The sequence below is a fragment of the Vicia villosa genome, unplaced genomic scaffold, assembly GCF_029867415.1.
Source record: "Vicia villosa cultivar HV-30 ecotype Madison, WI unplaced genomic scaffold, Vvil1.0 ctg.000063F_1_1_1, whole genome shotgun sequence".
Classification (NCBI taxonomy): Eukaryota; Viridiplantae; Streptophyta; class Magnoliopsida; order Fabales; family Fabaceae; genus Vicia; species Vicia villosa.
This window is the reverse complement of record NW_026704991.1, coordinates 328,846-389,793: the sequence shown is the minus strand read 5'-3', so window position 1 is coordinate 389,793 and position 60,948 is coordinate 328,846. Positions and strand designations below refer to the sequence as shown.

The 60,948-nt window shown below is 34.9% G+C and overlaps 4 protein-coding genes and 1 long non-coding RNA gene across 5 annotated transcripts; 4 read left to right on the top strand and 1 right to left on the bottom strand.

The window, feature by feature from the left end:
• Positions 1-14,169: 14,169 nt before the first annotated feature.
• LOC131623383 (uncharacterized) lies at positions 14,170-15,412 on the top strand. The gene is made up of 3 exons (XR_009290185.1): positions 14,170-14,275; positions 14,466-14,868; positions 15,008-15,412. It is a non-coding gene; the product is annotated as an uncharacterized LOC131623383 (long non-coding RNA).
• Positions 15,413-17,426: 2,014 nt separating this feature from the next.
• On the top strand, positions 17,427-20,230 carry LOC131623382 (eukaryotic translation initiation factor 2 subunit beta-like). The gene is made up of 10 exons (XM_058894398.1): positions 17,427-17,575; positions 17,875-17,934; positions 18,149-18,257; positions 18,374-18,429; positions 18,575-18,632; positions 18,719-18,807; positions 19,256-19,401; positions 19,543-19,685; positions 19,773-19,858; positions 20,018-20,230. The coding sequence occupies exons 2-10, from the start codon at positions 17,890-17,892 to the stop codon at positions 20,096-20,098; spliced, it is 813 nt and encodes a 270-aa protein (XP_058750381.1). The 5' UTR covers positions 17,427-17,575; positions 17,875-17,889; the 3' UTR covers positions 20,099-20,230.
• A 1,351-nt stretch (positions 20,231-21,581) lies between these two features.
• LOC131623381 (phosphoribosylglycinamide formyltransferase, chloroplastic-like) lies at positions 21,582-25,459 on the top strand. Its single transcript, XM_058894397.1, has 6 exons — positions 21,582-21,786; positions 22,204-22,689; positions 24,465-24,576; positions 24,723-24,899; positions 24,989-25,115; positions 25,217-25,459. The coding sequence occupies exons 2-6, from the start codon at positions 22,284-22,286 to the stop codon at positions 25,328-25,330; spliced, it is 936 nt and encodes a 311-aa protein (XP_058750380.1). The 5' UTR covers positions 21,582-21,786; positions 22,204-22,283; the 3' UTR covers positions 25,331-25,459.
• Positions 25,460-26,691: 1,232 nt separating this feature from the next.
• On the top strand, positions 26,692-28,709 carry LOC131623379 (protein NETWORKED 4A-like). Its single transcript, XM_058894394.1, has one exon. It carries the CDS (start codon positions 26,805-26,807, stop codon positions 28,350-28,352), a length of 1,548 nt encoding a protein of 515 aa, XP_058750377.1. The 5' UTR covers positions 26,692-26,804; the 3' UTR covers positions 28,353-28,709.
• Positions 28,710-28,795: 86 nt separating this feature from the next.
• LOC131623380 (peroxidase RIP1-like) lies at positions 28,796-30,098 on the bottom strand. Its single transcript, XM_058894395.1, has 3 exons — positions 29,869-30,098; positions 29,589-29,783; positions 28,796-29,499 (listed from the first exon to the last, which is right to left on the bottom strand). Exons 1-3 carry the CDS (start codon positions 30,079-30,081, stop codon positions 28,909-28,911), a joined length of 999 nt encoding a protein of 332 aa, XP_058750378.1. The 5' UTR covers positions 30,082-30,098; the 3' UTR covers positions 28,796-28,908.
• Positions 30,099-60,948: the final 30,850 nt, after the last annotated feature.

Here is a 60,948-nt window from a genome sequence, read left to right as displayed (position 1 = left end):
TTTTTGAGGGCTGAGAAATAATTGTAGTTCCTGTCCGAAACATGATGTCTAGCTCTCTCCAATTTCTTGCTGACATTGTCGATTTCTCTTCTAACCTTGCACCAATTTTCCCGACTCCATTTCAACATGTCGACTCCGCAAACTTCTAGCTTTTTAATAATCTCGTCATGTTCACAGTTAAGCCATTTCTCACGCACAAAATCTTTGAATCCCGGTTCCGTAAGCCAAGCATTCTCGAACTTGAAACTTTTCCTAACATTCTGATGCACCGTGTCATTAAGGCAGTTGAGAAGAATCAGATAGTGATCCGAAGAGGCTGCTGTTAAGCACTCCAGATTCGCGTTCGGAAACAAGGTGCTCCAATTCGTATTTGTCATAGCTCTGTCAAGTCGTTCTTCCACTGCCCTGGCAGTACCCAGGCTTTTGAACCATGTGAATGAGTACCCTTCTAAAGGGATGTCTATCAGCCCAGCATCCTGAACAGCTTGTCGGAAACCTGAGATCAACCAATTTGGTCTTTCAATGCTGCCCTTTTTCTCATTACAGGAAAGAATGTCGTTGAAATCTCCGATGATGCACCAAGGCAGATTAGAACTGTCAGAGAGGTTGCGAATAAGGTTCCACGAGTCCCTTCTCCGAGAAATCTCGGGAAAACCATAAAAGCCAGTAAGTCTCCAATTGCCATGAATGGAATCTTCCACTAACATGTCAATATGATTGTTCGAATAATTCTGAACAGAACATTTTTTATGCTCTTTCCAAAATACAGCCATGCCACCACTTCTACCAATACGATTAACCGAAAAACAATAATCAAATCCCAACGAATAGCGTAAAACTTCAACTTTATTAGAATAGCTTATTGTTTCAAACATAAATAATACATCCGGTTTATATCTTCGGATGAGGTATTTAAGATTCGGAACTACACTCGGGTTACCTAGACCCCGGCAGTTCCAGCTCAATACAATCATTTGGCTTGGCAGGCCTGCTGAGTAGTGCCCGCCGGAATTACAGTGTCGATAGAGTCAGTACTATGCTGAATGGATTTGTCAATTCCAACAGCACTCTTGTCCAGAATTGCGTCTTCATGCATCATATCAATCGCTGCAGCAGAGTCAAGATTAGTTTGTTCATTCGGTTCAGCCATGATTACTTCATCCGTGCGAAACCTCTTCTTCGCGACATTCAAGTCCTTTTCTTGTTGAAACACCAAATCGGATAATGTGATGCCTTTTGAAAGAGGTTTACGTCGGGCCTGATTTTTCATGGAACTTCTTGTTGCCGGTAACTTGCTGTTATTGATAGCAGATTGAGTCCCCTTAACTTTATCCATGACCGCCCCAAAATTACTAGCAGGTGAGTTCGCCAACACATCTCGCAATAACGGACCAGCTTCCATTGAATCTAACACTGCAGTAGCATCTCCAAGGTCCGATGAAGTCACAGCTTCCTTGCAGTTCCCTTTCTTATTTTCTTTTTGGATAGGTGTAATCAAATCGGCAGCCTCAATAGTAACCGTGGATTGCATAGTACCAGAATTTTCCCCTGTAGTATAACTGTTGAAGTTGGCATGCCCGCGAATCTGAGTTGTAGCTTTGGACTCCTGGCCGTTTGTCAACAGAAGGTGAGTTGCTGTTGCAGATTTGTTTACATCACCATGGTCTAGGAATATGCTGTTTTCAAAGACTTTGAATGTTCCCCTTGGCAACTCGCTGGTCGCGTCGCGGTTTCTGTTGATCGGAGGGATAACAAAATTGTTTTTAATCAGCTGCATCTCAGCAGAGTTTGGAACTAATAAGTCAGTCCCCTCAGTCGAATTACCCATAGCACTCACAAGCATTTTGTTAGCCAATGCTACTGCCAGATCGGTGACGGTGCTTTGAGTGTCGCTATTCACAGTTGCGGTAGGGCCATTTGCAATATCATTATTTCTAGCATCAGTAGGACAAAAAGAAGACCAGTTGTTGGTGGCTTCACCATTCATGCCATCACATTTGAAAAAGACCAATTTCTTGGAACTTGGATCTCTATCAATAGCAACTCTCCCATACAGCTTGTGTTCGCTTGTACCTCTATTCAAGGTTTCCTCGTTCATTCGACTATTGAAGATGTTATCCTGATTGCTTCGGGCTCCACCTTCAGCGCTTCGACTATTTCGTAACCACTTGTTTTCGCTTCCATTGCCACCTAGAGCACCTGATTCCGCCCTCAAAAAATTGCCCCACTCGTTAGACAAACTGGATAAATTGGAGCTAAGCCTTTTAGGACAGAATTTCTCTGAGTGACCAATGATCCCGCGAAGGAAACAGAATGTGCCTAGCTTTTCGAATTTGAAAATTAGCTGGACTGTGTCGCCTTTCACCCTATCAAACGCCCAATTCTTTTTCAGTGGAGTTTGCACATTGACAGCTACCTTGATCCTCATATACTTCCTCCAGACAGGATAGTTATTATAAGCGTCATAGCCGACAAATTTTCCAATGTGATTCCCGATCAGAACACCGACATCCTCAGTCATGAAACCAAATGGAAGTTGATGGATTTGAACCCATAATTCCACCTCATTCAGGGAAACAGTCATAGGATCTTCACCAAACTGAATCTTGCGTGTCACCAGCATGAAATTATCATACAGCCATGGACCTCCCTCCAGAACTCTCTCCATGTCCCAACTGTGGTAAAATTGGAACAAGAACCTGTTGTCGTCAATTTTTGTGATATCCATGCTCTGACCAGGCTGCCACATCTTTGCCAGCATGTCTTTCAGCACATTAAAGCGGATGGTTTTATTGGTCAGGACATAACCAACCAAGCATAGCTCCAGCAAATCTTCTGGACTCTGCTTATCGTGACTTGCGTTAACACGCCCATCCCTGCCAACGGGAACCGCTGAGTTCTCCATGAGAGGATTGTAGGTTGAAAGCAAAAGGCTAAGAATAAAGAGTTTCTTAGTATAAATCAGCATAAGTCGATGAGAATAGGACTGCTTCAAGTGTCTATTTAAACTGAAAAATTACCAGACAGGGAAGAGACCAGAAATCTGAGAAATAAATGCTGTTGATAATTTCCTTGTGAAGATAAGCCTTAACGAACTTATGGACAGGAGCCAAACGGAACATTCTGATTCCTACAATCCTTTTCGTAATAGAATCTCCTGACATCCCATAATGATCATTATAACTGGGTTTCCTCTTCCATATCCTTATAGAAAAGCATAGAGCCAGATTTATCGCAGTAGAAAGATAAAAAAGGATAGAAGCGATTTCCACATAATTCACCAACACAATAGAATCAGATTGGTCTTGAAATAATTGGAGTCCCCAGGCACAATCATTAAACTGCGTAATCCACCAGATCAATCGAGTCAACACGGGCATAACTCCCAAATCTTCCACAGATGATTGTACTGATAAGCCTTGAACAGACGAAATCAAACAAATAACAATGGGAGGCAAGAAAACAGATATACCACAAACCGATAAAGCACAATCCCTAAATATCAGGACAGATTCAAGAGAGAATCAAATCAAACTCTCACTCAGCACAGATCGAGGAGAGATAAAGCACAATCCCTAAATATCCTATTTTCTGTGTTATTGTTATAAAACCGTTCTTCTCTCAGCCTCAGCCAATTCATTTTCACTTTCGGAATTCCGCCGCCACTCAATCACCGCCGCACCGCCGCATCAGATTTTCAATAAAAAAAAAACACACAAAATACAGATACTAACATCATTAATGATATTTATAGTAGTGATTTAAGGATATAGATACTAACATCATTAATGATTCATACTTGAATTTATGTATAACTTCTTTTGTCAAGTTAAAGTTTAGATGAGTTGGACTTCAAAACTCACCAGAATCATGTCAGACCTCAAGACTCAAAGAGTATTTATAGAGGTACATATAGATTATCCACCAAAGATATCCTCACATTGGCAGCAAGAGTTGAATCCACGATCTTTCAATGTGTAAGTCAACTCCTTACTAACTAAGCCAATATACTTTGACAAATTTATATATAACTTATTAAAAATAAAATTATGAAACCCTAATAGAATTAATGCTTTGTCTTTAAATATACCAAGTCCACAACATGGATGGTCTTCATGTTAGAAGAGTCAACTTTCTACTAGTATATCATGTTTTTGAACTAAAAAATATATAAGTAATCTACCAAAAGTTGATGAACAAAATTTGAGGTATGTAGTTTCTTTAAGAAAAACTACAAATCATATTTAAACAAGTTAGAAAATACAAAAACCATCGTTGAATTAAAAAAAAACACTTTTGCGTTCAAAAACGATACTAGAGATGTAAAGTCTGACATTCATCAAGAAGTACAATTGTTATCAGGATGAATGTGATCTCTAATTCAATTCTTTTATAAGTTAGCAGATTGCTCTCTATCATTTTATCAAATCTTTATAAAGTTTGATAGTTTTTAATAGATCATCCAATGCGAACACACCTTCATCAAAATGAAGAGATTCCTTTTATCATTGTTTGTCTTAAACAAATGCGCTCCATGTTCTTAGTTGAATCCTTACTTATCTTCCATAAAAGATGTCATTAGCTTAACACTTGTAGAGTAAAGAAAGAGAGTACAACACCCAATAAACTTTGTGAGTAATGTGTTGCAAAGGGCAAAGGTGTGATACAAAAAACTCTGAAAAAAGTGACATTTTCCTTTGTATTGTCATTTTGATACTTAAGCATCACTACATATAATCTAATTCTTATATATGCAATGTTTTTAAAATTCCAAAATAAAATTGATCTTTTTCTCTATTATAACCTTTTAGAAAAGATCATAACTATAAAGAGAATTCACACACATTATCTTTGATGTACTAACCTCATATCTGTTGTAAAGGTAGAATTCTCTATGTGTGTATATTTTTTAAAGAACACTCTTTTAGAATATCAAGATCAAGATAAATATAAAGATCAAGATCTAGCTGAAATCAAGTAATACTCATAAATTTCTACCTAATTAATGAAGGACAAAAAAGACCATCCAATCCTAGACATCATTGGAGATATCTCTAAGGGAGTCACAACTCAACATTTCCTTAATCAGGTATGTAACTTTATGGTGTTGGTTTTCTAAATTGAGCCAAATAATGTCACTAAAGGTCTCATTGACGAACACTGTTCTCTTTCTATGCAAAAAGAGTTAAATTAATTCGAGAGAAATAATATTTAGAAACTTGTTCTCAAATCTTCATCTAAGATGGTGATTAGAACCAAATGGATCTTTCGCAACACGTTTGAAGAAAATGAAAATGTTTTAAGAAATAAAGCAAGGCTTATTGAAAAAGGGTACAATCAACATGAAAACATATATTTTGATGAGTGTTATGCCCCTCTAGCTAGATAAGAGGCCATAAGGATTCCTTTAAATTTCTCATGCATTTTGAATTTTAAAATATTCCAAATAGATGTAAAGAGCGTATTCTTGAACGGTTACATCCAAGAGGAAGTGTATGAGGATCAATCTGCCAAGTTCATAAAATTTTCCTTTCCAAATCGAGTCTTTAAACATAACAATAACCCCTAGATTTTGGTATGAACGATTGAGCAAGTTTCTACCTGAAAATAATTTTTAATGATGGAAGTTTGATACAACTCAGTTTATTAAAAATGTCGAGCATAACATTTTACTTGTGCAAATTTACGTTGATGATATTTGTAGTGTCCTATTTGGCAAAAGTACTAAATTCGGGCGCCCATCGCCTAACAAATGGGCCGTCCAGACGAAACCCTATAAAGCTGCTAATAAGTGTCAATTTGTAGTGCTTTTGTATATATAGTTTTGTGGCACTTATTGTGTTTTTGTGTAAATTCTGTTGAATAATTCCACGTCTTGTGTGAAAATACGTTTAGTTTGTTTATACTCGTGTTTTGATTCATTTGTGTATCTTTTGATAGTTTTCTATTCATTTTATAGGTATTTATGCGTATTTGGAGCATGAGCAATAAAGTGTCGAAGACACGGCTTCACACGCGCGATTTTGAGCAACGAAACCAACTCATCAACGAATAAGACTCACAATAAAAGAATAAAAAAAATCATAAATTTGGTTTATATTCTGTCATTGTTAGATAGGAAATTGAATAAGCTTTCCAACGCTTCAAACTGGGCGCAAATTGGAGTTACGGTTCTCAAGTTATGGCCAAGACAATGATGTTGCTATTGGTGTCGTTCGCCCGACGAATCTGGCAGGATAGAAGTGCGTTAAAAGGGACAAAAACACATTTTTTAGGTTATGGTTTGGGTATTTTTTGCTCCCATTCCATCACCAAACATTTTTAGGTAGATTAGCTTAGAAAACAACTACGGAGCTTGCATTTGGATGATCGGAGGAGGATTGATCATCAATTGAAGCTGACAAGCCGGGAGATTTTCGGTTCATTTCTCTTCTTATTTGTGTTTTTATCTTTGATTGGGTTTGTATATGATTTTATTTTGAAGTCATGTATATTTGTTGATCATGGTGTTGTATAAAGTTTGCTTTACAAATCATTATTGATGTCTTCCTTAATCTTTTTGCTTGATGTTTGGATTTGGGTTGGTATAGACATATACCTCACAAATCTTGATTAGAGATGGATATCTAATAGTTCTAGACTCTAGAGATAGTTTTTGGAGCTAATATTCGCCGTGGGTATCGAAGCTTAATGCCTCTATGTTGTTTGTGTTGGTTGAGAGATCGTCAACGCGAGCAATACGGTTGTCTACTGTGTTGTTGAGGTTGGCTGAGAGATCGTCGCCGAGATGATATAGTAGTTATCTCTACTTTGAGTTAAAAATGACTTAGGGTGTGAATGATGCTTGATGATATTGATGAGTAAAGAAAAGACAATGTTACATGGTTTAAATGACGTGTCGTCCAATCTAATATTTTTAAATTTAAATGATCATCACATATCCTCATATTTTATTATTAATATATATATATATATATATATATATATATATATATATATATATATATATTTTAAATTAAAATACATAAATTAAACTTAAATATCTTAAGCAGACTTATAAAAATATACAGAAAACACCTTAAAAACAATGTCATAAATTATTATTATAAGTTCACTTAAGTAAATAGTTTCACAAAACTTATCATTAATAAGATTAGTCAAGTCAATGAAAACAAATTTTTACCCGTCTTTTAGTTTGCTAATATATTTAACAGCAATGCTATGTGTACACTAAAGTGTACACCTACACCGTATTGGTGTATGTACGGACGACACTGTTCATGTACGGGCAGCACTATTCATCGTCCGTAGATGAACAGTGCAATATTATATTAATATTTTTTTTTTACGTTTTTTATTTATTTTTTAAAAAAATATTTTTTTTATATTTTTTTAAAAAATATTTGACAATACCTGCAAATTTACTTCCGGATTTACCTGCATTTGAAATTACCTGCGGATTTACCTAAATTTGTAGGTAAATTCGCAAGTAAATCCGCAGGTATTGTCGAATTCGTAGGTAAATCCGCAGGTATTGTCAAATCCGTAGGTAAATCCGCAAGTAAAATCCGCAGGTATTATCAAATCCGTAGGTAAATCCGGAAATAAATCCGCAGGTATTGTCAAATATTTTTTTAAAAAACATAAAAAAAAATATTTTAAAAAAAATTAATATTTAAAAAAAATTAATATAATATTGCACTGTTCATGTACGGACGGTGAATAGTACTGTCCGTACATGAACAGTACCGTCCGTACATACGGTGTAGGTGTACACTTTGATATACAAATAGCATTATTGTATATTTAAACATGAATTGAATTGCTTATTTACACACATTTAGATATAATAAGCTATTAAATAAGCTAAAAGATCAACTAAAATCATACTTAACTCTTAAGAAAAAAAAATCTTATGCCAAAATACAAATCAATACTTTAATTTTTTAAAGTAGGTTAGACTAAGTTTATAAATAAAAGTATTTCATACATAAATACAATCAAGATCCTCAAAATTCCTCTTACATTAAATGAATTATTTAAAAAAATGGGTTTATAGTTTAAAAACACAAAATTCTTTGAGAAATACTTACGAACCTAAACCCATATTTTTAGGAACAACCAATGAAAAGAGAGAATATAAATTTTTTAAAATTTTAAATTCGTTTTTAATTGAGATCATGGGGGTGGTTGAGATAAAAGAGGAGAGAGACAATTTAATTTTTAATTTTTAATTAATAAAAAAAATGTGATTGGTTGTGTGTAATTACAGGTGTTGGGGTTGTGTCTATGTAAGTATTTTCCAAAGAGAAATGCTAGGGTCAAACATTTTAACACACTCTTCTATCACACACCAATAATATTTAGACATGTCATCCACTTATTTTTATTGACTCACCTGTTACCGGTACAATAGGTTATTTAAAAACTGTAGTAAAAGTTAAAAAAAAAAACTAATACTCTTCTTCTTCTTCTTCTTCTTCTCATATTTCCAGTCTCCATAGATGGCTCTGACTCCTTCTCTTTTTCATTTGTATACAACTCACTTTATTTTTAAATTTTAGGAAAACCCATTTGAGGATATGTATATTAGTCATAGAAATTTATTATCTAGCTCAAAGATGAAGGGAACTGGAAAAGCGATGCCGGCAGCGGTGGTGTCGATGGAATTTTTTTTAGAAGTTTCAGGTTGCTACTGAGTGTTCTTCCATGATGAGGTTTCGAGTGGATGTGGTATTATTTCAAGAGAAATGATTTTGTTGCAAGAGAAATAGATTGATTTGTGATGAATTTTGTTTTTCCGACTTAAGTGTCCCAATCTCTTCTCTGCATCTCCGACTCCAACTCTCCTCCTCGCCATATTCTCTGTGCTGACATCTGTTCTTTGTTGCTGTAAATTGTTTAATTGAAATTTGAAATTGTTCTGTGGTGTGGAGGTGTAATCAATTTTAAGATAATCAATTAGAGATTTCAATTTTGCAAATAAGTTTTTTTCATCTTCTTCTTATCACTGTAAGTGAAAGATGTTGTTTATGAGGATTGGTTAAATCATTAAAAGCAATACAAATGTATCAATTTCCATGTGTCTTATCAACTAGTGATTTTATTGGTGTTGTCTATACTATGTAATCAATGTTAAAATTGGTAGGCTGCAATCACAATTATAATTCTTCTATAATTACAATCGTAAACATAAGATTCTTCTATAATCACAATCAAAATTCTTCTATAATCACAATTGATCTTATATTTGTTATAGTAAAAGTACCACTGTAATAGAAATCCAATCAGCTTTATGCATCTATTTCATCTATATGAGACACTGTAACAGAACTCCAATCATTGATTTCAGCAACTTAGAAGAACTTAGGACTTAACAAATTCACTCTTCATTCACAGTCTACACTACTTGAATCCAAAAAATATCATATTATGTATTAAACAATAGAGTAATGCCCAACTGGTTTGATAATTAAAAGTACTGAATCAGCAACAAAATTGACACTAAAATGTGTCCAACAAAATTTGTAACTTTAACATCACAAAATCCAACAGCACTAAAATTTGTAACTTTTACATTATAAAATCCAAAACCGCTAAAAGTTGTAACTTTTACATCACAAAATTTGTAACTCAAATTGATATTCCCTGTGATGATAATGCCAACATCATTAAACCAACACATCTTGCATTTAGAATCATCATGTCTTAGAATTAACAATCCTGTAAAAAAAAAAGAGAATTATATAAAAGTTCAAAATGAATAAAAACAGTGTGTATAGAAATCAAAAATTGTAACTACTAAACAATTTACAACAAATGCATTACAGAGAATGAATAAAAACAGTGTGTATAGAAATAAAAAAATTCTAACCTTATTCAATTTAATATTAGATTTTCTTTTACAACCTTTTTCGACTCCACTCTTCATTCTTTTTGGAGCCCCTTTTGTTTTTGATACTTGAGGATCAAGTAGTGACTTCAAAGGTAAAACATTCTTTCTAACATTTTCTTTGTTGATCTTCAAAGATTTATTAATAGTTGCACATTGGGGTAAGGTCTCCTCAAAAACCTTACAAGCAAAATTGTAACTCTCATTACTTAATGACCCTTCATGAATAAATTCAATAGCCTTTTCATATAAACAATCAAATCTCTCTTTATCTGAACCAACATCTTCATTCATTTTTCTCCTATTATGGTTACTTCTAACATCTTTAGTCCATCTTCTTAATATGTAGTGTGATGGAACAGCAAAGACACCAGCAACTAAAAGTGCCATCAATGAATGTCGACATAGATATCCATTAAACTCAAATGAGCGACATAAGCAAGAAATTTCCTCTTTTGATGCATTCCATTCTACATCAAACTCCTCATTTTTCTCAAAGTCCAAGATTTTAAATGTAGTAATTTGATCATCTTTATGCTCTTTCAAAACAAGAGTGCCTGATAATCCCAAAACTTCTACTTGAAATCTCTTAAATACTTCATGTGTGTAAATCACTGACATTTGCTTTTCAAAAGGGGAAGGAGTTTTAAGAACAGGTTGCTTGTGCCAAGTATTAAAGTCAGCTAGTTTTTCTGCCTCTTCTCTATCCGTCAAAGCAACTTTGTATTTTTCAACAAATTCTTTTAAGGTAGTTTTCTTACAGACGTATTTGTCAAAAAATGAATTAATGCTTTCTGATCTCTGAGTCGTTGACATACCACCAAAAAAAGTATCCTTCATGTAAACGGGAACCCAATGCTCACGCTCATCATATAAAGATTCAATCCAAGCATCCCCGCGTAGCTGGAATATTTCCACCATTTCTTGCCATTTATCTTCAAATTCCTGCTTTGACCAAGACTTGTAAATGCATGAGTTGAGATATCTCATGAAGTCGGAATTTTTTCTTAATACGTGACTAAGCTTCTCAGGAACCTTTCTAAGTATATGCCAAAGACAAAATCGATGTCGAGTATTTGGAAATACCTCTTTAATTGCAACTTTCATAGCCTTATCTTGATCAGTTATTATTGCATTTGGAGGTTTTCCACCCATTGCTCTAAGCCACGTTTTCATCAACCATATGAATGTATTTGAGGTTTCATCAACTAGTAACGCGCAACCAAGTAATCTTGACTGAAAGTGATTATTCACACCAATAAAAGGAGCAAATGGCATTTTGTACTTATTAGTGATATATGTTGTATCGAATGAGATCCCATCTCCAAACTCTTGATAATCATCTCTTCCTTTTGCATCTACCCAAAACACATTTTTAAGACGGTTTTCATCATCCAAATCAATTGCATAAAAAAATCTTGGATTTTCTTCTTGCATAAGCATAAAACACTCCAACATTGCAGTTGCATCTCCCAATTCTAAACTCAAACGACGATCTTTATCTAAATGATTTCTAACATCTTTCTCCAAACAACCAATATTTTCATATCCTCCATGTTGTTTGGCCATTGTGGCGTAAATTTTTGTTGTTCTCACCCCAACTTGTTGTAAAGTTTCAATACAATTCTTTTGAGCTTTATTGATTCTTCTATGGCAAGGGAAATAATGTGCATATGTTGGAAAAAGATCATGATTGTGATCTTTAATGAAACTGTGAATACTCCACTTGCCATCACAGTTTCTTTTAATACGCAAGCTAGCTTCACACTCCAACTTCAAACAAGGACGTGGATTATGTGCAATGGATGGTCTCTTTTTTCCATATCTTGTGCAAGCATATGTAATATCGATAAACTCCATAGAAACCTTTGATCGACGACTAGTTTTAATTGAAATTCCAAACCCAACTGATTTAGCATAATCAATGTAGAATGAATATGCATTTTCCTGTGACTCAAATTCCATTCCAATGACTGGTTCTTTACTATCACTAGCTCCAAAATTCTCTTCATTTTCTTCAACAACAGAATCTTTATCACCTTTAACAACTTCCATTAATTCCTAATATTTTAAAAAAAAAAAAACATCTAAAAAAGTTGGAGTAATTATATAACAACAAGTTTTAAGTATATATTGTAAACATATATAGAGAGACATAGCATGAAGTAAATATATAACAAGTTCAAAGCATATTGTAAACATATATAGAGTGATTCATAACATGTAACATTCTTCAAAGGTTGATAAAATTCAAACTTAAATGAAATGATAATATAGAAAACCAATACAGGATATTTGATACAAACTGTCACATCTATAATATAAGAAAGGAATATGTGCTGGTTAAGACACATTAACCCTGACTTAATTATGTGACAAATCTCACTTATGGGGGTAATTTGGGTCCAAAGTAATCATTTGTCAGAACATTAGGTGGTTTTAGTTACATGATTGATAAATGTTACACCATTCATTCGCTGCAAACCATTTTTTAATATTATTTTGATACTTTTTAGTTGCATTTGAACCAAAAACTGACAAAAAGGTGTCTATGCAGAACAGTAGACGGTGCTGAGTGATGGTCTTCAAATGACCATACTGTTTGCACCGTGTAAACTTCCTTTGCTTTTCTCTTTCTTTGCCTTTCCTATCCTATTGTCTCTCCGGAACAAACCTACCATCAACAACATTTTTCTTTTCACTATTTCTTCCTTTTACTTTTTTCAATCGTTTTTCTGGTTTTTGAGATCTTAATGGCTAGACCGTTTGAGTTGCTGAAGAACATCAATGATACGAAGGAGCTTTGGAAAGTGGTTGTTCGTATCTATCACAAATGGAGTATTGTTAATAAGAACAAAGAACATTTTGAGCGATTTCATCTTCATCTCCAAAACCTTTTTTTTGACAAAACAGGTATAATGGGTTTGTCTCCTTCGTCTATTCACGAATTTCTTCTTCTTCTTTAGTTTTCATTTTGTTTCATGCTTCGGTTTTAACGTTGACGCAGATTTGAAATTTTCACCTATTATTTGAGGGTTTTTAAGGTTTAAGAGTATTCCTTTTGTTGCAGCAAAATGTTTTAGGATTTTCAATAATTTAGTATTTTTAAAATTTATATCTTATATATCATTTGGGGTTTTAAAGTAATTAGAACTTTGGGTTTTTGCAGAATTGATCTTCTATGGTGATATGTTGAAGATTCGATCCATGATAATTTCTCGGAGTTGGATGTGTTAAAATACCAATAGTTTCGTTGAGTTATTGTTTTATTTCGTTCAGTTACAGGGGAAAAAGTGAACTTTCAATGACTAAAGTTGCTAAAAGGGGTTTCACATGTGTTGTAGGTATAACGGCATCAGAAGTTGTTCTTCTCCTTTGAATATTCTATGAGCAAGGAAATCCAAAATGGTGAGGATATTCTTCACTAATATCCTTTGTTTCTGTCAGCTTAGGTATCCTTACTCTTTGCCAACCTTTATAATATCAGCAGTTTCATTGGTAGTAGTTATTGGTAGCCTGTGGATTACTCATTAATTTGAGAAAATCTTAATGTTAAAAGCTCCTGTTAAAAGCTTTCTTACAATTTGTGCAACTTAATTTGATTGGTCATTAATTGTTACAGCTCTAAAGGTAATTAATAGCTTCTATTCTATTCACTTGATTTATATTCAGGCACATCAACTGTTTATTTCTTTTCATTAAATTTGTAATTTTGTTACTTCCATGTCCATCCATTTGATTATTGTTTTATACTAATGCAGGGAATTCTAAGTAGCTATCGGTTTCAAACTACAAATGGTACTGAATTATATATTTAATTTTTAAATCCACTAGCTTGTCTGTGAATTTATAATCTGTCGATGTGAGATGACATGATTTGGCTTTGCAATTTCGCTTTCGTATATTTTGTAAGCTGTAATATATTACATTTAGTTTGATTCATTACTCTAATTGATGCGTTTACTGCTGCAACAACGCCAAAGCAAATCAGAGTTAGGATTGAGATTTATGCGTTATCAAGTTAAGATTGGAGATTATTTGATATATGGTTCGTTATTATTATTGCAGAAATACCGGCTTCATACACGGAGAGATCCAGCTGCAAATGGTAACGAGTCATGGCGTAGTTCTTAGAGGTTTATGGATGTCTCAAGAGGCATATAATGGATCTTCCAAAGGTAGCAGTTCGGCATCCGGTTCTCCACAAAGTACTCTTAATTTCGGTTTTTCGAACTGTTACAGATTCAGTTTTTTTACTGGTGCAGGTTTGGTTTGAATGTGGATTTGGACGTGTAAGCTCGGTTTGGACTATCTATGTTTTTTCGGTACAGATTCAATTACAGGCAGCGATGCAGGGCTGAAGTTGGCTTCGAATGGCTTAAGGTAATGTGTATGCCCTATTTTTACTCGACTTGGGTTTGAATAAATTGAACATAATGTGGGTATGGTTGAATTTGCATTGATTTGATTTTGCAGGTTGGAATTTTAGTGTATTTGGTATACACAAAATAATGGCAAATGTATATTTATGGTCTGAATTGAATTATGGCCCATTTTTGGTATGTATGTGCAGGTTTTATATGGTGAACTGGTTTTTTTCTCTTTTCGGTATTTCGTGATATACTGGACCGGTATAGACATGGTGCAGCATGTTCTGGTTTTTCTTGTAGAACCGGTTTAGTGAAGGATTGTTGCGGGTTGTAATATGGTTGTATAATATGATTTATGATTTAAATATATGGGTGAAGTTAATTGCAGGTCTGCTAACTGCTTCCTATTATTCTATGTGGGTGAGTTTATTATTTGCTATATAAAAATATTGTGCATCTTGATATTGCTGGACTAACTGTTTGTGAGGGATATGAAGATAATTTTCAGAGATTTAAAACCTTCAAATATCCTTCTGGATGAGCAGTGGAATGCAAAGCTGCTAGACTTTGGGACCATCTGATGGGTTAACTCATTTCTCAACAGCGGTATGATCATGTTTTTTTCATCTATGATTTCATATATTAATCCATTACTTGCATATGTGAATATGTGATAAGCAAAGACGAATTTGGTGTGCGAATAGGGACCTAAGTCTAATGGTAACTGGAATAATATATTCGTCAGGTTGTAGGAACAATGGGCTATGTCGCTGTTGAATATATTCTATGTTTCCTTACTGGAGGTACCCTCAAAGACGTCGCATCGTATCGGCTAAAACCTATGTTTCTTTATTGTTGTGTACTGTGGTTCGGGTTACTTGGTTGGTCTTGGAAGCTATGACATTACTGGTCCTGCTGCTGGTGTTAACTTGATGGGGTATGCTAAAATAGAACAAGTTGCATCTGGTATCCACTTCAAGCTTCGCGCTCGTGCTTTCATTGTTGCAGTATGGTTAGTTGGTAACTGATTTTTTGATCTGAAATATTCGCGGTGTTGATTTTGTAATTTTGTTTGGTTGATGATGATTGAAGCAGGGAGTTATTTATGATAAACAAGTTATCTTACATAGTCTATTGATTGATGATTGAAGCAGGGAGTTATTTATGAACTACTGATATGCTAATCAGTTCTAATAAATTATATTAACATGATGTTGTTGCTTTATTTGGACCTGTCTGCTATAGTATCCTGAACAATTTTCCAGCATGATATCATGCGCTGTCTAAAAGTATAACATATTTACGGGAAACATTCACCTTATCATCATGTTTGATAATGAAATTTTGCACTCAATTTTTTCTTAAGTTCTTCTTTAAAGAGATAAATGGGATAAATATATATGGATAGGATACTTTGGATGAAATTTTGCAAAGTAGTCAGCATGCTATACTGTAAGGTATTTGAAATAATTGCCTTGATGGTATACTTATATATAATAAATAGGTTTTGAGAATTATTATTATATTAATTCACGTCCTATGTGAAACTGCTTCTATTACTACTCTTGCGCAGACAGGAATTTCTTGAAATAAACCACCACGGGGTCTTATACCATGATGTCTCACCAATTAATTTTATAATACATTAAGAGTCAACTAGCCGACCAATTATCCTTTATAGAATCATATCTTTTATGTTTCTTTTCATTTAAAAGTAAAATACTGCTCACGGGAAGAAGGTTGTTTTACATATGCCAACTATAAGTTTGTTTTACATATGCCATACATATCTTATTTGTTTAAAAGAAATTTACACATTTCAAAATATATTCTGAAACACACTAAAAAATATAGCCCAAGAAGAATGAATTAGGCTTTAACATTTTTAGTGGTAAGAAGAGTGAATTAGGCTTTAAAATAAATACATATCACTAATAAGTAAATAAATAATATATTATGGAAAGTTAAAATATATGGAAACGCACAAGTTTAATATATGGAAAGTTAAAATATATATTATTGATGTAAAATAATTTTAGTAAAACAATTTTATTTTTGTTTTTAAAATATATAATATTATGTTTCTACTAATTTTCAACTAATTTTAATTTTGAATATTTATTTGTCTCATTTATTAAATCTTATAAATCATGTTATTATTACAACTCTATCAATCCTAAAAAAACATTTTTTCAATTTTTTTCAATTTTTTTTTTTACAAATTTTGTGCTTAATAGTTTTTCTTAACAATAGAAGTTTTAGAAAACTTATACAATTATTTGCAGTCTATTTTTTTCTTTCTTTTTTTCAATAATATTCTGATATTTTCTAATTTTTTTTTATTTCTCATGACAAACTGGTGACATATCAGCGGTCCACACCAGAACCCTTGCGGACGCACGAGTTTTTATAAATATATACTATTTTTGAATTTTTTTTTTCAATTTACTATTTTTGTTTAAACAAATAAAACATTTATATTTCAATTTCATATGAAAACACTTTTCGATTTTTTTACTTTGGACTATATGTATCTGATAAACACAGTCCAACCCACACCAGTACCCGTGCGGACGCACGGGTATCCTACTAGTATATAAAGAAAGAGAGTGTCATAGCATATAGTGTCTTTCATAGAGAAAATAATACAAGAACTTAAATTTAACATACCTTGAAAAAGTAGAGATGATGATAATATATGGTGAAGAGAGCTTAAAAAAAGCAAGATACTAGCAATGAAATGGAACGCAAGTTTTTTTTTTTGCCAAATTTTCTTTACACAGAGAACTTGAAGAATATGAAAAGATGGTGCACAAAAAGACGAAGAGTAAAATTAGAATAATAAAAATAACATTAAATATGAAATAATAGGTTGGTGTTTCAAAAAGTAATCGGTAACAGGTGATTCATTAAAAATAAGTGGATGACATGTCTAAATATTATTGGTGTGTGATAGAAGAGTGTGTTAAAATGCTTGACCTTAGCATTTCTCATTTTCCAAATTCTTTTCCCTACTCTATTATATCATTAACTGTAATGATATTTATGCAAAATTGGCTTACAATTTCTTTCAAATATAATGTTACAAGCTTCAGCTATTTTTCTAATATGGGGCTTTTTTGTTAATATTTTTTTAACGGGCCTTTAGGTATAAGTTTTCAAATAAATAGTAGGTGCAGATATCAAATGAAACGCACCGTTTCCGAAAGAGCAGAAAAGGGTTTTTGATTTCGTTCCAATAGCAGCAGACACAGTGGTAGATAACAGCAAACACCAGATTTCGCTCTCGCTCTCTCCTTCAACCGCTGAACTCGTATGCCCTATTTCTCTCTCAATGTCCTAATGGTCTTTTTTCCTTTCAATTCAATTTCTCCGTATTTGATTACCCAGTTTGGTGTGTGTTTCGTGCAATGTTTATGTTTTTTTTTTTCTATCGTTTTAATTACTGATTCTGTATTCTCATCATGTATAGCTTAACCCTAAGATTTCAAGATTGAAAAGTTTCCATTTTGATTAGTATTGGCTAATTAACCGATTTGGTTCTCTTTTAGGGTTTTTGATTTTATCATTATCTTTTTTTCCACTGTTATTGATTAGTTTCGTTTTATTTAGGTTTCAGTTACCATCATGGCAGATGAAGCACAAATTGATGTGAAGGAGGAGGTTCCTGATGTAAGTTTCCTCACTTGATTTTAGTATTTTCATTTTATGCATTTGTATTCCTATGAATCTTTCATGTGTTTGGTTATGAGGCTGTTTAAAAATTTTTAGTTTTTAAGTTAAATTATGTGAATTGCTATTTCTGAGTATGCGGTATTCCTAGTTGGCTCTTCGGTTTGTTTAAATTGTGCTAACTTTTTTAATGGCTTAATTTTGTTGATTGCAGATTGCACCATTTGATCCTACGAAAAAGAAGAAGAAAAAGAAGCCTGCAGTTGTAGATCTTGATGATGATTCAGTAGACAAGTTGGCTGAGAAGACAGAAAATCTGTCAGGTATTGAAATTGAAATAGCATTTGTTCTGTCTTCAATGCTATTGTCTGATTCATGTTATTTTGTGCCTGTGAATGAATGAACGAATGAATGATTCTAATTAGTTTTCTGATTGCAGTTTCTGAGGGGTTTGATAGTACATTAGCTGGTGCAAAAAAGAAGAAAAAGAAGCCTGTAAGTCATTTGAAATGTTATATGGTTACACTGACAAAAAATGTTTTTTTTTTTTCACTCCTTCAATGTTTTAAGCTGTTATGCATTTGATGTTGCAATGTTTTTTCGTTGGAAGCAATTTCACAGTTTTTTTTTTGTTGTTTAGGTTGAAATCAGTAACTTAATTGAAGAGAGTACTGATGCTATAAATGAAGATTTGGATGGTAAGCCGTCTCTTGAACACAAATTTTATATGACGTCTTAAGGGAAGTTAATTGAGTGCTCAAGATTTTCTAAATTCTTTCCTCAGATCATGCCGAAGAAGATGGCCAAGAGGCTGTTTCCTTGCAACCTCGTTACCCTTGGGAAGGGAGTGACCGTGATTATCAATACGAGGAGGTATAAAATATTAGAAAAGTGATTCATATATATCTCAACTTTTAAGTCACCATATTAATTTTATTGGCCTTCTGTTGTTGTCTTCAAACATTTTTTTAATCATCTTGTGCACATCAGTACTTTTAAACATGGAACTTGTGGAATGATCTACATATCTACGTTCTCAAGTATACATCTGATTATATGGATTCTGCTTAAGGGTGCTTTATCCTTGTTGGATTAACAAATGTCTTTTTTATGTGATGTTATGTAGAATATCTAGATTATTGAATCATTGTTATAATATTGGTGTGGGTTCTCCTAAAATATCATGATATATTACTTTAAGCATTTTTACTTTCGGTACTTCTGCTCCTGGTTGGTTGAAATTTTTTACATTTTCTTCTGATGTCATACTTTTGGTTGGATCTTGTTTCACCCCTCTGCATTCTCATGTTTTTGTGTGCAGCTTTTGGGCAGAGTGTTTAACATTCTACGCGAGAATAATCCAGAACTTGCTGGAGACCGGCGAAGGACTGTTATGAGGCCTCCACAAGTGCTCCGTGAGGGCACAAAGAAAACTGTTTTTGTGAATTTTATGGACCTTTGCAAAACGTATGTTGATTTATTATTTACTATAGTATTGGCTACATATATAATATACCTCTTGGCATTTTTTTCCAATTATGCTTTAAAGCTTATTTCTGTCTTCTGTACTCTCCTTTTGTTTATGTCTTGCTACCCCTGGTCTTTCAGGATGCATCGGCAGCCAGATCATGTCATGGCTTTCTTGCTTGCGGAATTGGGTACGAGTGGTTCTCTAGATGGACAGCAGAGATTAGTTGTGAAGGGAAGGTTTGCACCAAAGAATTTTGAAGGAATTTTGCGTCGATACGTCAGTAAGTATCCTCTGTATATCGAATTGATGTATATGAACTATTATGCCTATGGTTGTAAAAATTGACCTATATTCTGTTTTTTTATAGATGAATATGTCATTTGCCTTGGATGCAAAAGTCCCGACACAATACTTTCTAAGGAAAACCGTTTGTTCTTTCTCCGGTGTGAAAAGGTGAAATTTCCATGTGCCAAATTCCTCTCTTTCTTTTTTTATCTCTTTTAAGGCTTTGATCATACACTGCGCTTGCACTCAAATTTATAAGTTCAACTCAACAAATATCTTGTATTTTTGAATGTCTATATCTTATAATTATATTTGTTGGTTTTGCAGTGTGGTTCAGGAAGATCAGTTGCACCGATCAAGGCTGGTTTTGTTGCTCGTGTTGGCCGTAGAACTGCAGGGGGGACATGATTGTCTTTTTTCCCCTTCATTTTTGAAATCTATGTGTAAACTAAGGAGAATGAACCATCTTCCAACTTTTGTTTGACCTACACATGATGTACACCCTATTTGAGTTGAGTTCGTTCTGGTACATTTTTGGCATGTTTTCGATATACATGTTGATGGTTCTTTGAGTTTAGCCTAAGGAGAATGAACCAAACCAACCACTCACTTAGCCTCTATTTGATATTTTAAAACAGGTGGAACTGCATTTTCACTCTATTGTCGATTATTTTAGATTGAAACAAATTATTCATTATGTTGTTTTAAAAGGGGATGAGAATGAATGAGTTGCAATTTTTTAAAAATCATTTTAATTTTATTTAGAACATTAGCGTTTAGTATTAAAATCTAGGTCAAATGTATCTTGCAGTCTAATATGTTTGACTTTTGAAATATTATCTTTTACCTTTTAAAATCAGTCTTTTTTAAGCTATAAAAGTGTTAGTGCGGCCATTAATATTTTGTTGTGGCCGTTTACAGCCAATGACGGTATTCATTAAAGCATTTTGCTTTAAGAGATAATCTTGACGGAGATTTCCATTACGATACAAATTGACATATTAGTAAATTTTAACCTAGTCATTTATGCGGTCCAGCAAAAAAAAAAATTACAATTCTACACTAGTATTTTGTTATGGCCATTTACAGCATATTATGGTATTCATACAAGCATTTTGCTCTAAGGGATAATCTTGATGGGGATTCCCATTGCGATACAAATTGACATATTAGTAAATTTTAACCTAGCCATTTCTACGGCCAGCAAAATTTTAACCTAGCCATTTCTACGGCCAGCAAAATTATAAGAAACGTACACTTAAAAAGAAAAAACAATTACAATTCTACACTAATATTTTGTTGTGGCCGTTTACAACAAATGACGATATTTATAAAAGCATTTTGCTCTAAGAGATAATCTTGATGGGGATTCCCATTACGATACAAATTGACATCTTATTAGTAAATTTTAACCTAGCCATTTACGCGGCCCAGCAAAGTTGAAAGAAACGTACACTTAAAAAGAAAAAATAATTATAATTCTACACTAATATAACAAAGCTCTGTTGCAAATTTTAAACTTACAAGATGCAATATCTGTGAATTTGCTCTGGCTCTCGACAAAGTCCATCTCAATTTTTTGCGGGAATAGTGACATTTATGTTTTGTCATCCCTAATCTTTAGGCAAAATTGAGATCTTTGGATGTTCATGAGTGTGAAATGTACTTTATAGAATGAAAAAAACATTTTACTTAATTTTAAGGATAATACAAACATACGTTTGTATTGAAACAAATAATAAAAAATATTAACTATCAATTTTTAATAAAACCAATGCACAATTTCCAATTTTTTTATATACTATCATTACCCTAATTTTAATACTCTATTAATAGTTAAATATTTTTTTCTATTTCATATTTCATATATTAACACTCAAAATAAAAAACCTTCTAAAACTCAACCTTCTCGCCGTATTTTGCCTCTCCGTCTCACGGCCTCTCCATATTGCCGTTTAACTCCACTCCGTCTTGCTTCCTCGCCATCTCGCCGCCTCTCGGAGACAATGTCTTCTCTGTTTCAATATATCTATTTATGCACAGGTTCATGAGTGTGCTCACACGGCCCTTCTATCCGAAAACTCACTTTCAAGTTTGTAAGTAACCCATTACTTTGATTCATTGTTGCGGTTTTCTGCTTTTTTTACAAAGCTGAAAATGTGTATCATTGATGCCTTGATGTTATTATTGTTTGAGAAAATGAGACATGCACACTAGTTCATTGAGAATCAATTAATTTGCAGTTATTTATAAAATGCGATTACAAAATGAGCTTATTTAACAATACAGTGACTTGCATTTGGATGTTAATATAAAACTATACTATATGTATGGATTTTTTTTTTTTTTCAGTTTCATTTTTAATAAGTATGTTCTTATGATTCTACATTTTAGTTTTACCTGAGAATCTTGATTTTGAACAATGAAGTATTCTTGTTATTAGTTTAGTTGTAGATTACTTGTGTGGTTATTTCTTTTTTGACTACTGATTTTATGTTTTTCTCTTGTAACAGCTACAAATTGATGGGAGTTATTTTGTTCAGCATCTATTGAAAGTTGACAAAGCATCTTTTTTTATCTAACCAAAATTTCCATGGAAATTCAACATATTGTTTCTGGGTTTTCTTCAAAATTATCACACACACCATCAACTCCAATTGGAAAGCAACTTTTCTCTTTGAAATCCCCTTTACTTTCTTCTTCATACCCTTCTCTTCAGTCCCAGAATTTCGAGGTTTTGAGTGGGGCTTGTAACCCTATCAACATTGCAAAAAAAGGCGGATGTTATAGCTCTAGGAGGAGAGTATGGTGCAGCAGTACTAGCAGGGATATTGCAGATCCAAACAAGGGGCACGAGGTGAAAGCTCAGGTCATAGGGAGAAGGAAAAAGCTGGCTGTGTTTGTGTCGGGTGGAGGATCTAACTTCAAAGCGATTCACGAGGCATCCAAAAGGGGATCGGTTCATGGAGATATCATTGTATTGGTTACGAATAAAAGCGGTAATTGTCCATCTAACTATCCCTTTGCTTTTGTTTGTGCTTAACATACTCCGTTGTGAGAGGCTTCAAATGTCAATTTTTTCATCAAATCTTAAGCAAATAAGGGCTTGTGTTGAGGCATATTGATGCCATTTTTATAGTGGTTAAAATGGTCCGTACACGTGATTGAGGTTCTCATCGCAATTTCGGTACGATGCCGTAAAGTCTCCGTAATGTGTGAACGATAGGATCCTCTAATTATGGTCTTGGCTAGCTTTCCTGCTTTTATGCTCGTTATTAAGAAGATAGATAAGATGTATCTATATTGCTTCCGGTCATGAAACCTAATTAAATTTATCGAAACAAAGCACTTTTTTTACCAGGAGCCATAGCAGTTCTATTTATTATTGCAGCCTTCAAGTTAAAGAGTCCTTCACACCTCTTATAATATGCTAGTTCAGCAGTAGCTTTATTATCTTCTTCAATTGTAGCACTTAGCTTCTCAATACAATTAATAAGCACATCATTAAATATCATCATTCCCTTCAAAACTTCCGTCACCATAGTAAAACTGGTGATTAAGGTAGTCACCAACTGCATACAATGGTTGATGAAGGCATTGCCATCTTTTATCAATGTTGGCAAAAATATCTCTGTACTTGTCTTCATTGTTATTGGAAGATTTCATCAGGGTTTCCTTGGCCCTATCCATAGCCTCACAAATGTAACCTGTAGCAGGTTGTTTCGCATTATCAACAAGCCTTAGGACGTGCGCAAGAGGTCCCACGACCTAAAGACTGTAGGCCACATCATTCCAAAAAGATGGCATGAGTAGAATGTCCCTTCCCCACTTAGTGGGAAAAAGCGTGGTTCTTGCTGAGTCAAATGTCCATTGCCTTTTTCCCTTTAGATACACTTAAACCCGACCAATCATCTAAGGCGAACATTATATGAAGGCTGTTTTTCTGTTTGTGCAACCTTTGCAGTGCAAGGAAGTGAGTAGCAAACAGAATAATTCCAACCCTTACCAATTCGGTCTTTTTGGTGTATTTTCACATTGTATTCAAGGTCATGGCATGCTTTTAAATGAAGCCTACAAGATTGACATTTCTTTGGTACACTATACCCTTTTGATTTTTGGAAGTTTTCCAATGTCTTTTGAATTTCCTACCTACAATTAATTGCTACTGTTGTCGGTGATTACTCGCACACCATTTTATTCTCCAACATCCGCCACAAAAGCATCCAAGAGCTCAAATAGTTTCTGTCCGGTCTTTACAAACTCTGAAGCATCAACAGTTTTGACAAACTTTGTCCCACATGGATAATTGACCGTGAAATTGATCAACATGACCTATTCATGTGATCAGTCCATACATCAGACATGATAGAACATCCAATTTTAGCGCACTCTATAATACGTGGCTGTAACATCTCTTTAGTGAGCTTCATCCTTTTTCAAGAGTGGGATCTGTAGCTCATGATGGCGTGGAAACTTTAGATTCCCACCTTAGTTGCCAACAGCCTCAATCATTGGCTTGATTGAAGGATTTGTTGCGAAACACATTGAAGGGGATTCCACACTTATAAAACCACCAAGCCATAAATTGAACTATCCTAGCCCGTGCTTCCTTATTGCAAATGTTAGTTTACTTCAAATTGGATGCGGCCGGTATTGGACATCTAAAATAAAGTATAGGACCGCCACGCCGCTATTGACTACACACATATTGACACTATTTTGATTTACTTTGAATCTTTAGTTTTACTAAAGTTTTCTTTTGTTTTGATACCAGAGTGTGGAGGTGCTGAGTACGCAGGAAATAATGATATACCAGTTATATTGTTCCCTAAAGCAAAGGAAGAATCTGAAGGATTATGTCCTAATGACCTTGTTGATACACTAAGGTTAGATGCTTCTTTATTTCATTTTCTGCAATTGCATTTAACTGTTAGTATTTAATGCGTCTGATAAGTGACTTTCATCAGCGCATCACCTATTTTCTGTTCCACCTCAGAATAGTTCTACAGCATATGGTACATTTTTTCAACAGGAGATTGGAGGTTGATTTTATTCTTTTAGCTGGATACCTCAAACTTATACCAGTGGAACTGATCCGTGCTTATGAAAGATCAATATTTAACATTCATCCATCACTTCTTCCAGCTTTTGGTGGCAAGGGCCACTATGGTATGAAGGTACATAAAGCAGTAATTGCTTCTGGCGCAAGGTACACTTCTCTCAACATAAGTATTGTTGTTTTTACAAAACATTTTTAAGATTTTTCCTTACTAATATTTGCATCATTGTCTTTGATAGATTTTCAGGTCCTACAATTCATTATGTGGATGAACACTACGACACAGGGCGTATCCTTGCCCAGCGTGTCGTCCCCGTGCTTGCTAACGATACTGCAGAAGACTTGTCTGCCAGGGTTTTAAGAGAGGTAATGACAGTTTATGCAACAGAATTATTAATAATTTAGCATTTTGATTTCCACCAGATGAATGCGGGTTAATGATTCTTTGTTTTGGTTTTGAAATTTAGGAACACCGATTATATGTTGAGGTGGTAGAGGCTTTATGTGAAGACAGAATAGTTTGGAGGAAAGATGGGGTTCCGCTCATCCAAAGCAAAGAAAATCCTAATGAAACTTATTGATTTATCAATTGTATAGTCAAAATTTTCTGAATTACAACGACTACATCAACTTTTATTTATCAAATTTCATATAAATTAAAAATGATTTTGTATTATCTTGTTGATTATAAAAGTTCAATTTATCTTAAATTTGTTTTGATTTACGTATTGTACTTTAATACTACACCATTGATATGCTCAGAACATATTGTATAGTTACTAATCTCACTCTAAAAGAATGATCTCAAGATCATTGTGGTTGTCTGCGAGAATGATCTTCAATGATTTCAACACACAATCAACATCTAAAATGGTGAACAAAGGAAAGATAACTGTACCACCATCACATTAGGGAACATCCGCCCCTACCATCACCATCACCATCACCATCGATGATTACGATTTTTCCTTCATCTCCTTTGCAGATCCAAGGCATTCCTTTGTCGGAGAATTCTTTATTGGTCGGCGACTTCTTTATTGGTCTGAGACACTCAACCATCACACGCGAATCCACAAGAAAATTTCAACATGCCTCTATCATCAATCATGCCGACTTCTGTTGTCAACAAGAAAGCAAACACAATACTGAAAGGTTTTTTTGGTTGCCGTTCAAAGGCAATCGACAACTAGTTCTAAGAAGAGTGCGAGAGGACTAATAAAATTTGACATTGGAACAGTAATGTACTGCTATGAGGATCAAGCAAAATCATCTTGCCATCGCAGACCACACGGTCATTAGGGGAAGCGAGTCACAAACATTGGGAGTTCTACGATATTATATTAGAATTTGAGTTGTGCCTTATTCCTACAAGACCAACTTGGTTAGGATTGCTTTCATTTATAAACATATATTTAGGTCATATATTATCCGACGACAGACTCTTAACATTCCCTCTCACGTCCATTAATATTGGGTTTGGTAAGTGGATATAAATTGTAGATGGTCTGATAATAGAATGCTTATAGAATGTGACTCAACGGATCTTAAACGAGATTATGATACCTCATAACATATATAATCAAATTTTGATATATTGAAAGTTTGTTACAATGTTGAAAATAGTCTTAATCTTTATTCAATGAGCCTAAAACTGTTATTTATAGTATAATACTTGCCACATTTTACATTGTGTAATTATTTTTGAAATGTTTTTAAAATCTATATAATAACAGTATGATAGGTTTATATAACACAGTAAAATTATATATATCATATAAAATTGGCAATGTAAGAATATTTTACAATGTCGTGTATTTTTATTATGTTGTTATAACAATATTTGTAGCTCCTTTTAAAAAGGTTATTCTAAAGAAGGAAAAGTTAAAACAAGTAAAAACGAAATAATGTTAGTTTCATGTAAACAAAATCTTGTTTCATTCTTCCTTCTACATTCATTGAAAGAAAAGGATTAACCATTTTCTCAAACAGTTAGGGAAGGTGGTTAATCTCTAACGAACTTTTACATGCCATCATAATCATTTTTTTTTCATCACAATGACTCACAAGAAATCAGCAAAGAGATCTCTAACATCCGAAATGGATCGAAATGTTCGACAAATGATGAAACTAATTGAAGACAATGGAGATTCATTTGCACAGAAAGCTGAAATGTATTACCAAAAGAGACCAGAATTGATTTCCCTTGTGGAAGAGTTTTACCGCGGTTATCGATCATTAGTTGAACGTTACGACCCTGCTGCAGGTGATTTGTGGAAAAACATACCTTCTGATCTTCAATCTCAAGCCTCGGGTGGTGTTTCTGATAACGGTTCCGAACCACCTTCTTCTTCTTGGCCTTCTCCTTCTCCTAGGAAAATGGTACGTAGAATATCGGGCACACGCGCTCCAGGGTTCGATTTCTTTCTTGGTTCTGGTGGAAATAATAACGGTTATGATTCGTCATGTCAAAAAGATGGTGATGCATGTTCTACTTTGTCAGATAGCGATGATGAATACGACGATGCTTCGTCTTTCTATAGTTATTTGGGTTTCTTTGGGAATGCAAGTGATAATGGCATGACTAAAAGGGTAATTGAATTGGAAATCGAGTTGCGTGAGGCACAAGACAAGATTTTAGTATATGAACAACAAGAACAAGAACATAGTGAAGATGGTGTCAAAATCAATGCATATGAACAAGAATTGAAGATTGTAAATGAAAAGTTGAAGCTTTCACAAGAGAAAATTCATAAACTTGAGATCGAGGTTGAAAAAAATAAGTCAATAGAATCATCGGTTCATTTAGACGATGATACTTGTTCCAAACCAGGTCAAGACCGATCGGAAGTGGACCTTTGCGCCATCAGTACTAACGAATTATCAACATCAACCGAAGAGGATCTTAAGATGAAAAGGGAACTCAAATTCTTTGAAGATGAGCTTAGATTGGCAAATGAGAGACATGAACAATTGCAGGATCAACTTAACTTGGCTCACAAGGAAACTGCTACATGGAAAACTAAGTTCAATTCTGAGAAGAGAGATAACATTGAGCTTCAAGAAAGGGTTGCAAGATTGAAAACAAGTCTTTCAGAAAGAGAACAAGAGATCAAGGATTTAAAAGCCGTTTTGTCCGAGACGGAACAGAAAAACTTGTTTGAAAAATCACAATTAAAGACTGAAGTGTGTAAATTGTTTGAACAACATAATCACATGGAAGAGAAACTCCGAGATGAAATTGAGATGTTGAGGCGAGAGATTTACGAAAGAAAGGATAATATCAAAGATCTTAATGCGAGACTTGGAGGTTTGATATTAGAGAGAGATAATCTCAATGAAGAAGTTGGTTTACTCAAAGAAGAGATGAATTCAAGAGTCAAGCAGATTGAAAAGGCAAATAGACATGTGGTAGAACTAGAATCAAAAGAACAGGAACTAGAAGATGAGATTGAGAGGCAAAAGATTGAGATAATAGAAGGAGCTGAAGAGAAACGCGAGGCGATAAGACAGTTATGCTTTTCACTTGAGCACTATCGAAATGGATATAATGTTTATAAGAAGGCATTCATAGGTCACAAGAGGTTTCCACTCATGGCATCCTAATGTACCGACGCATATGATCTTGTACAAAGTGTTTTGAAAACCAAACCAGACATTGAACCGGCGAAATGGTCAGAACAAGGATGAAAAATGCTCGAATAGCTCAAATAACTGAAGCGTAGACGTGCTGGTTCACCGATCAATTGATTGAATCAGTAGGTTCCGTTAGGTTAGTATAGCATAATCCTTTTTTTAAATCTTTTTTCCTCTCAATCTCATTGTGTTTGAGATGTATTTTCTTATGCTTTGGAGTGTGATGATGTTAATAACCACAAATCATGAGAAGGTAGAACTTAGAAAAGATGGATGATCTTCAAAAATTTGTTTGTCCAAGATATATAAGATCTCAATTATCTCGCGGGATTAGTCTCTGCATACATTGTGCGGCCGCAAATATTTAAACAATAACAACAACAAAATTGTAGGTCCTAATAAAGCAAAAAAACTTGAATCATAAAATAGCGAGTAATTATTATTTATAAATATTAGGATTCTTGAGTTTCTTATCAAACTTCTCTAGATTTTGATTAAGAAAACATAATCAATACTTAAACCTTAATCACTCATTTATACCTTGTAAATATGAGTTAACTTTGCTACAATCTGTTCTAATCTCTCCGAAGATTCCGGTAAGAGGCTTTATATTACCCATCTTAATCATAGAAGCTTTAAAATCTCTAGCAAAAGCATGTGGATTTCTACTATAAAGTCTCACCAATTTATCACTTTCACTACCATCATCACCTTTAAAGAGCTCTTGATCAGAATGTAGTAAACCTTTCTTATTAATCAAGTTTTTGTAATATGAATTATCAAACTTATTAGGAGTGACATGATCAAATGGTTCAAAATTTTCATCACCGCCCTTTATAGGACAATTTTCTTGCATGGAAACTGCGAAATCGTGATCTATGTTTGTGTCATTGTAAATCCTTTCCTTAAAACTAGAACATTTCGCCATTCCAATTGTGTGAGCACCGGAGAGTGCTACGAGATCTTTAAGGTTTAGGCCTTGAAGGTCGAAATTAGAGAGAAGTTGAGAGAAATTGAAAAGTTGTGAAGGAAGATAAAAATCCGCATCTTTCTTTATAGCATCTCTTGCATCTCTTCTTCCTAGTGGCACATCGTACCAATAGCTTCGACCTCCCAACTATAAAACAAATAATGAATAATCACTTGGAAGATATTGAACTAGTTATAAAAAAAGGTTTATAGTTGCATTGCATCTATGATTCTTACAATGGAGACGGAATCGCGAGCTGCAATGGCTAATATATCTGCACATGATACAACCGGACGCTTGCAAGCTTTGTCAACCGCGGCTTTCATTACATCAACCAACATATAGCCTTTAAGAGAATCAATATTTGAGACTGCATTCTTTTCACCTATGAAGTTAGGAGTGTCGTCGAGCAGAACCGATCCGTCACAACCCTATAGTTATAGTTTTGCAATCATAAACATTTAAGATAGTTCTATGAATAATAATATGTAAATGAATATGTATGTGATATTTTACATTGACAAAACAGTCATGGAAATGCAAGCGGAGTAAATGTGCTCCCATGCGTGGTTTAGAGTTAAGTTTTTGGAAAACAATTGAGTGAATGATTGGCAATGCTTGAGGACAAACTTCATTGTAAAAATCAGGAGTTAGTTCTTCATGAGATTGAATTGTGAGAAATGTGGACATTAAGAGAACAAACAAATATTGGATATGATGAAAAGCCATTTGGTTAGAAACTCATGTGGTCATTTTTTTCGTTTATTTATAGTAAGAATTTTGAAAAAAAAAAGTATAATCTAACTCATAGTGTACTGAAATTCTATTAGCCCATTTCCTGCAGCTCAATCCAGATGGGAAAGGTTTATGAACATTTTTTAAAATATAAATTTCGTTTTCACACACAAAAACACACACACACATGTGTGTATATATATATATATATATATATATATATATATATATATATATATATATATATATATATATATATATATATATATATATATATATATATATATATATATATATATATATATATATGTATTTTACATTGCTGTATTATTACTCTAATATTAAATTATTGTAATATCTTAGTATATCATATTGATTAAAAATTCTTTCATTTGTAAATGGCTTGAATAATATTTTGATTTTTTATAAGTTGGCGTGTTTTTGATTTTCACTCATGTATGGTTTTTATCTTGGAAATAATCTCTTAATGTTAATTTTTTTTTTGATTTTAGTCTCTAAAGTTAAAATCTGCAGAAAATTTATGAATGTTCATGCATATTTTAATTTTAGAGACTAAAACTAAATGAAATTAAACATTTAAAAACTGTATTCAAGAAGAAAAAGATACAAAGACTAAAATAAAAAACACGTCAACCAAAAAAACTATTTAAGCCTTTGTAAATTAATGTAATTGGGAGGTTAAGGTAAATTAGTCATTTTCAAAGATATCTAGTGGTATCTTAAATCATTTATGCTACAATTGGGCTAAAAAAGTGGCCAAATCACTAAGTAATTGATTAAGACCAAAGGGGATCAAATAGGAGTTAATATAGTGAAGCAAGAGGTTAATGGTCTTTGGGTCTAGGCCAAGTTTATATATGGTTGTCTCCTTAGAAAGCATCGATAATTTGATCTCCCTTGAGAGAAAGAGAGGGAGAGCACGGTTGAGAGTGAGAGAGAGCAAGGAGGAAAACTCTCATGTTCACAATCCACTCCTCATACTCACAAGGCCAATTCTTGAAGAAGAACAATGTAATTCTAGTCCATTTCACCCTCTAGCTCAAGAAGGTAAGCACTCTTAGTTCGCCATCCTCCTCTTCTCCAAGCTTCACCCATTTAACCCCGATTTATGATTTCAATTGCATGATCAAACCGTCAAGTTGGGAGATAAAGGTTTTTATCTCAAACGTCGATGACTATAAGATATTAATTTTATTTGTAGAAATATTTTGCTCATTTGAAAATATAAATTGTCAATTAAAATTGTTAGATACTAAGATTTAGAACAAATCTTTAAACTTACTCTTAAAGACAATATAATCTATCTCATACACAATCGAATTGACTCATGAACTTAACGAGTCGAACTATGTATAGTTCAAATTCAGCTCATTTAATTAACGAACTTAGTTTTTAACTCATATTCAGCTCATTTGGTTCATAAAATTAGTTCAACGATTTAATTTTCAAATCGAGTTTCGAACTATTTTCGAGTTAGTTTAATTCATTGTCAAGCCTAATGAAAATCAATAGAAGCTTAAGTTTGGAGTTGCATGTGGCCATACTACGCGTCGTAGTGGATAGTTGCTTTGGTTTGCACACCAGTGACCATTACGACTGCATTGGATGCTACGGCCAGGCTGTAATTTCCCCAGGTAGGTGAGGAAACCTCTGGTTTTATGTTCTAAAATCTAACTCACGATGGTTATAAACCCCTTAAGCTCTATAATTTTTTTTTGGCATAAATATCATAGGGAATTAGTTGAGAACCTAAGGCTACATATGTTTGTTTAGTGGTGTGACCGAGTATGCAAACATGGTTTTATTTAAGGAACTCTTAAATGATAATGTTGTGAATTCAATGCCAAGAACAAAGTATAATACAAGGGAAGAATAATGGACAAGGAAGAAGAGGAACACAAGATTGGTTATAACTGCTATTCTTTCACTTTCTCTTCAAATCAAGATTACAAGTTTACAAGAATAACAAATAACCTCTCTCACCCTAAATTAGGATTTGCAGCTTAGCAATGATGAGAGACTAGTATGCTATTTATAATAAAACCTAACATACTAACTAATGGGCTTTTTCAGCAAGGCCCATTACACAAGCCAACTTAATAGACAAGCTAACTTAACAAATTAGGGTTTAAACACTAAAACCTAATTTAACATGCTAACAACCCTAGCATCTTCGACATCTGCAGGCTAGACCCATCTTCGACTACAGCATGCACACTTCGACACCAACATGTGAACAATCCTTCGACTTCATGCTTAACTCTGTCGAACTGTCGAACCAAGAAGCTACCCTTCGACAATACTAGAGTTCGATCCAATATCTCACAAATCTCCACCTTGGACCTAACTCTACAACGTCAAGGAACAAACTAGCTTTCTTCATGCAGCTTTATCAACTGCATACAGTGGAAAAACTTGCAACTCGGCAATGTCTTGGTGATCATATCAGCAGCATTGTCTTCAGTCAAAACCTTCAGCACTTGGACTTCTCCACGCTCGATTACTCCTCTGAAAAAATGCAGCCTCACATCAATGTGCTTAGTTCGCTCATGATAGGCTGAATTCTTCGACAGGTGTATTGCACTTTGACTATCACATTTAACAGTGATACCTCGACCTTGAAGTTTCAGCTCCTTCGCAAAACCTTCAAGCCACAATGCTTCTTTCACAACTTCAGTTAGGGCAATATACTCCGCTTCAGTGGTTGATAGAGCAACAACCTTCTGAAGTGTTGCTTTCCAACTAATTGCAGTGCCAAACATAGTGAAAACATATCCAGGAATATATTTTCTGGAATCCATACAACCTGCATAATCAGAGTCGACATATCCTCCTATTACTGCTTTACTATCTTCACCCAAGGCTCCATCATAAATTAGGACTCTATTCAGAGACCCATTTATGTACCTTAAAATCCACTTCAATGCTTGCCAGTGAGCCTTTCCAGGGTTCGCCATGTACCTGCTTACAAGACTTACTGCATATGCTATGTCGGGTCTAGTACAGACCATAGCATACATCAAAGAACCAACTATATTAGCATATGGGATGCTATTCATATAGGCTCTTTCGACATCAGTACTGGGACACTGATCAAAACTCAGTATGAATTGAGGGTTTGTTGGAGTCACAACTGGCTTCGAATTCGACATACCAAATTTTTCGAGAATCTTTCGTAGATATGCCTCTTGAGATAAGCATAACTTCGACTTCTTTCTATCTCTTCGAATGTCAATTCCAAGAATCCTGGAAGCAGCTCCCAGATCCTTCATATCGAACTCCTTATTGAGTTCAGCCTTCACCCTCGTCACATCTTCAACATTGTTGCTTGCTATGAGAATATCATCCACATAAAGCAACAAAATAACAAATGAATTACCAGGTCGAAATCTGAAGTAAACGCAGTGGTCGAACTGACTTCTAATGAAACTTATGCGTGCCATGAACTTGTCGAATCTCCTATTCCATTGTCGAGGAGATTGTTTCAGCCCATACAAAGATCTCTTTAACTTGCACACATAATCTTCCTTCCCCTTTTCGACATACCCTTCAGGTTGCCTCATCAGGATCGTTTCATCTAGATCACCATACAAGAACACAGTCTTCACATCCATCTGTTCCAGTTCAAGATCGAACTGTGCCACCATGGCAAGCAACATTCGAATGGACCTATGCTTCACAACAGGAGAAAACACATCATTGAAGTCGACACCTTCTTTCTGAGTGAAACCCCTTGTAACTAACCTTGCCTTGTATCTTTTCGACGTCACTCCTTCAATTCCTTCCTTAACTTTGAAAATCCATTTACAGCTGACTAACCTTGCCCCAACAGGCTTTTTGATCAGTTCCCAAGTATGATTATCATGAAGAGATTTCATCTCATCATCCATGACCTTCAGCCATTCAGTCTTATTTCGACTCCTCATAACTTCCTTGTAGTCTCTAGGTTCTTCATCTAGAACCTCACTTGCAGAGATTAAGGCATAAGCTATAAGATCTGCATACCCAAGTCTCTGAGGTGCCTTGATGACTCTTCTCGACCTATCTCTCGACAATAGGTAGTCATCGTCAGTTTCCTCAACTTCCTCAGCATCTTCTGCTTCTTCTTCGACTTCATCAGTGATATGCAATTCAGCATCAACATGCTCCACCTCAACAGGAATCTCTACCTGTTCTAGCTCTTCTGCACTTCGACCATCATTATCAGTTTTCTTGAAAGCCATTTCAGCTTCATTGAAAACTACATCTCGACTGATGATACACCTCCTGTGACCTAGCTCTAGACACCATAGCCTATAAGCTTTGACTCCTTCAGGGTATCCCATGAACATGCATTTCAGAGCTCTAGGATCGACCTTGTCTTGCCTAATGTGAGCATAGGCTATGCAGCCAAATACTCTCAGTTTATCGAGATCTGGTGGATGTCCCGACCAAACTTCTTTAGGTGTCTTCATATCTAACGCTGTCGAAGGACATCTTTTTATCAGATATGTTGCTGTCGAAACAGCCTCAGCCCAAAACACCTTCTTTAACCCTGCACTAGTCAACATGCATCTGACTCTCTCCAAAATAGTTCGATTAAACCTTTCAGCCAAACCATTTTGCTGTGGAGTACCTGCAGTAGTTCTATGCCTTGCAATACCAGAGGCAGCACAAAAACTGTCGAATGCCTCATTGCAAAATTCAAGGCCATTGTCGGTTCTCAACCTCTTGACCTTTCTGCCAGTCTGATTTTCAACCAGAGTCTTCCAACTTTTGAAATTCTCAAAAGTTTCATCCTTAGTCTTCTGGATGAATACCCATAATTTTCTGGAATAATCATCTACTATGGATAGAAAATACCTTGCTCCTGAATGTGATGGATACCTTGCAGGCCCCCAAAGATCAGCATGGATGTAATCAAGGGATCCATGTGTTCTTTGTTTGCCTTTGTTGAACTTCACTCTGCAAGATTTTCCAAGTACACAGGGTTCACAAAACTTTAGCTTTTCGACTTTGTCTCCACCAAGCAGATTTTGTTTCCCTAATTCGACCAGACCCCTTTCAATGACATGGCCCAATCTCATGTGCCAGATTTCTGTCTTCGACAAAGGTTTCGTGGATGCAACATTTGTCGAACCACTTACAACTTCAGCCTCAAGGGTATACAAGCCTTGTTTCTTCACGCCTCTCAAGACTTCCTTCGAACCCTTCATGACTCTTAGGATACTTTTCTCTCCTTGGAAAACATATCCTTTCTTGTCGAATTCACCAAGAGAAAGTAGATTTCTCTTCAAATCAGGAACATACCTGACTTCAGTCAACAACCTTATTGACTCATCATGGAGTTTGAACCTCACAGATCCAACACCTGCAATCTTGCAAGCCTTGTTGTTTCCCAGCAATACTGATCCACCATCTTGATCACATAATTCCTCGAACAAGTCTTTGTTTGGAGTCATGTGCCAAGTGCAACCTGAATCCATAATCCACTCCTTCCTAGAGTCACTGCTCGAAACCACAAGGACGTCAGATGATTCGAAATCATCTTGAACAATGGCTGCATTACCATTATCCTTACCTCCATGATATTTCAGGCGTTTAGGGCACACCTTTCTTGTGTGACCCTCCTTCTTACAATGATAGCATCGAATGCCAAATGCTTCGCCACTGTAAGACTTCGACTGGCTTTTGCCCTTCTTCTTGTCAAACTTACCATCCTTTTGTAAGAGTTTTCCTTTAACGGTCAAACCTTCGCCAACAGTCGAAGGTTTATGCTCCTTTCGTTCGTTCAAGTCTTTAGAATACAAGGCTGATTGAACTTCTTCAAACGTCAGAGACTCCCTTCCATACAGGAGAGTTTCTTTGAAGTGAGCATGTGATCGAGGCAAAGAACACAATAGTAACAACGCTTGATCTTCATCATCGATCTTCACATCAATATTTTCAAGATCAAGAACCAGCTTGTTGAACATATCCAACTGCTCAGCCAACAATTTGTCTTCAACCATCTTGAATGAATACAAAGCCTGCTTCAGGTAGAGTCGATTTACCAGCGATTTGGTCATATACAAACTTTCTAGTTTCGCCCATAACCCCGATGTCGTCGTCTCCTTTGATACCTGTCTGAGAACCTTATCACCAAGGCTCAACAAAATTGCGCTGTGTGCCTTCTCGATCATAGTTGTCTTCTCCGTTGCCGTTAATGCAGCATTCATGGCTGCCTCTCCCTTCAACGCTTCCAAACAACCCTGCTGAACCAGTAGGGCTTTCATCTTCAAGCGCCACAGACCGAAATCATTCACTCTGGTGAACTTTTCAATCTCATACTTTGTTGAAGGCATCTTCTCCACGCTCACCGCACCAATTTGTTGTGAATTCAATGCCAAGAACAAAGTATAATACAAGGGAAGAATAATGGACAAGGAAGAAGAGGAACACAAGATTGGTTATAACTGCTATTCTTTCACTTTCTCTTCAAATCAAGATTACAAGTTTACAAGAATAACAAATAACCTCTCTCACCCTAAATTAGGATTTGCAGCTTAGCAATGATGAGAGACTAGTATGCTATTTATAATAAAACCTAACATACTAACTAATGGGCTTTTTCAGCAAGGCCCATTACACAAGCCAACTTAATAGACAAGCTAACTTAACAAATTAGGGTTTAAACACTAAAACCTAATTTAACATGCTAACAACCCTAGCATCTTTGACATCTGCATGCTAGACCCATCTTCGACTACATCATGCACACTTCGACACCAACATGTGAACAATCCTTCGACTTCATGCTTAACTCTGTCGAACTGTCGAACCAAGAAGCTACCCTTCGACAATACTAGAGTTCGATCCAATATCTCACAGATAAGTATACCTATGGAACTAGTCTTGGCTTGTGAGATGAATACCTTGAGTTTAGCTGAGGTGAGAATGATACATATACTACGTTTGATATAGTATATGGATTGAAATAGATAATGAAATGGAATTTGTAATGACATTTGGTATATCTTATTACGCTTGATCAGAGGTGTTCACTGACTCCACCGAATGTCGCTTGACATTAAGTGTTGTCCTCTAAATATACGCTTTGACATCTTGATCTCCAAGAAACACAACTTGATTATTACATCTGATGAAGAATTCACCTCTAAATGTTTTATCATCAAAATCAAACAGGTCAATTGACTGTTGCGGTCATCATACATGCAAGCACATAGATTCACACTCTTCTCTTTTTTGATATTACAACGTATGTCTCAAGGAGGTGGAAAAATAAGAAAACATATGTGATAGATTGGAGTGTTTAAACTTCCCCTAAAAAATATAGAGAGTGTATCCAACTCCCTCAAAAAGTATAATCCTCTCCCTTTGACAATATCAAAAAGGCAGAAAAAATGATATACAAATATGGGAGATATGCAAGCACATAGATCACAAAATAAAACAAGAATAAACATTTAAAGATCAAGATACTTCATTAATTAAAAATGGAGAATTCAAATACAAAAGCAACAAAGAAATAACTAATCAAAATACTACATAAATCCTCCTCCTCCTCCTCCTCCTCATCATAATCACTGAATACTCTAGGTGGCATGCGATATCCATTATGAGCGAGCATACGAGCTAGAATGTTGATCTTCATGTAATTATTCTTCCGTCTGATGATGGTGTTGAGAAGAGATTTAGTAGAAGTAGTGTAATACGGTGGGAGAACTGACTTTTTGAAATGTTGCGGATAGCAAGAGTCGCCACCAACTTTTATTTTATCCAATTTATAGAAAGGCTAAAAGAACAGAAAAAAACCTTTTTAAAAGACTTTGAGTTCGGGGGGTAAGTTATACAAAGGGAAGGTTTAAAGCACCCTTTGTATCCATGGTTATCCATGGGCTCTTAATTGCTTAGCTTACTTTTTGTTTTCAAAATGTTGAAGTGAATAGAAAAAGAATTTGAATAAGGACTTTAGCTTGTAAAATAAGCATAGCCTTTTTGAAGGTTTTTGAAAGAGGAAAGTTGAATTTAAACCAGAGCAAGCAATTAAGAGGTAATTACCCTTAAGTTATAAAAATTCGTTCTTTTAGCTTTTCAGGGCTATCCATACCAAAGGTATATGGAGCGGGGTTTGTCTTTCAAAGCGAAACCAAACTGATGCCGAGCTAAGATGGGATTATAAGTTATTCCTCCTCGGGTACCAAGAAGAGGTACATTTGGAAACTCTCCATAACTATTAAACAAAGAGGCTTCTTCAAACTCTTTTTGGTTCCAAATAATATCATCAAAAGAAAGCCTCATGACTCTTTGGGCCCAAGTCCAACCTTCTTCGTTCTTTATCGTGGAACGGGATAAGTGCGAAATAAACCACTTATGCAATAGAGGTGCACATCCAAGAATATAATCTTTTCCTTTAGATGATCGGTGATGGATGGAATGCAACAAGTCACCTAATAAGGTAGGAACGAGATTATTGCTGATGAAGATCTTAATGGCTATCACATCAACAATTTTGTCATAATGAGGGAATAAGACTTGCCCGTAAATCAGGAGAGCGAGGACTTTCTCAAGAGCGTCCATAATTGCAGCTTTAATCAGGATTTCTGCCTGGCTATACAAGAAGTCAATAGGCAAACCAGCATATTCTCCTTTACTCACCCAAACCTTTTTGATTTATGACCGAGGTAAATGCAATGCAGCAGCAACATCCTCCAACTTAGGAATCTCTTCTTCGCCGGTGTTGGGAATCTGATCAAGTACCGGTAATCCTAGTATGGACGAAAATTCCTCTAGTGTGGGAACCAACTGAAATTCCATATAAGTAAAGCAATGAAGGATAGGATCATAGAACCGGATCATGGTGTTGAGGAGGGCTTCATCCACTTTGGTTCGTACCAGGCTGATTAGTCTGTTGAGAGACCCAGAAAGCACAAGAATACCAGAAACATTATCACAAAGAATCTTTAAGGACGTAGGCACTCCCTTGAAACTGAGGCAGAACGGTTTACGAACTTTGATTTCCATGACCTACAAAACAAATTATGTTTAACAATCCTTTAACTCCTTGAAATGGGTTAGCCATGATATGTATGAATGATGCATGTATGCATGAGGCAAAAACACAAATAAGTTCACACAAATCACACAATTTCTTTAGGCTTGGCTTGCATGGAGTTTGACCAGGTGAGATACCCTTCCCAAAGGTACTTCTATGGATAAAGAGATTTCAGCAACGGGTTCTACCAGTTACCCAGAATTGTCAGCCCCTTCTAAAGCACCCTCGAACATGGTACATGCATACCACGCAATGATACTTTAGGAAGAAACCTATCTGAGCTGTAGTATCGGGTCGCGACCACAACTTGGCATGCACCAAGAATAGCCCTCCCACTACGTTCCTAAAAGTTAAGATGGGTTAAAGGTGACTAAAGGTCCTTGAGCTCCGACGCACCCAAAGATACATGCGTAAACTTCTATCATGCAAAAGAGGTACACAATAACCAGTGGAGGCCTAACTCAAGTGCGAACTTCATATTGACCAATCCCAAGCATGCACCAGGGAGGTCTCCATGACTATGCCTCTCCTATATTAAGTGTACTTGAATCTGGGTATAGGATTCGTCCTTCATTTAATTCCCAAGCAACCTTTAAAATAAAGAAAGCAGAGCAAACAATAGAAAACATTTAAGTGATCCTAAACTTTAAGGTAACCCCTCTTTTTATTCGTAATCCCCAGCAGAGTCGCCAGTTCTGTAATACGGTGGGAGAACTGACTTTTTGAAATGTTGCGGATAGCAAGAGTTGCCACCGACTTTTATTTTATCCAATTTATAGAAAGGATAAAAGAAAATAAAAAAATCTTTTTAAAAGACTTTGAGTTCGGGGGGTAAGTTATACAAAGGGAAGGTTTAAAGAACCCTTTGTATCCATGGTTATCCACGGGCTCTTAATTGCTTAGCTCACTTTTTGTTTTCAAAATGTTGAAGTGAATAAAAAAAAAATTTGAATAAGGACTTTAGCTTGTAAAATAAGCGTAGCCTTTTTGAAGGTTTTTGAAAGAGGAAAGTTGAATTTAAACCAGAGCAAGCAATTAAGAGGTAATTACCCTTAAGTTATAAAAATTCGTTCTTTTAGCTTTTCAGGGCTATCTGTAACACCCCATTTTTAATTATTTAATCGTCGTGTGTTATTTTAATTGTTTGGTCTTGTTAAGGGTGTGTGGTTAAGCGTGTATGTGTGGAGTCCATAGTGGGACGGGTAGACTGGAAATGTAGGTAGTAATTATGTGATATAAGTAATAATAGTTTTATTTTTATTATTATAATTACTATCATTATTATTATGATTATTATTATTATTATTATTATTTTTATGCTTATTATTATTATTAATAATATTTTTATTATTATTATTAATAGAATAATATAATGGATATTTAGTGATTTATTAAATAATTATTTAATTAGGGAAGGGTAAGGTTGGAATTAAGTATTAGAGGTCTAAGGGTTAGTATTGGAATAAAAGAGAATTAGAAGTTGAGAAAAGGAAGAGTTACGTAGAAGTGAGAAGAGGAAGAAAAACAAGCTAGAGAGGAAGATCAAGGGAGAACCAGGGCAATTTCAAGAATCAATCTCCGCAGAATTTTCTGAGAAATTTCGAGGTAAGAGGGGTTTCCATGCTATTATTCTTGATATGGGTTTAGGTATAATGATATGATTTGGGGTTTTGAGGATTTGTCGTTATGAGATAATTTTGATGATTGTTGATTTTTGATTTATGAATTCTATGTGGTTATGATAATTGTTGTTGGAATGATAATTGGTTGCAATTGTTGTTATGAGATTGTATGATTATAAAATGTAAGATATAACTGTGTTGTTGTTGCGTGTTCGCGTGTCAGAGTCGGAATGAAGTTACGAACAATTTTAAAAAGGGATTTTGTTCTTGAAATTGCTAGAATTGAAATGTTAGGGTTTGGATTTGGATTCAAAACTTTTGTGCTAGAAATCATGTTTTAAGGCTCCTAATTGTTGATACATGATAGATATAGGTTTCTATGTATTTAATTTGTATTATAGTGATGTTTAGATGGGATTTTGAGGTGATTTGAGTGGGAACCCGAGAGCTGTTCGCAGGAAAAATGCAGGATTTTTATAAAACTTCAAAAATTCATAACTTGAGTTTCGGGTGTCCGTTTGACTCACCGTTCGAACCTGGAGAAACCTAATACAGTGTACTTTCTTGTAAAAATGGTTTCATGTCCTAGAATTAAATTTAAATAAGGTCTAATGTGCTTTTAAGGTGTCAGTGTAAAATGTCGGTGTCGGGTTTGTTGAAATACTTTGAAAAATCATAACTTTTGTTCCGTGTGTCCGACTCGCGCGCCGTTCGAATCGTTGGAAAGCTGGTTTCGTTTACTTTCAGTTAAAATTATTTTCGATACCAGAATTCTAATAATTTGATGCTTTATATGTGTTTCTGTATATGTTACGATGTGTTGAACTGTGAAATATTGAGTTTGGTTGCGCGAATGTGTGTTGTAGCTGTGGATTGTGATTTCTGCAGGTTTTGACTTGTATATGTGATGTGTTGGAAAGTTGTGGTATGATGTAGTGACTGTATGATAGTCATATGAATTGGTAGTTGTTGTATGTTGTTGTTGAATGCATATTATCTATTATGAATGTGCATATTGTGCTGTGGTAATTCTTTGTGAATTACGGTAAGTATGTGGCTTATGTGTGATCAGGAGGATCGTGTGATATGCATATTATCTATTATGAATATGCATATTTTGTTGTGGTAATTCTTTGTGAAATACGGTTAGTGTGTGACTTACGTGTGATCAAGAGGATCGTGTGATATGCATGTTGTTATTTGTGATTATGCATATTGTGTTAATTGTGCATTGCATAACATAGCATTGAGACTGCTAGGTGAAAATCTATGGTAGATGCCTAGTAGGTCCGGACTCAATTGTGGAGTCGTGGTGGAGATAATTTGTTGCTCAGTAGAGTGTATGCGAATTATCCGGATTCCTTTAGGAATCGGGTTCGATTGAATGAACCATGAATTGGTGCGGTCATGAAATAGGGATCGTACTTGACCATGAAACAGGGGTCGTGGGTGTGATCATGAAATAGGGGTCACACTGGACCATGAAAAAGGGGTCGAGAGTTCCGACGGGAACCGTGGTCATGAACCACGATGTTTTGGTACCACATGCATTGTGTCAAGTCATTGAGTCACATTGCATTGTCATTATTATTATTATATGTTTGTTGAGTTGTGATTGAAAGGGACACGTGTGTCGTGATATGTGTGCATTGTGGAGTTGCATAAATGAATGGATTTGTGATGACTTGTTTATGATATTGTGAATGATGCGTTAATTTATACTGTGGCGATTGTTTGAATAAATGAAATTTGTATATGCAGTGTGATGTTATGTGAACATGAACCTCGACCTGTGAATTATGTTATTATATCTGTTCCTATATCTTTTATAATGGTATGTGAGTACTCACCCTTTCTGCTGATATTTCCCCTACCATGGGAAATGGGCAGGTACTCAAGAATAGCAGTGGAAGTCCAGGATAGCTTTATGGAAGTCTTTTGTGTTGTTAGTTCGAGTCGCTCTGATACGTAACACGGGATGTTTTTGGGATTATTTTATTTGTTATTTTTAATTGAATTTTGTTACGTATCTGTTTTTTATTCAAATATTTGAGGACCACGATTTTATGTGGAGTTTTGGAATAAGTTGGCAAATGTGCCGTGATTATTTTTAAATAAAATAATATTTCGGCTGTTTTTATTGATTAATGAGGAATGAATAGATGAAGTAATTGAGGCTTCATATTCTGTTTGGTTTGAAATGATGTGACATTCCACTTGTGTTAGTGAACTCTGATAAATTTTTATTATTTTACCGTATTTTTATAAAATGGGAAAGTGGGCTGTTACAAGTGGTATCAGAGCAGGTCGGTCTGTTCGGCCAATGTTGTCTAATGTTGTTTGTCCCTTAGTACTCGACATGTGTGTGAAACACTGTCGGTACTTGTTTGTTAGTCCTAGTCGTGGTCTGCAGGTGTTGGTTTGAAATATGTGGGGGAGAGGCTTGTCTCCCGGACGTGTTGTTAGTATGTAGAAGTTGGTTCAAGGTGATGTTGATTGTAAGAGTGCAAACGTTATTGAAGCGATGTTGTTGCGAACCGGCGAGAGTATGGACTCATGAATTTGTAACAGTCGAGTTTGAGATGTGCGTAGATTATGGATGGTGAATTGATTGAGAATGAGGAATTATTCCAATGGAAATGATAGTTGATGGATTAATTCGGTAGATGGTATGTCTTGAGTATAGTTGGATTAAAGTCAGATGATTTTCGTAGTTGGATGAAAAGAAAGGATATTGGTAGATCTTGGAAGCAAGAGAGAGAGAGAGATGGAACTTATGTTCATCAATCTCCAAATCTGATTTTTGCAATTATGGAGCAGCTATCAGTAAAAGGGGCATAACTTTTTATTCGCGATTCTGATTGAAGCGATTCCGGACTTTTTGGAAAGCTTACGAAATTCCCTACAATTTGCATATAAGATTTGTCTTCAGGAGGTTTGTGAAGAGGGAGAAAAATACGTTGTAATATTTGGGTCTGATGTTGACTTTTTGGAAAATTCTGCATACGGAAATTCTAAACCAGCCCCATTACAAGGATGATAACTTTTTACTCGTAACTCGGATTTGAGCGATTCTTGAAGTTCTGGAATCTACACGAAATTCCCTTCATTTTGGAATATAATTTTATGCTTGGGAAGTATGTATTGGAAGAGATAATTGTGTTTGAAGTTGGGTGATTCTTGCTGAAAATTGAAAAGGTGGAGAAGAATGTAAAATATTGATAAGGAATGAAACTTTGGTATTTGTAACAATGTGACGGTATCGGAAAATGCATGGAGATGCAATTTATGTTGAATGAGAATGATTATAGTGACGATGTTATGAGATGGTAATGTTGAGAGAAGAACGAATTCAAGAGAGACCGCAATAATACTGTTGAGTTGTGAATTGAATGAGGCCAAGTGTGAAAATAGGTGGATTATAAAGGTTCTGAGAATAAAAGAAAGACGATTGGTTGGTTAGCATTGTTGAAATTCTTAACTTTGATGAAAGTTGCAATTGGAGTGAACCGAATCGGATTGTACTTGATGTAGTAGCAATTCCCGATGATAGAAGGATGTTTAATTAATAATTGTGTTGTGCTACGAGCGTGTATAAGAATGTGTATTGGATTTTGAATGTTTTTGTATCATTGGCGAGGTTGGAATTGAGTAAACTAAGAAGACGTTGGTAGGCCTTAGAGAATTGGCGGAGCATTATGCTTACGGACTTTGGGCACAAGTTGAAGTACGCTGTTGTCGTTTGGTAATGATTTATGCCACTGTTATGGTTGTCGGATGTCTATTGACAAATTGAGGAATTGATCACCCTTAATCTATTGTTGATAGTAGACGGAATCATAATTGATGGATAGATGTGTCGTGCCAACTAGTATAGTATGTACGTTGAATTGGTTGAAGTCAAGCCGAGCGCTTGAGTATTGTTTGATTTGTCGATGCAGAGTCGTATATAAGCATATTAGTTGAGTTTAAGAATGATAGCATGAAGTTGCGATTGGATTTATGAGTAGTATGGAGACTCACAGTCGAGTTCTGGATAACTTGAGTCGTTATTTGTGATGAAGCGAATGGCTAGTATGCCTTAAGGTGTATGTATCGAGTATGAGGTGTATCTTCCATATTTGTTTGGATGAGTTGGAGCTGGTGTTTGTTGCAAATGTTTTGAGCTGTTATAAAATTAGAAGAAGAGCGCGTAGATTAATTGAAAGTTGAGTTGTGATTATTAAATGGAGAGAAACTATAAGTTGGTTTATTAAAGTGCGATTTTGGTTGGAAAAAGATGAGTTACTCGGTTGTGTTGATTCAGACAAGAATTTATGGAGCACTATGTCAATATAAGTAGGAATCAATGGTTTGGTATGTTGAATTAGTTGGAAGTGAAGAAGATGAGTTATCTTGTTAGAATTAGTTGGACCCATGTACCATATGTGGTTGTAATGTTGTTATGTGTTTAAGACAATTTTGGAGAATGTGTTATTAAAAGATGGTAAAGTTGTAGTTATGTTTTATGACAATTAGGAATTTATGGAAGTATATGAATGTCTCATCTAAGATTTGGAAGTAGTCGTTGTTGTAATTATGTTGAATGTTCTGAGGTGTTGTCTTACGGATCTAAGTTTGAAATATTCGGTAACTACGAGAGCGTAGAATACTTGTTGGAACGGAACTTCTGAAGAGTTAAGTCGAAAATCTTTATTATGTTGGTTTTGGTGATTGGAAGTCGGAGTAAACTTGGTAGAGTTGATACTTTACAAGTAATCAGAGTGCGCAACGAATGCGTGGTGTAGTGCAGTTGTTCATACGCGAGTAACAACGATGTTGGTAGGTTGGTTGCGTTGATGTCGTGTTTAAGTTGTGTGTTTTTATGTTGTTGTGTTCTAGTTCTTAAATCGGTGAATTATTAAGTTGGTTACTCTTTGTGTTATGATGTTAAGTTGTAAAGTGTGTTACTTGAGTAACATTCGTGTGGTTTTTTCCGTTGATGTTATGAATTTTTGTATTATACGTGGGGTTGTTTTTTGGAGATGAGAGTTGTTTAGTCGGATGGAATAAATAGTTGGAGTAGTTGTATCAGATAAATTTTCGAGGACGAAAATAATTTAAGTGGGGGAGAGTTGTAACACCCCATTTTTAATTATTTAATCGTCGTGTGTTATTTTAATTGTTTGGTCTTGTTAAGGGTGTGTGGTTAAGCGTGTATGTGTGGAGTCCATAGTGGGACGGGTAGACTGGAAATGTAGGTAGTAATTATGTGATATAAGTAATAATAGTTTTATTTTTATTATTATAATTACTATCATTATTATTATGATTATTATTATTATTATTATTTTTATGCTTATTATTATTATTATTATTAATAATATTTTTATTATTATTATTAATAGAATAATATAATGGATATTTAGTGATTTATTAAATAATTATTTAATTAGGGAAGGGTAAGGTTGGAATTAAGTATTAGAGGTCTAAGGGTTAGTATTGGAATAAAAGAGAATTAGAAGTTGAGAAAAGGAAGAGTTACGTAGAAGTGAGAAGAGGAAGAAAAACAAGCTAGAGAGGAAGATCAAGGGAGAACCAGGACAATTTCAAGAATCAATCTCCGCAGAATTTTCTGAGAAATTTCGAGGTAAGGGGGGTTTCCATGCTATTATTCTTGATATGGGTTTAGGTATAATGATATGATTTGGGGTTTTGAGGATTTGTCGTTATGAGATAATTTTGATGATTGTTGATTTTTGATTTATGAATTCTATGTGGTTATGATGATTGTTGTTGGAATGATAATTGGTTGCAATTGTTGTTATGAGATTGTATGATTATAAAGTGTAAGATATAACTGTGTTGTTGTTGCGTGTTCGCGTGTCAGAGTCGGAATGAAGTTACGAACAATTTTAAAAAGGGATTTTGTTCTTGAAATTGCTAGAATTGAAATGTTAGGGTTTGGATTTGGATTCAAAACTTTTGTGCTAGAAATCATGTTTTAAGGCTCCTAATTGTTGATACATGATAGATATAGGTTTCTATGTATTTAATTTGTATTATAGTGATGTTTAGATGGGATTTTGAGGTGATTTGAGTGGGAACCCGAGAGCTGTTCGCAGGAAAAATGCAGGATTTTTATAAAACTTCAAAAATTCATAACTTGAGTTTCGGGTGTCCGTTTGACTCACCGTTCGAACCTGGAGAAACCTAATACAGTGTACTTTCTTGTAAAAATGGTTTCATGTCCTAGAATTAAATTTAAATAAGGTCTAATGTGCTTTTAAGGTGTCAGTGTAAAATGTCGGTGTCGGGTTTGTTGAAATACTTTGAAAAATCATAACTTTTGTTCCGTGTGTCCGACTCGCGCGCCGTTCGAATTGTTGGAAAGCTGGTTTCGTTTACTTTCAGTTAAAATTATTTTCGATACCAGAATTCTAATAATTTGATGCTTTATATGTGTTTCTGTATATGTTACGATGTGTTGAACTGTGAAATATTGAGTTTGGTTGCGCGAATGTGTGTTGTAGCTGTGGATTGTGATTGCTGCAGGTTTTGACTTGTATATGTGATGTGTTGGAAAGTTGTGGTATGATGTAGTGACTGTATGATAGTCATATGAATTGGTAGTTGTTGTATGTTGTTGTTGAATACATATTATCTATTATGAATGTGCATATTGTGCTGTGGTAATTCTTTGTGAATTACGGTAAGTATGTGGCTTATGTGTGATCAGGAGGATCGTGTGATATGCATATTATCTATTATGAATATGCATATTTTGTTGTGGTAATTCTTTGTGAAATACGGTTAGTGTGTGACTTACGTGTGATCAAGAGGATCGTGTGATATGCATGTTGTTATTTGTGATTATGCATATTGTGTTAATTGTGCATTGCATAACATAGCATTGAGACTGCTAGGTGAAAATCTATGGTAGATGCCTAGTAGGTCCGGACTCAATTGTGGAGTCGTGGTGGAGATAATTTGTTGCTCAGTAGAGTGTATGCGAATTATCCGGATTCCTTTAGGAATCGGGTTCGATTGAATGAACCATGAATTGGTGCGGTCATGAAATAGGGATCGTACTTGACCATGAAACAGGGGTCGTGGGTGTGATCATGAAATAGGGGTCACACTGGACCATGAAAAAGGGGTCGAGAGTTCCGACGGGAACTGTGGTCATGAACCACGATGTTTTGGTACCACATGCATTGTGTCAAGTCATTGAGTCACATTGCATTGTCATTATTATTATTATATGTTTGTTGAGTTGTGATTGAAAGGGACACGTGTGTCGTGATATGTGTGCATTGTGGAGTTGCATAAATGAATGGATTTGTGATGACTTGTTTATGATATTGTGAATGATGCGTTAATTTATACTGTGGCGATTGTTTGAATAAATGAAATTTGTATATGCAGTGTGATGTTATGTGAACATGAACCTCGACCTGTGAATTATGTTATTATATCTGTTCCTATATCTTTTATAATGGTATGTGAGTACTCACCCTTTCTGCTGATATTTCCCCTACCATGGGAAATGGGCAGGTACTCAAGAATAGCAGTGGAAGTCCAGGATAGCTTTATGGAAGTCTTTTGTGTTGTTAGTTCGAGTCGCTCTGATACGTAACACGGGATGTTTTTGGGATTATTTTATTTGTTATTTTTAATTGAATTTTGTTACGTATCTGTTTTTTATTCAAATATTTGAGGACCACGATTTTATGTGGAGTTTTGGAATAAGTTGGCAAATGTGCCGTGATTATTTTTAAATAAAATAATATTTCGGCTGTTTTTATTGATTAATGAGGAATGAATAGATGAAGTAATTGAGGCTTCATATTCTGTTTGGTTTGAAATGATGTGACATTCCACTTGTGTTTGTGAACTCTGATAAATTTTTATTATTTTACCGTATTTTTATAAAATGGGAAAGTGGGCTGTTACACTATCCATACCATAGGAGGGTAGGAAGCCCTTTTATTGGATGTAAAGGGTCATCGAAGTTATCGTTCGCCATAAGACTGACCCTGCCATAAATAGGGCAGGTAGTCTGAGGGAAGGATATAATAGTCATTAATCTTTTCAGGCATCATGCGAGGATACCTTAGCAATGAGACAAATCATCATTTACCGAAGCAACATCGAGGGACAAAACTGATGATGAATGAACTGAGGGCAACATTTTGCTTTAGGTATCTTCGGAATCGAGGGACTTGATTATTTTAAAGGCAACAATAATAAGGCAACAAGGCAGCAAATAAGGCAACAGACAACAAGAGTTGTTACCCTAAAGGTGTGTCTGTGGCACAATCAAGTGATTCAATTCAGGTATTTTATCTTGTAAAATTAGTGATTCTATGTTCAATTCGGGGTTGCACTCCTTAGGGTTACTAACCACATCAATTAATATCACAGTGAAAATAAAAGGCAGAAAAATAAAATCCTACGCTATTACAACAAACACCTGCGGGGAAGGGGAAAACAAAAAGAAAATAATTAATTCAGGATAAATGGCTTGAGCCTTCATGATCCTTGACAAACCCTGAAAAATCAAGAATGAAGAAGAAAAAGGTTAGTGTATTAAAGATCGACAACCCTAATTTATCAGGATAAATTATGGTTTAAACAATTGGCTTAAATAAAATATAAAAAGTTAATAATTTAATATCTATCAAAAGTTCGACTAAATATAACAATTAAATAATTATTGGATTAAATCCTAATTATTTAATTGATTAAAAGTATATATAGAATTTTAAATTTTAATATAAAAAAAACAATTATTGATAGAATTATGAAAAGTCGAGTTTTTGATAAAAAATAAATAAATAATTATAAATTTTTTGTATAAACTAATTTGTTAAAATAAGTAAAACAAAAAAAGAAATTATAATAAAAGAAGAAAAAAAGAAAATAAATAAAAGGTATTTATGTAATTAAAAATAAAAAAAATTGAAAAAAACTTAGCTTTTGATCCAGTGTGGCACGCTGGTGGAGGACTATGGTAGACTTGCATCTCCAGGTGCGTTGGATCATAAGCTGGAACAATCTGATGGTTAGTGGGTTGAGGGAGCATCGTACACACGAGGGCGAGAAGCACTGGATCAGAGTAGAACCAAAAGCAAAAGCGCGCGCCTCCCATTCAAATTGGGCCAATCACCGCTTGCCACGACTTCGTCCCCAACCTCCAGCCGTCGCCTTAGGTTCTGCATCTTCTACCTACGGACGAATTCCGTAGCCATAGCCCCTGCATTTACGAATACATCCAAACATGCACAAAAATCTTTCGCGAGGCCACCTATGAGTTCGTCTAGGCCTCACGAATTCAACCATGGTCTTAATTTGGAATAAAAGTTCCTGTATACAAAAACCCTAAAACAAAACCTAACACCCAACAATGGCGTTTCACAATATATGCACGCAACCAAACAATTATCCAACCAGAAACAATCCACACATCATAATAAACAAGATTATGCAATCAAAACATGTTTATGCAATGTGAATTAGAGCAATCGAATATGTTTAGATTCATACATACCGTGGCTCAATGGAGGCAAATCTGGGAGTGTTGATGTCAAGTAGTGATCCGGACACCTTCAGTGATCCTCAAGGAGTGTGTAGCAATGCTCAGAATTGATTGAATTGCTCCCAATCTCCAAAATCGAAGTTGCTCGTTCTTGAAGCTTTTTTGAATGGCACTAGGGTTCTTGAGGCAGAGAATTCGTGTCCTAGGGGTCTGAACTTGTTATGTTTATGATAGAGTGAATTAGGTCAACAATTTTGGAAGAAATCTCATTGAATCTTTGATTGGAAATTTGAGAAAATATGATTTTCAAATGTTTCTAAATTTGGCCTTTTTTGTTTCAATCTATTCCAATCACCATGTGCACGAAATTTGATTGGCAATATGACTTAAATGATAATCCAATTTGATTCCTATATGCTTCCAAATCAAATATTTGATTTTACATAATTTATATGAATTATTTATCACTTTTAATTGACTAATAATTCATAAAAAATCAAATAAAAATAAAAAATTCGTGGCAATTGGATTTTGGGCTCTACACATCATGAGGATGGAGATTGGATCTTAAGAATATGGGCCTATTTGCAAAGAAATTCATTTTGAAGCCATTTATTTCACATTTTTTCTCTTAAAATTGTTCAACTTTGACAAGACATATCTCTCTAAATTTTTAAGATATGAAGGAGTTCTAGGACTTTTTGGAAACCTCAAGATGTCTTCTACAAGACACTTTGGAAACGTTTTTCCATTTGAAGATTTTATCTTGATGATATGGGCTTTGACAAAAAACTGCTTTTGGTTGACTTTCAAAAAGGACCTATAATCTTTTGATCCATATCTCTCAAATAAAGCATTTTTAGACTTGGCATATGAGAGGAAAAGTTGTAGATAATTCAATTTCCTTCAAATTGAGCTTTGGATGGAAAATTTATGATGTTCTATGTGAAAGTTATGGCTGGTCAAAGTTCAGTTGACTTTAGGTCAAAAAACCCTAATTTAGAAACTTTAGGTTTTGTTGATTTCTGAACTTTCCTTGATGAATCATGATCAATCCTTGATCAAATGATGAATGATACTTCAAAATAAGGATGTTGACAAAAAATCAGGAATTCTGACTGTACTTTTGACCACAGTTGACTTTTAGGTCAAACTAGTCGACTGTTGACTTTCTGAGCAATTGACTGGGCAATCCTTGGAATTGAAGCCTGAATTTTGTCATGGAGATAGTTTGAAACATCATAAGTCATCTAAAATACATTGGGGACCTTGATTTATTAATTTTCTTCAGAGAAATCAAAACCCTAGTTTAGGAGGTCATTGTTTAGGAGAGTATGTCCTTATGTCTTGAACTTTGGTATGAGCTTGAAAGGTGAAATGAGATGGGAAAATTTTGGGGTATGACAAGTAGTATTTGGTATGTCATCATCAAACTCTTTTAAAAGAGATGTCTCTCCTTGTTGAGGTGGAGTTGGTCGACTTGAGAAACTTTCCTTTTCCTTGGAAGACTTGTGGGACAACATCCCTTTGGTGATGATTATTCTCATTTTCCCTAAATTATTACTTCCTATCCTAGCGTAATTTTGGTTTGGTTCCTCATCCTCAAGGTTGAATCTAGCATGCTCTAAGATTTTTGTCATCAATCCACCAAATGGTAACCACATATTCTTTATTTTGCTATCCATCATATGGTGAATCAAGGTACTAGCCTTATTTGTTTCTACTTTGTTTGCAAGTCTCCAAACCGCAATAACATCAATTTTGGTTAGTTGCCCAAAGTTATATTTCCTTGGGACAAGAATATGTGTAACCACATAGTGAGTGAGACAAATATCTAGCCTACCTTAAAAGGAGTAAGGATACTAGCTCTATGATTCACTAGGAAGGAGATAAAAGTAGGAATATTAGAATAATAATTACGTGTTTCTTCATCAGCATTGTACTACAAACCAGTACAAAGAAAATTGTTGATCTCAACAAATTATTCAAGAGATGATCTGATTTCTTGTTGTTTCACTTCATTAATGGTAAGGATCACCACAACATAGTTGAGATACAAAATTCTCACCAAATCTGGAAACTTCTCTTCATAGATATTGTAACACCTTAAAACCCCGACTCTTTATTATAAAAGATAGACATATAATTTCTCATACAAAGATGTTACACATGCTCAACATACATCTTCAACGACATCATACTTAAGGAATAGTAGCAGAATAAACTTCAAATAGTTTGAATAAATTATTTATTGTTCTCAACTTCAATACTTAATAAAATAACATCAAAACATTTCTGAAACATAAAATGTAACAAATTAGCCCGTCCCCTGTGTTACATATCAGAGCAACTAGCAAAATCTAAACCTAACTGGAAATCAATAAATAAATGAAGAAGTATTCTACGCCATCCTCCAGCTCATATGGAAGCTACTCTTATACTTGATTATCTGTACCCTAAGAGAGTCTAGACACCACAAACAAAGCAAACAGGGGTGAGAATATACTCAAATATGTTAGCGGTGCAAAAGATAGAAAATGTAGCATTATTCAACACAATAATCAATCACACACACTTTATTCTCAACAATAAAATAATCACAATGAGATTATGTATGCAATGCAAACAAAATATTGACTCAAAGCATGTGGTACCATTTTGTGGACATCAGAGTTATGTTACTAATACTCATCCACTTATTGCGGTCCCTCTTTGAACTCGGTTCCTCTTCAAATCCAAACTCATCACCGATCCCTTATTCGGAACCAACGACTCGTTACTTCTCAACACTGATGCATAACATATAACCACAACATACATATGCAACGACAACACTGATTCCACTTTGAACCATACACAATACCAATTAAGAAAATCACAATAGTTCTCCTTTCGAACTACACATCTAACCATCAACAACATATAATTATAAATCATCATATATACACACATTTCAAATATAATTTACTCATATAATCTTTTTTCACAACAAATAAACTCATCAAACATATCAAAATGGCATTAAAACATCAGTCGTGCACGAAAAAATAACATCAAAAACTGAACCGACAGCCCAAAATCGGTCAACGACGTCCACGACGGTCAACCCATCATTAGGGTGACAATAATCACCCTATCCACCATCCCTCTCCCTCACAAGCCCGTCGCCTAGGTGATGACCAGTAATAAAATCCTTCTTGGGGACCATGACGGGCAGCCCATCATCCGACTAACGTTCGTCAGCTTCCTCCAATGCATGACGGTCAGCCTGTCACTGTTGTGTAGAAAACCAGAAACATGATTTCTGCCATGAGAGCTCATTCAAAGCTCCAATTTTGACCCGAGATCACCCAAATTATCTAGAAAACAACCCATACATATCATACCATGATTAATACCTCACATATTCACTAATTACAGACTTAATCCATCAATTTTACATGAATCTAAGTTTATGTTCCTAACACCAAAACCCCAAACATGCATAACCACCCAATCAAATGTCACATACAAAGACATACAAAAATCAATATCAAAATGAGCATACAAAATCATATTTATCACAACATATGAATTAAGTTTCACACAAATATTTCTCAACCACATTAAGTATCAACAATGGTGAAAAAGATAGAAAACTTAGAGGAGGGTGAAGATTGCTCTCTATCCTTCATGCATTTGACTCAAATATTAGAGTAATCTTCCTTACCTCAATTTCCAGCAAAGATCCAAACTTTGGTTATGGTTTCTTCCTCTCTCTCAAACCCTTATTTTGCATCTTCTTACAATTTACTCTTTCTCCTAATTTCCTCCAATTTCATGTATTGATAACTCAAAGGCTCCACTAACTCTTCTTATTAATATTAACATAATTCCTTATTTCTAATTATTTTACCTTGGTTTCAACTTACCTTTATTTTTCACCACTTTACCCCATATTTTCATTATTCCTATTTTCCACCCAAATTCCACTCTCCTATTTTTCTAATTAATTAAAAATCTTGTAAATCCCCAAAAATACCATATAATTCATATAAACATTCCAACACTAAAATAAAATCAAATAAGGCATTTAAAATTCAACTAAATAAGTTAATCGAAAATTTGGGGCGTTACTCATGTCTAGCTGAAGCTCGTTAACAAGGTTTCATTAAACAACTTCAAAAACTCACGATCTTTTAAAATATTTTCTTCCAAGTGATAAGAATGAATAATCCTTTTTCTTGCATAATATTTGTTGAAGCGATCCTCTTTTGCTTGAGATAAAAAGAACTCTAAGAAGTAAGTAGAAAATGAAGAACTTTAAGATGTGCACATCCTTTTAGAAGCCATGATGATGATGAAGATTGCAAGAGTATTTTCAAAAAATAGAGGAAACAATAAGAAGAAAGAGAAGGAAACAAGAGAGGGATGAGAAAAAGAGAAAAGGCGAGTAGCTTTTTATACGGACGAGTATCATGGAAAGATTAACACGGACGAGCGTTTAGAAGTAAATACAGACGAGTATCGAAAGAAGATACGAACAGGTATCAAGGAAAAAGAATTAACATGGACGAGTATTGGATGATATAGATGAGTATCACAAAAGAAATATTAAAAAAAAATCAACAAAGACGAGTGTTTGGGATGATACGAACGACTATCAGAAGAAAGATTAACATAAACGAGTGTTTAGAAATCAATACGGACGTGTATTAAAGGAAGATACAGACGAGTATTAGAGAGGGTTAACACGGACGAGTGTTCGAAATAAAAGGAAGAGCACGAGCTAAAAACGAAACATGACTTTACAATAATAAGAAAATATCCCAAAGGAGTGTCAGGGCATCCAAATGTTGTTTTTCTATGTAGGTAGCAAGTCATGACAGTCACCTTTGTAAGAATAAGAGTTGGTTCTGCTATAGGTCTCTGTGTTTTGATGATAATAATGGAGTATTTGTGAAAAGAACTATTTGTGTTCTAATGTGTGTTCATCAAAGTTATCAGATTAAACAGACACCGTTAAGATGAATACTAAAGATCATATGCGAGTTACTATGTGTAACACAAGTCGCAAACATTTTGGAGAAGCAAGTACGCTTGTGTATCTGATCAAAATCCGAAAGATCTTAGACATATGATATTGCTGTTGCAATGATCCTATAGATTTTGTTCTGAGAAGTGGTTCTAATACGGAAGCCAATGGAGATTCTGAACGTATAATCTTCTAAAGGAACAAGTGTTGAAGATTTTGAAGACTGAAGGTTCCAAAGATTGAAGTTATGAAGATTTGGTTTCTGATAACAAAGAATTATGAAGACCAAGTGCTGAAGACTCTGAAGACGCAGTTCTAAAGACTCTGAAGACTTGAAGCTCTGAAGAATGAGTTCTCAAGATAAGGGCTGCAGCTTCAACGACAAGGTTCAAAAGTGGACAAATTCTCAAGACTGAAGACTTGATCATGAGATGATGTCTCTCTTTCACTCATGCTTTAAATATCTACCATCATAAGCCTTTGAAGTTGAGAAGACAAATGTTACCGTTAGCAATGATAAAGTACAAAGTACATAAACGCTTTATACCACTCTCTCTCTCCATCAGCGTGAATTATGGAAAAGGACAGACGTGGCTGTACTACTCAAGATTGTTGTGTAACGACTCTTCATCCATATCCAACAAGTTCTCAATGACTATTTTCAATGGGTCTATTTCCCTTGACTATTTAAGATGAAGATGATTTGAAAAGAAAAGTTGTTGGTGCTGGTATCAGTGCGGCAGTCACTGCTGGAACACAACCAAACCGTCAACTACTGTAACAACAACAAGAAAACTGCCTCCGTATGGATTTTGCATCATGTTGTTAGCTACAAGATGATCATAGATCCGTATCAAATAGAAATCCACAATATGATTATTGTGATTTAAGATGATCATTTAAGAAAAGAGAACATGGGCTGTTCTCTGAAATGTTCTCAAAAGATCCAAGATGAATACGTTATTTCTTCTGATGTTTATCAAGTTCAACCAAGCTATCAGAAGCTTATGAAGAAGAGGACGTTATAAGTTCAAGAGCTTTAGGCTGTTGTCTGTAAGAAGCTACTTGAAGAAAAGAAGACCACACATCAAGCTACAATACAATGTAATATTCTTAGTGTGTATTAGGATCTTCTGATGTACTTAATTCAGTTTACTCTTTCTTGTGTAGAAGCACTTTATTGTAAACAAACACTCCTTCAAACAGTTGTTTGATTGTACCTTGAGAGACCGAGTGAAGGTCAGAAGCTCGAGAAAACAGTGGCTGCAGTCATTGTGGGAAATCTTCTTAGAAGACCGAGTGAAGGTCAGGAATCCAAAGGGGTCAATGAATGTTATATCCGTGGATCAGATCACTGAACATTTCATTGTTAGTCAGTCACAGAGGTTTCCTGTGCAAGGGTGTTAGTCACAAATAGTGGTTTGTGCATAAGACAATGAATGTTATATCTGTTAACTCAGATTATTGAACATGTCATTGGATGTTAGTCATCGACTGTTTCCTGTGCAAGGTTGTTAGTCACAGGGTTGTCTGTGCAATATTATTCACCGGCTGTTGCCCATGCAATTGTAATCAGTTTGGTTATAGTGGATATGGTCCTTGTGCTCAAGGCAAAATCACCTCAGAAGGGTGGACTGGATTAGCTTGAGGGTTTCTCAAGTGAATAAGGATATATCGTGTGTTCTTTACTCTTATGATTTATTGTTTATGCTTATGCATTGTTCTTATAAAACATCAATTAACATAATGATGTTAAGAAGCGAGAAACTGTCAAAGAGTGAAAACCCTATTCAAACCCCCTTTTCTAGTGTTTTCTTCACCTTCAACCTTGACCTAATTCGAGTTGCAAAAGACGTCATAATCCCTTGTAGAGGTTTAAGCACATATCTGATGTATGACTTAGGCTGAATCCCCATATACTTAAAGGATTTTGATCTTCAAATCAATGGCTGCTTCGAGGCCCATTACACAAGCTTCGTATTCTGGGACGTTGTTCGTGCAACCAAAGCATATCCTGGTTGTGAAAGGAATGTGAGTTTTACGTGGAGAAGTCAAAATTGCCCCAATGCCATAACCTATAGCATTTGATGCACCATCGAACGTGAGAATCCATCGCTCCCTTGGTTCGGTCCCTTCAACATCAGCCAATTTCATAACATCCGCATATGGGAAGTTAAAATTTATTGACTGATACTCTTCCAATGGCTGATGAGCAAGGTGTTCTGCAAGGATGCTACCTTTGATAGATTTTTTTGTAACATATTGGATGTCATACTTAGATAGAAGCATCTACCGTCGAGCTAGTATGCCTGTAAGTGCTGGCTTCTCGAAGATGTATTGTCAACCAACACATGAATATGAGGCAATGGGAAATCATATTCCCGGCTTTCCTTATTCAGATCCCGATAGTCTACGCACATGTGTACCTTCCCATATTTCTTAGGAATGGGCACGGTGTTTGCAATCCATGGAGGATATTTACACACAGATAGGAACCCGTCATTGATATGCTTTTCAACCCATTCTTTGATCTTCAAAGACATATCTAGTCGAGTTCTCTGCAGTTTCTACTTTATGGGCGAACATTCTGGCTTGAGTGGCAACCTGTGCACAACTATATCAGTGTCCAAACCGGGCATATCTTCATACAACCAGGCGAAGATATCAACATACTCTCAAAGTAATTCTATAAACCCCTTATTTACTTAACTTTGCAAGGAAACACCTATCTTGACTTATTTCTTTACCTCTTTAATACCAAGGTTAATGATTTCTATGGCTTCTTAATGTGGTTGAATAAATTTCTCCTCTTGTCTTAATATTCTTGCCAATTCCTCAGAAACTTCACAATCTTCCCCACTATCTTCATAAGTGTGGTCAATTGGATTCTTAAGGATATTAGGGACTGGAACCATAACATTATCGTTTTTTATGGAATCTGAGACTGATCTACATGATTGATGACTCATGCTTTATTTTAGAATGTGAAATGAGGAAAGAAAGAAAACATTTCCATTTTTTTAAAAAGATAAAAATAAAATGAAAAGACAGGGAATAAAAATTGTATGCGAAAATGTGGTTTTTATTTAATATTAAACAAAGATTAAAACATATGAGGGCCCTTTCTATAAGCTGTCAATACGCCTTGGATAGAGCATAAGGCTTATTTGAGATAGGAAATTACATGTCAAGGAAAAACAACTTATGGGATATCCATGGCAATCCAGTTGTTGAGCTCCTGATCAGGTGCAATATGCTAGACAAATCTAGAAACATCTTCACTATCGTCTTCATCATCCACTGCAAGAACTTATCCTTCTTTGCTAGTGCCAACAATGGTGTACACCTTTGAAATTGGGGAACCTGCTTTCCTCCGGGAATCAAATTAGCTTGAACGAAGGAGAAGAACTGATATTCGAAACCAAACCTGTCTCGCTTCTCAGGCACTTCAATCACATTTCCCTAACCATCAGGAGGAGTTCCAACTTTCAAGAGGGCTTTAGCATCATTCAAGGAGGACAAGGGTGCTCCAAGCTTCTTCTTATCTCTCACAATAGGAAATCTTTCAACAAAAACAATCTCTAAAGCCTGAAAGGGAGTCTCATGCACTTTGCCTTCCACTTCCACATAACGGTAGGTTGTCACATTATTAATCACCACATCCTCTTCTCCACTAATGACAATGACTTTGTCATTCACAATAAACTTCAGGCTTTGGTGAAGAGTTGAGGTCATAACTCCTGCCACGTGGATCCAAGGACGACCTAAGAGACAATTATAAGATAGACGAATATCCATGACATACAATGAAAGATAAAAGGTATGGGGACCATTCTTGACAGAAAAATCAACTTCCCCCTCTATAGACCTCATGGAACCATCAAATGCTCGGATACTCATAGTACAAGGCCTCATCATCACCCCATCCATATTCAGCTTAAACAAAGTAGTCTTGAGCATTCACATTAAGAGAGAATTATGTATCAACCAAATAATTTAAAAACTTGAAACAAACATAAAATTATAGCATTTCCAGTGTCATATTTTCAATAATTTAATTACAATCCTCGAAACAAACAATCCTCTAATTTTTTTTAATGTAGTTTGTAGTTCTACTAATTAAACTGTTTTGAAAATTTGTGTATTCTTTTTATTAAGGGTTCAAATTTTAAAATTAAAACAAAAAATTCAATATATTTGAGATGGTCCTAATTAAAGTATAATGGAATCTGTATATTAATTCAATTATATTGGAAATTAAAAAAGAAATATTTCATCTATCAATCTCCAAATAGTAAATTGTTCTATATAAATGGAAGAGTTCAAGATTTATGAAAGTGGTAGGCTCTTTCCAAGTCCAGAAACAACTCCAATGTAAAACATAAAACGAAATAAACCAAAATAAAAATTAGTATGACAAATTTACCCAAAAGACAAAATTCATTTCTACGTCAATAAATTCATACCAAGTTTTAGCACATTTTCAAGGAATAATTTGGATCTGTTTTTAACTATCAAACAAAAACATCAAAATCACCAGCATTATCAACACATAAGATAGAAATAAAATAACTCTATCTCTTTATCCTCACTCTTTTTGTTTTTTTGTTTTCCCGAATATTATTAGAAGACAAATGAAATGAAAACGAAGATTGTTTCAAATTTAGCAAACTCTGTCAAATGAAATGAAAATGAAGATTGTTTCAATTTTGCAAACTTTGAAATATTGGGTGATGAAATTAAAATCAGGTTCATGGGTTTGTAAGAAGCTTTATGTTAAAGAGAACTGTTTTTAGATTTGAATATTGGTTAAATAATGAGAATTTCTTTATTGACCTCCCTATCTTCTTGGTCATCTGCGGCGAAAAATCCAAAATGCCCCTATAAACACCTAAAAATGAGTTATTTCAGAGATGCATTTCCGAAAATAATTTTTTTAAAAAAAAAAAAGTGTTTTCGGAGATGTATTTCCGAAATACCCCATTTTTTGGTGTTTCGGAAATTCATTTTCGAAAAAAATACAGGTTTGTCATCTGTTTGTTTCTTTGGTTGTGAGCGTGTTTCATGTTCACTTTGCTTTTTATTCTCTGCAACTCCTAAAGTAACAAGATAATGGTAGCAATAATAATGGAATCAATCACAATTCACATGGAATTTCTCTACGATTAATCAATTCACATATCTCTAAGATCTTTCAATCTCTTCACCTCTGTAATTTCACTTTCTTCAAAGAATGAAGTTTTGTTCTTTTTAGTGCTTGTTGCTTAGTTGGATTCAAATTCTCCCTTTTCTTTCAATTTTGTTGAAAAACAAGTGATTTTGGCATCTGGGTTCTGTTTGTTTATGCTCATTGAGATGTTCTGCTTTTTTTTCGGAAGTTAACTTCCGAAACTCTAAAAAATGGGTGTTTTCGGAAATGCATCTCCGAAAACACCCCCCATTTGATATTTTCGGAAATGCATTTCCGAATTTTGAAAAAATCTGGAAAAAAAATTACTTCGGAAATGCATTTCCGAAGTAGGGGTATTTTTGGATTTTCGCTGGGGGTTTTCCCCATAGGGAGGTTAATAAAGAAATTTTCTAAATAATTGGTTTTACCATATGTTTTTTTTAATCAAGAAATATATTAAAGAACCAAAAGTTCTAACAC

What these genes read in the sequence shown, in the direction of transcription:
- LOC131623382 (XM_058894398.1), top strand. Translation starts at nt 17,890, where the DNA reads ATGGCAGATGAAGCACAAATTGATGTGAAGGAGGAGGTTCCTGAT. An exon ending in TGAAGGAGGAGGTTCCTGAT is followed by an intron (nt 17,935 to 18,148) that starts GTAAGTTTCCTC and finishes TGTTGATTGCAG; the next exon opens with ATTGCACCATTTGATCCTAC. An exon ending in GTGATTATCAATACGAGGAG is followed by an intron (nt 18,808 to 19,255) that starts GTATAAAATATT and finishes TTTTGTGTGCAG; the next exon opens with CTTTTGGGCAGAGTGTTTAA.
- LOC131623381 (XM_058894397.1), top strand. Translation starts at nt 22,284, where the DNA reads ATGGAAATTCAACATATTGTTTCTGGGTTTTCTTCAAAATTATCACAC. An exon ending in ATTGGTTACGAATAAAAGCG is followed by an intron (nt 22,690 to 24,464) that starts GTAATTGTCCAT and finishes TTTTGATACCAG; the next exon opens with AGTGTGGAGGTGCTGAGTAC. An exon ending in GTAATTGCTTCTGGCGCAAG is followed by an intron (nt 24,900 to 24,988) that starts GTACACTTCTCT and finishes TGTCTTTGATAG; the next exon opens with ATTTTCAGGTCCTACAATTC.
- LOC131623379 (XM_058894394.1), top strand. Translation starts at nt 26,805, where the DNA reads ATGACTCACAAGAAATCAGCAAAGAGATCTCTAACATCCGAAATGGAT.
- LOC131623380 (XM_058894395.1), bottom strand. Translation starts at nt 30,081, where the DNA reads ATGGCTTTTCATCATATCCAATATTTGTTTGTTCTCTTAATGTCCACA. An exon ending in TCCATGACTGTTTTGTCAAT is followed by an intron (nt 29,784 to 29,868) that starts GTAAAATATCAC and finishes CTATAACTATAG; the next exon opens with GGTTGTGACGGATCGGTTCT. An exon ending in CTCGCGATTCCGTCTCCATT is followed by an intron (nt 29,500 to 29,588) that starts GTAAGAATCATA and finishes TTTGTTTTATAG; the next exon opens with TTGGGAGGTCGAAGCTATTG.